This window comes from Mustela erminea, chromosome 13 (genome assembly GCF_009829155.1).
Source record: "Mustela erminea isolate mMusErm1 chromosome 13, mMusErm1.Pri, whole genome shotgun sequence".
Lineage (NCBI taxonomy): Eukaryota > Metazoa > Chordata > Mammalia > Carnivora > Mustelidae > Mustela > Mustela erminea.
This window is the reverse complement of record NC_045626.1, coordinates 72,769,983-72,839,881: the sequence shown is the minus strand read 5'-3', so window position 1 is coordinate 72,839,881 and position 69,899 is coordinate 72,769,983. Positions and strand designations below refer to the sequence as shown.

Below are 69,899 nucleotides of genomic sequence, written 5' to 3'. Positions count from 1 at the left end.
TGCTTATTATTTCTTGTAGGGCTGCTTGATGCCCAGGAGAGGGGTCAGCTTATGGGTCCTTGGCCCTCTGGTCTCCTCCTGCCCTCAGCGCCTCAGGTTTCCTATAGAGAGATAGCATTTCTCCCCCAGAATCATGACTCCCTGAGCGTAACCTGATGCTGACCAAATTCCCTCTCTGAACCTCAGTTTCTCTATCTGTAAAATGGGAAGGGGAATAATACCTCTTCCTGGGTTTGAAGTGAGGACTGGAAATGATAGATGTGCTTCAGCTAGCACAGTGGTGGGGCAAGCAGCAGGTGCCCAGTGCATGGCCACTGCTGTGTTTCCTTATTATTATTTTACCCTGGCACTGGGAACCTCCTCCCCCCGCCCCACACTCACGGTCCCGACGTGACAATGAGGCTGCGCACTCGGTCAAAGCCACGGTCTCCCAGGTTCAAGCACTCCCCAGAGAATTCCACACGACGGCCCTGGAAGTTCTCCTGCTCGAAGACCACCAGCTGCAGGAGAGAGAATATCCCCATCCCGAGGGGAAAGGAGTGTAGAGTGAGGGGGGGGGTACACTTCCCATCTGGAGAGGCTCCAGGCCAAGACTTTGTTAAGTACCTACATAAATAAAAGCAGATCATACAAGAGTGGGCCATGAGCGAAATTCTGGGAAACAGTCCTGTCCTCCCTTCCTTCCACTTCTGAGCTTAGGGTCTGCACCATCATTAAGGACTGATGGTCCGTCCTTCGTTCGTTCGTTCGTTCCTTCCTTCCTTCCTCTGCTGTTCCTTCTTCCTGGAGTGCCCTCTCCACCATACATCCCCACCCTGGAGTTCATGTTCCCTGTCCTGCTCCAGGCTCAGATGTCACCTCCTCCAGGAAGTCTTCCCTGATGCTCTTGCCCCATGTGGGTTTGGTTGAGTGCTCTTGCATGGTGCTTAGCCTGCTATTATTAGCACAAGTAATAGTCACTGCTGCTTTGCTTCCGGGTCTCTCTCTATGCACCCCCTTTCCCCCTTTATTCAACCTCCAAAGACCAAGGGCTCCTCCAGGGCAGGGTGTGGGGTTGATCTAATTCTGCACTTCCAGCCTTGGCCTCAGTATCTGCCATAGAGCTGAGGCTCAGAAAACACTCACCAGTCTACCTGCCTCAACCTGGGGGCCTCTGCATTGAACCTGGGCTAATCCCTGCTTCACTGAGCCTCCACTGTATTGGGTTTTCACATCTGCTTGTTGTCCCAAGTTGGGAAAACCTTGCCACTCACGTCAACTGAGGCAAGTGCCTTTCTTCTCCAGACCTCAGTTTCCCCAGCTCTACCAGGAGGAATTCCACATACTCTTGACCTAGCACTTTGCTCCTACACTTGTCCTTCCAAGAGGACTTCTGGTGGGTGGGCCTCAGGAGATGTAGATAATCACTCATTTGTGATTATAAGGAAACACAGATAAGGACATCCTGGCCACAGCATGCTCCACAGCAGAGCTAGAACCCACCCGATGGTCCCATTCTGAAGTATCAGACAGTTGCCAACACGACTGACAGAATTAGCAATCTCATAGTAGGTGAAAAGGAAAGATTAAAACCCAGAATGATTGTATATGGCGTATTTCAAGAAGTTTAAAAACTTGTAAAACGCCAATAAAGGAATTTCTTTCAAAGGAATACTGTGTAAAAATGCACGCAGGTGGATGGCGGGGAGAGGTGACAGTGGCAGTTGCCTTGAGTAGGGGAGAGGAGTGGTGGGCTCATGGGGGAGACTTCAGGGTTAGAGGGTGTTTACCGGGTTCTGGCTTTAATGGGGGTGGGAGTGAGTTTGCAGGCAACTGTTATATATTAGTCAAGGTTAAATACAAATGAGTGATTAATGAAGTAATGAAATGACAAAAGCCAGTCAGGTGTGGACCCCGTGGGAACTTGTCCCTAACCCAGCGTTGTGATATGACCCCAGCTCTGAAACCAGACCAACCTCAACCCCAAGGACTGGGGAAGTTCTTTCAGTCCTCTCTGCTTTGAAGAATTTTCAGGAAGGTCTGAGGCCACCTGCTGCTCCTAGAGTACCTCTGGGGAGGGCTGGTGGTTTCTCACTTTTGAGAAACTCTGAGCACAGGCTGGTGCAGGCTGGCTGGGTGGCCAAGTGGAGAGGGAGGGGGGAAAGGGGAGGGGAAGAGCAGGGAAGGGGAGAGGGGAGCAGAGGGGAGGACGTGCAGGGGTGGAGCCCATCCCCTATACCTCAGGGTGTGTACCTTGTAGCTGCCAAGAGGGAGGTCCCCAGCTTTGGTCGTTGGCACGGAGGCTGGGGCCAGGGCGGGGCCAGGGCCAGGGGCAGGTCCCGTGGCCGGGGTGCCCTTCCCCTTCCCATCAGGCCCTGGGTTCACGGCAGCCGTAGCGGAGGCCTTCACAGCCTGAGACATGGTCCCCACCTGCAAACCTCTATAAAGAAAACTTTGGCCTAGGTCACTCAGGGATGGCGCCCTCAAGCTGTCCCCCACTCTCACATCCCACCACTAGGTGTTTGCAGCCTCCTTTGAACTCATTTTCTCTCTTCTCTTTCTAAAATTGTGATCTAGGGACCACGCATCCTTGAAATGCCTTCCTGCCGGTCCTTCCACCAGCCGCACCTTCCCTTCCATCCCTGTTCCCCGCTATGTTCTTCCTTTGCGTCCCGTAGCTGTGCACACCGCTTACCGTCGTTTCTCTGTTGGTGTGATACCAATCAGCCCCACCAGGTTAACAACAACATGATCGCTCTGGGAGTTTTTAGGGTACACCAGGCTTGTTAACGCCTATGAGTGAAGGCTGATGTCACTCAGTGAATGCCATGGCGTCCCCTCTGAGCTCAGAGAGGGGAAGTGACCCACCCAAGTGCACACCGCTGCTCAGAGTGAAGATTTGGGTTTCAACCCAAGCAGATGGACCCAGCAACCTGGTTATTAATCACTCTGATGTTTCCTTATTCGGACGAATCCACCCCTCGGTCCCCAGCACTTGGCCCAGCAGCATCTCCTGTAGGAGATTCTCCAATGACACCTGTTCAGGGGATGAATGCATGCTGGATCCTGACTCTGTTCCCTCTGGCGTAGTCCAGGAATGGGTGTGTGGATGCAGACACAGGCCTGGGACTGGGGCATGAAGGGGGAGCCAAAAGGAAGGATTCAGTGTGTGTTGGGGGTTTTCTGAAATGGGGACCACGACTGCATGGGCGCTGGCTGGAGAGGGCTCTGGTCAATGCGTCTAGTTCCTCATTGTTTTGGGGGCGTGGATGCTACTAAGTGAAGAACATCTTGTCCTGGGCCCCCCTTTCATTTTGGAGATAATTTCCGGGGATTTGAGGATTCCCGGGCAGCATAGATGGAAACCCTCTGGTCCAGCTGACTCCTGAACACTTTCTGTAAGAAGAATCTCGTCCTCCCCCACCTCCCCTGAGGACTGTAGTTTCTTCGCTGTGCTCTGCCCACCCTGGGCAAGTCAGACATCTGCACCACATCTGTGACTTGCAAGCTCTTGCTTACCCCCCCAACAACCCCTATGTCCTTCTGTGAATCAACATTCCCTTGAGTTGGCAGCTGGCTTCCTTCCTTCCTGGGGATGTTGATGTTCTCTCTCTCTCTCTCTCTCCTCACTCCCTCTCTTCCTCTCTCTGCCTTTCTCTGCTTACTTTTATCTCCTCTCTCTCTCTCTCTCTGCCTTTCTCTCTCTTCTGTTATGGTTCTCTCCTGCTCCCCCTCTCTCTGCCTCCCCTCTCCTCTTTTGTCCCCTCCCCTGGGGCTCTCAGCAGCTGCTGGGTCCCCTTCTTACCTGGGGACCTGCTACTTCCTGCTGAAGGACAGGCAGGTGGTCAGGCGGGCGGGCTGGTGCATTGGGTGACTGGGGACCGACCCCCCATTTTATAGTCTGGCAGACACCAGGGCCCATGGTCTATGGCACAAAGCAGGAGCTGGCTCAGCACATTCAGGGCAGGGAGAGGCCCCTGGGGCCCTGACCTTGCCTGGGTTACTGTGGAGGGCAGCACTTTCCATTGTGAGCCCAGCTCGCACAGCAGAAACACTGGCCAGCTGCCACTCCACCTTGCCCTGGGCCTGGCTCCTAGCCAGAGGCCTGTCTCTAATACCCCAGCTGTGCTGGGCCCGCGGGGTCCCAATACTGGGGAGCTCCAGGGGGTGGGATATTTGGGAGACACACTACATAGTCTTGGTCAAGCCCCAGGGTGACCCACCTTATTCGGTACTTTTAGTACCCATTTCACAGATGGGCCAAGTGAGCTTTCTGACAGAGAGATCAGAGCCAGGAACTGCCCCCACAGGCTGGCCTGGGGAGCCTGTCTGCTTCATTCTCATGCTATCTGACCTTGGCTCTGGCCTGACTTTCTGCCCCAGGTATAGAAGTCAGGATAGAGGCGTGGGGTGGCGGGGGCTGTGTTCAGGTGAGTTGAATGTTCAAAGCCTGAGTCCTGTTCCTCTACCCACATTAGGCCCAGATCCTTCCCCTGCTCTTCCCTGACCTGCCTGTAGAAACTCCCCTCCATGCCCTGACCCCAGGGACAGAGCTGGTGGTTGGGAACATGCCTGGCCATCTCAGAACTTCCTTGGGGAAGCTCCGAACCCCACCATTTCTTGTGCTCTGCTGGACCCTAGCACCGAGCATGGGGCCTGGCACAGAAGGCACCCTCAACCAATTTGGGCGGACTAAGCGGTTCTGCCAGTGGAACCTGGGGTCCAGGGGGAGCAAGGGGAACCAGGATGGGGGGAGAGAAATAGGGTGACTGGCTGGGAGAAGTGGAGAGCCACAGAGAAATAGAGAGGATGATGGAACTCGAGCAGGAGGAGAGACGTGCAGTGTAGGGGAGGAGACAGAGGAGACGGAGAGACAGAAGTCAAAGGGAGCAATAAAAACTCAACAATGGAACAGACACCAGGAGTCTTCTCATCCAATTCTTGCCTTTCACAAATGGAGAAACTGAGGCCCTGCTGGAACAGGTGACTTCTCCAAGGTCCCACAGTAGAGCTGGGGGAACTGTTGGGCCAGATCTGCCTGCAGTCTGGTGTCCCTGCCCCCAAGTGGTGGTGGCAGCATAGGTTCCTGCCTCTTCTGTGGGGGTCCCAAGACCTAGCCCCCTACAGAGCCCAGCTCTGCCTTGAGATCACCAGGGCCTGGGCCCAGCTCTGCCGTGTGCTCCTGCACCCCCACCAGCACCCCCTCACTTCCCAGCCTCCCCCTTAGCCTTTCATCCTAGGCCAAGGCCCGGGAGGGGGGCAGGAACCACAGGATGGGGCAGCCACTGGAACAGGGGCCAACATGCCTGTGGCTGGGGGGCGGGCACCCACAGGTCTGGGCTTTAAGGCCAGGCTGTCTGGAGCAGTTCTATGTCCCCCGTGGCCATGGGCTGCCTGCCAAAGTGTGGGGGCAGAGGTAGTGGCTGACCACCCCCAGGCTGGGTGACTACACCCTGAGCATTTTACTGACTTGGGTCCTGTCATCCTCACTACGAGGGGGCATCTCTGGGATGAATCTCATTTGCAGATGAGGAAACCAAGGCAAGTCCTTTCCTCTGCTCTCAGCTTTGTTAGCTCCTCCATGAAACAGAATCGGGAGTCACATTCTAAGTTCTGAAACTTAGCTCTTGAAAATGATGCACTCCTGCTTTTATGGGAAGAATTGTTTACTGGTATTTTTTTCAGCTACAAGTGTAGCTGAAATTGACACATAACACTGTATAAGATAAACAATGCATTGATTTGATACATGCATGAATTATAAAATGATTACCACCATTGTATTAGCTACATCCTCCCTCCTAGCACAGTCACTGTATCTCCTTTGTGGTTGAGAACACTGAAGATCTCCTAACAACATTCAAGTACATGATGCCGTATTATTAGGGATAATCACCATGTTGTACACTATTATATCCCCAAACTTCCTAATTTTCTAACTGGGAGCTTGTCCCCTCTGAGCAACATCTCCCCATTTCCCCCACGCCCAACCCCTGAAACATCATTTTACGCCCAGTTTCTGAGTTTGTCTTTTGTAGATTTCATATAGAAGTGATATGAGACAGTATTTGTCTTTCTCTGTCTGACATAGTTCACTTAGCATAATGCCCCTGAGGTCCATCTCTTTTAATGCAAATGGAAGAATTTTCTTCTTTCTCATGGCTAAGTAATATACATATGTTTGTATGTATACATGTCTGTATCACATCTTCTTTATCCCTTCGTCCATAGATGCACATTTAGGTCCTTCCCATATCTTGGCTATTGTGAATAACACTGCAATTAACATGAAGTCACAGATATCTTAATAGTAATCATTTTTATTATTAGCAACCATGATGACAATGAGAGGGCACATAATGCTTTCTGTGTTTCAGGAGCGGTTCCGAACAGAAAGTGCTTTTCGTGTGTAATTCACATTTACCCTCACAATACCCCAATCTCTGAGGCTAAGCCCAATTTATTTATTTTCTTTATAGCCATTTTGTACACGAGGAGACTGAAGTTCAGAGAGATTAAGTCACACGTTTGAAGTTCCCAGTCAGCAAAGTGGGATGCAGACCCAGGCTGCCTGGCCCCTAGCCTTTTACCTTCAGGGTAGCCTTTCATCAGAGTCATGATTTGACAAGGCTGCGGGTCACCAGCCCAGGAGGGAGCTAATATTGCCATCTTATAGGCCAGGAGCTGAGATTAGACATCCTCCAGGTCGCCCAGATATTAGGAGGCAGGGCTGGACTCTACCCACAAGAGTGGTCTTGTTTCTAGCCACCCTCTTTCCTCTTGGGTCAACCCCAAGGGTAGGAGTGTAGGGAGGGTGTATTCAAAGTGAGTTTTACAAACCTGGGATACCTGACAGGTGTACTACTGTTTACACAACACGTTCACACCCACCCACTCCTTATTCTGCCTACAGAACCATCTGGAGTCCTTTTTGAATTTTATGGGTCCTGGAGACCCTGGCTAAGCCTACCTTTCTTGCCAGGCCCCCTCCTGCAGGGTCCCTGAACTCCAGCCCACTGGGCTACCAGCTCTTTCTCATACATACACCCCATGTCCCACCTCCACACTTTTGCTTAGAAAAAACACTCCTTACATCTCGCTTTGTACACATCCTCCTTACCCTTTGGAGACAGTCTAGGTTAAATGCCACTTCCAGGGGCACCTGGTGGTTCGGTCAGTTAGGCATCTGACTCTTAATTTCAGCTCGGGTCATGATCACAGGGCCGTGGGATGGAGCCCCGCGTCAGGCTCTGTGCTCGGTGCAGAGTCTGCTTGTCCCTGTCCTATTGCTCCTTCCCCCACCCCCACTCATGTTCACTTGCCCTCTCTCTCTCTCTGTCAAATAAATAGATAAAATCTTTAAAAAAATAAATGCCACCTCCAACACGAAGCCAACCCTGATTGCCCCTAGTGGAAGAGGATGGCGTGTGGCATTTGTGAATGCATTCTCTGTGCTAGGCATGTTACATAACCTAACAACAACCCCATGATGTGGTTTATTCTTGTCCTATTTTGTAGGCAGAAATCGAGGAGCAATGACCTGCCCCATGTCATGCAGCAAAGTTTTTGGATTCCTTATCCAGGCCCCATTCTCCTGCTCCGATCAGGAGTCCCATGGAGCTAATTAAGGTAGAACTTCCCCTTCTCTTCTTCATAGCTGATCCCTGAGGGAGGCCACCTGACCCTTTCCCTTCCAGCTGAAGCCAACGCTGCTGACACCTCTCCTTTGGGACTTCAGCCAGGACTCGCTTTTGTTTCGACTGCTCGCATGCTGAGTCGGAGCTTTGTCTCCCAGGGGCCCTCTTCCCTCCCTGCCTATAAGAGCCTGACCTCGGCTGGTCCCACCATGTTCTGGCATATTCTCTGGGTCCGTCTTGGTAAGTCCCAGGCTTGGAGAAGGGGTGGGATTCGCGCTCCGAGTGAGCACCATGGGAGGTGGGGAGACCAGGTCTCCAGTCCTAGGGATAACACTGCCATCCTAAATGTCATCCTCACCCTAACCAAGGTCAGGTCCCCACCATCAGGACCAATACCTGTCACCCTCATTTAAAAACAAAATTATTCCTATAGTCCCTTGCCTCGATTGTCACCATTAGAGTCACTTCCTTGCATCAGGTGCTGTCTTGGGGAGGTTCTCTTAAACTTAGCACCCTGACACTGGCTAGGATGATCCATCCCACTGGCAGCCACAGATGTTTTCCCACAGTGAGAGGATAAATTAATACACAGTGGGGATCAGAGGCAAGGGGACCCCAAGTGGGTAAGTTTTGATATGGTGTATAGGAAGCAAGAAGGTAGATGACATTCATCACAGATGGAAAGTCACAGATTGAGAAGGAGAGGAATGGGGCAAACCTAGTGCAGTCCTACCTGGATCCATCTGGATCCCGATCTTGCCCAAACTAGACTTTATCATCCAGAAGGACAGCAGACGGTCAGGGTGGCTGGTTATCATGTTCTTCTCTCATGTAGGAAGCTGGCGACATGACCCTCCAGTGCACCAAGTCAGCAGGACACTGGAAGGTAGGAAGAGGCACGAGTGGGTGGTGTCTGAGGAATGAAGGGGGTGCAAAGGTCAAACCCAGGTCCAGGGGACCCTCTCGATCTTCTCTGTTGAATCCCCACCTTACTCTGGGGAACATGTTATGAGGCTCCATTTTTGCAGAGGATGCCGTTGAGGCTCAAAGAGGGGAAGGGACTTGCCCAAAGTTACACACAGGGTCTCGAGTTGAACTAGGGTCTTCTGGTCCCCAGACTGAACCAGCAACACTCTGGCAGAGAGGGCAAATTGGTGACTGCACACTTTGGGCAGGGTTTCTTTGGTCCCCTCTGTGTCAAAAAAAATTTTTTTTGGAATTCATCATTAGCCTTCAAAAAACTGGAGGGTCCACAGAAAAGTCCAGATAGAGTGATTGTCTTGAGAAATTGGAAAATCTGGCTGGCATTCCCAGGGGGCAAAAACAGATGGCGCTGAACAGAGATCACCCATTTATGGAATCTGGGCCTTCCAGTCTGCGGCCCTTCTCCATCCTTACCTACCCGGCCCCTGGAGGTATCTGAGTTTGCTGTCCTTTCTTGCCCTGCCCCACCATTAGTCCTGCAGTGAGTTCCTAACCCCTCATCACCCACAGGACTCTGATGCCAGTCTCCTGCTTTTCTCTCTGTCACAGATTGTGGTGTGGGATGAGGAGGGCTTCCAGGGCCGGAGGCATGAGTTTACGGCGGAGTGCCCCAGTGTGCTGGAGCTTGGCTTTGAGACTGTGCGATCTTTGAAAGTGCTGAGTGGCGCGTGAGTGTGGGGGGGATCTGAGTTGGGGTGGAGGCGGACAAGATGAGGTCTAGAAAGGGGTGTACTTGGCCCTACCTTCCCAGGCTCTAACTGTACTAGTGTGCCTTCCTTGGGTCCAAAGTGTTGGGCAGTTTGCAGGACAGTAGTGTAAGGTTAAGCAGGTTGTGCACTGCGCAAATGTAGGTATCATCATTCACAGAGATCCTGTGCATTGGATGAGGGAGTCTTGTAGGATCACACTTTTAGAATCAAGTGTTGGGTCTGAAATGTTCCCCTTAAGCATAAAAAGAAAGAAAAAAATCACTTGCCAAAAATAGAAGGTAACTATTAAAATATATATAGTAAAAAATAATGCTATTATTCTTTAGTTGAGCATTGTTGCTGGAGGCTCTGAGCATAGGATACATTGTGTTAAAAGCAAAAGAGAGAGATTAATGAAATGTGGAAGTATTAATGACACACTAATATCACACTGAGGCTTCTATCCATATCAGCACCTTTTTTTGTAGAACTTTCTGTAAAGGTTAAACTGTTCCATGTCTGCATTATCTGATTTTGAACACTGGCCACATATGACCATTGATGACTTGAAATGTAGCCGGTGCATCTAAAGAACTGAATTTTTAATTTAATTTAATTTAGTTTAATTAAATTTTATAGAAGTTTTAAATTTAATTAGCTATATGTGGCCAGTGGCTACCATACTAGTTAGAAGTTTCTAGAAGTTTGGGAAGTAGATTGGAAGGAGAACAATGTTCTCTCTATGTGATTTGGAGTCACTTTATATTATGCTTGTGAGTGCCACTAAGGTCCTCTTGGGTGGTATTTATGCACCTCACATCTGGGAGAAAAAACACTTCACTTCCGCTTTTGCAGGTGGGAAATTAGGGATTAGATGGGAGCAGTGACTTGTTTAGGGATATGTCCAGCAAACTGACAGATTCTGCCTGGAAGGAGAAAATAAGCTCAGGTTTATTACTTACATAAGACAGTTTGTTATTTAAGTAGCCAGCAAATGCAAGGTCATCATAGTGGCAGCCTCCTGTGTCCCTTGTCCCACAGGATGACACCAAAAGGGGCCAGATGACAGCAAGAGTGGTGGGCACCCTGCTGTTGAGGACCTGCTCCATGCTTCAGCTGTGGCTCGAAGCTCTACCCTCCAGGGTAGGGGTACCGGGGTACAGGCTCCTCCCTCCTCTCAGTGTGACAACTAAAAATGTCTCTAGACATTGGTTAAATACCTCCCAAATGGTAACTCCCAAATGATAACCATTGATCTGGAACTCAGGATGAGGGGGTCTCTTACCTCTTGCACTCTCTACCCTCTATCCACAGGTGGGTAGGCTTTGAGCATGCTGGCTTCCAAGGGCAGCAGTACGTGCTGGAGCGGGGCGAGTACCCATGCTGGGATGCCTGGAGTGGCAACACCGCTTACCCCACAGATAGGCTCACCTCCTTCCGACCAGTGGCCTGTGCCGTGAGTCTTGCCACCACCTCGTCCCAGTGGGGTTTGGGAACTGACTAAACCAGAGTTCAAATTCTCATGTTACTTCTTCAATCTCTGTGACTTGGCATCCCTCCCTCCCCTCTCTGAGCATTGGTCTCTTCTTGAAATGGGGCCACGTCATGGGGAAGAGGAATGGGTGGATTCTGGACCAGATCACCACACACATTGTGACCTTCACGACTTTGGTTATGATATGAGCCCCTGCATGTTTCACATCCCTCTCTTCATGACTCGGAGATACCAGGAGAAGCTGAGTGCCAGGGTTGGCAGGACAAGATGGGGAGGAAGGTTCTATTTTTCTTCCTGATTCCTTATCAGAGTTCCTGATTTTATACTCTAGCTACTGTTTATGGAGTATGCATGGAGGTGGACATTACTAGCTCTGTCTTACAGATGAAAGAGCTGAGGCTAAAAAGATGTATTTATTTTTCTTCAAAAGCAACTTTCATCAATTTAAAAATCATACAAGGCACATAGATTTTACACCCAAAGTTCAGAAAAAAACCTAATATGACAGAGTAAGAAAAGTCACTTATACCTACATGACTAAACAGAAACGCAGTTTTTTTTTTTTTTAAAGATTTTATTTACTTATTTGACAGAGAACACATGTAGGCAGAGAGGCAGGCAGAGAGAGAGAGGAAGGGAAGCAGGCTCCCTGCTGAGCAGAGAGCGAAATGCGATGCGGGGATGCGATGCGGGGCTCGATCCCAGGACCCTGGGATCAGGACCTGAGCTGAAGGCAGAGGCTTTAACCCACTGAGCCACCCAGGTGCCCCCAGAAGCGCAGTCTTAAAAATGCTGGAGACTTCCTTCAGTCTTGTTTTTATTCACAGATTCTGCCTACACCAACTGGTATTCACATCTGTGTCTATATCTATCCACCTATATGCCTATTCCTATGTATTTGGGCACATTTGCAATTTTGTTACAAAAATGGAATTGAAAGAAAAGCAGGCTTAGAAATCAGCTTTTCTCACAGGGCAAATTGATCACAATCATCCTCCCGGGTGATTAAATCTCACTGACAGCATCATTGTTCATAGCTCCCCAGTATTTCAAATTGTGAGCAAGTTCATTTGCTCCTGTATTCCACAATGGCCCGGGCATTGTGCTGATACAGGGACCCACGGTGGACCGTGACTGTGACCATGCTATGCTATCCCTGATTTCATGCAGTTTACAGCTTCTTTTTTTTTTTTTTTTAAGATTTTATTTATTTATTTGACAGAGAGAAATCACAAGTTGTCGGAGAGGCAGGCAGAGAGAGAGAGAGAGGAAAGCAGGCTCCCCGCTGAGCAGAGAGCCCGATGCGGGACTCGATCCCAGGACCCTGAGATCATGACCTGAGCCGAAGGCAGCGGCTCAACCCACTGAGCCACCCAGGCGCCCCCAGTTTACAGCTTCTGATTTCACTCTGTCCTCCAAACGATCTTGACAAGTGGAGGCGGTTAGTTTCATTTTATGGGTATGGAAACAGCTGAGAAACACTATGTGACATGTCCCAGCTGGTATGTGTGGAGTCAGAATTTGAACCCAGATCACAATAATCCTCTTCTTAGCTCAATTAACCACCTGATCCCCCAGTTGGGGACTTTCAGGCTTCCTCTTTTCCCCTTCCTCTCTTCCTCCCTTATCTTTTCAGTTGTTATCTTCAAGGCTGGGCTGAACATATCCGAGGCTTATTTGTTCCATAGTTATTTTCTTCGTGTACATTTCTGGAAGGGCAAATGGTGCACACCTTTTGTAAGGTTTTGTTGCCTTATTACCCTTCCAAAATGTAAGGAAGGCTCATTTGGGGGGACAAGGGCAGGGGTGTCTGGAGAGGCACGTGGGTTCTCAGCTGGGTGCCTGGAGGTCTGACCGTTTCCTCTGCTTACAGAACCACCGTGACTCGAGGCTGACCATCTTCGAGCAAGAGAACTTTCTGGGCAGGAAAGGCGAGCTGAGTGATGACTACCCCTCCCTCCAGGCCATGGGCTGGGATGGCAATGAAGTGGGGTCTTTCCACGTGCACTCAGGGGCGTAAGTGAATCCAAGGCTCTGCCTGACAGGGAAGGAGAGGCTGTGAAAACTGTGTGCTGGGGATTTGGGGGCTCTGATACCCACATTCCAGAGGAGGACACTGAGGCACAGAGAGGTCTCAGGCAGAATTTGGGGGACCACAAATAGCAGACTCCCATATCAAACTGACACTATGCCCAGAGAATATTTATTGATCCTTGTTACCTGCTTCAGGAACAGCTGGATCCAGGTGCTACAGGTAGGGTTCTTTCTTTCTCCCCCTCTTGCTCTGTCTGCCTCATCGTCATTATATTTGCAGGCACTCTCTTCCCAAGCAAAGGCAACGGCGCAGCTTCATCTTTACTCCAGCCAACCCCAGGGCAAGAGAATGCCTGTCTCACTGATTCCTGCAAAGGTTCTAGGAAAGGTTCTCATTGGCTCAACTTGGGTCATGTGCTCAACCCTGAACCAATTGTCATGTGCAGGAAGGGGGTGGTCTGATTGGCTAGGACTGGTCATGTGCTCGTTGCAGAGTGAGCATATTCCCACATTACCTGAGAGGTGGAGGGTTGGAGAAATAGGTGTGGCTCAGGCGGTCTGCTCCTAGACCACCTGGAGGGAGGTAATTAAATCCAGCTTCAAGCCCAGACGGGACTGACTCTTCCCACCCTGTCCCCCAGTGGCTGGCGGTTGAGTGTGAGATGTGAGGGCTTTCCTTAGGGAGGCCACTGCAACCGGCCTCTAGGTGCCCTTTAGCCCCTGGCAGGAGTGAAGGTGAGAGGTGGCTTTTTGTTTATGGGTGGTGGTGGTTTTTTGGCTTGTTTTTAAATATTTTATTTACTTATTTGAGAGGGAGAGACCGAGAGAATGACAGAGATAGTGAGAAAGCAAGAGTGGAGAGGAGAGGGAGACGCAGACTCCCTGCAGAGCAGGGAGCCCAACACGGGTCTCCATCCTGGGACACTGGGATCGTGACCTGAAGGCAGACGCTTTACCCACTGAGCCACTCATGTGCTCCCCTTTGTTTTTTAACCATCAGAGAATCTTGTTCCACAGTAGGACCTCTTGTGATTTATTTTATTATTATTATTATTATTATTATTTTTTAACCTCTTGTGATTCTTGAGTCCAGTTCCCTCTTACAGGAGGGGAAATGGAAGCTCAGAAAGTGAGACACCAATTCTTGTCCAGTCTTGAACAATGTATGGGTCAATGAAGGGAAAGAGCAACAGCCTTTTCCTTGGAAGGGCTTCTGGCTAAGGGAGGAGGGGAACGAATGATTCCTCACTTCTTCCCTCCCTCCCTCCTTTCCTTCTTTTAGTATGTATTAGGCTCCGTGGCCAGGGGCATTGCACTGTGCACCAGAGAGCCCAACGAACCAGACACTTACGCATCCCTACACCCAGGAGCTCCCCCAGCTGTCACAGGAGGCTGACATTTTATAAACAATCTGATAATTGTCTAATTATATGAGAGCTACAGAGGACCAGTAGGAGTGTGGCCCGATTTGGAGAACCAGTCCTCAGAACAAGAGGATAAATACAGCTTGGTCAGGGGCTGGGCAAAACATGGCTGGAACGGTGTTCTTGGCAGAGGGAACATCATGATCACAGGCCAGGTCGTGGGGGGGTGTAGGGGCAGAGCAGGGCACATTCTGGGCAGCGAAGGAAGGCTGGGATGGCTGGAATGTGTCTGCAGCACCGGCCCCTTCGTCCCTGTGTGCTCACCTTGTGGGTGCTTCTCGAGGGTAATGGTCTGCTCTTCCCTTCCCCAGCTGGGTTTGCTCCCAGTTTCCCGGCTACCGAGGCTTTCAGTATGTGCTGGAGTGCGATCACCACTCAGGCGACTACAAGCACTTCCGAGAGTGGGGCTCTCACGCGCAGACTTTCCAGGTGCAGAGTGTCCGCAGGATCCAGCAGTGAGCAGGGGGACCGGCGTGGTGCCTAGGAGCCAAGGGGGAGCCTGTCTGGAAGGAGGAGCTGCAGAGGGTCTTCCGTGCCCACTCCTCTGCCTCCTCCCGGTGGCCCCCGTGAGCCAGTTCATACACAGTCAGCACGAAAGTAATAAAAGAGGTCTAGTGCTAGCTTGTGCATTTTGATTTCATCAAGTCTCTCAAGGAACTGATTTTTCCGCTTTGTCGATTTGCTCCATCGTTTCTCTGTGTCCTACTTTGCTCTGTCTTACTTGTGACCATTTCCTTGCTTCTGTTTACTTTGGTTTATTTTATTCTTAGTTTTTCTCGCTTGTAGGGGTACACCCTTTGGTCATTGATTGTGGTACTGCTTTTCTCTCCCAGTAGAGTCCTCTAGAGCTCTTAATTTCCCTATGAGCACAACTTCAGTCGCTTCCCCCAAATTTGAATCATTCAGTCCGATAGTTCCTGGTTTCCCTTGCGAGTTCTTCGTAGGCCCATGGATTCTTTCATGATGTTATTTTGGGGGATTTTCACGATATTGTATTGTTACGGATTTGTTCTGAAGTCCGATTTCAACACTCGTGCTTACTTCGGCAGCACATGGATGAAAATTGGAACAATATAAGATTTCAACACTCTAAAATAAGCCCAGACTTAAATTTTACAGCCCACCACATGGTCTGTGTTTGTTGCGCACTTGAAAACTGCTTAAATTTGGCAGTTGTCCCATGGAGGGTCTGTCCATATCAATTAGGTCGAGTTGAGGTTGGTTAGTGTTTTTGGCAAGTGTGCGTTAGATTTTTCTACATTTTTGTTGATTTTTTTTAACTCAGATTTTTATCTGTCACTGAGAGAGGGTTGTTAGTATCTCCTACTATAATCTGGATTTATCTGTTTTTTTTCCCCTTTAGTTTTATGCATTTTTGCTTCCTGATTTTTTTTCTTTGTTCCAGAATTTTGATACTGTTATTAGGTGCACTTACATATGCATACATATACCTATATTTTTAAAAGATTTTATTTATTATTTATGTGTGAGAGAAATTATGTGAGAGCCTGAGCGAGTGAGCATGGGGGAGGGGGCAGAGGGAGAAGCAGACTCCCCGATGAGCAAGGAGCCAGATGTGGGGGCTTGATCTCTTGACCCTGGTATCTTGACCTGAGCCCATGGCAGAGGCTTAACTGACTGAGCCTCCCAAGTGCCCTAGTCTTTTTTTTTTTTTTTAAGCATATGCAAAGGGAACCAGTTCTCTCCCCTGGCAAAATTTCTCATGTTCCTTTTGTTTTTACCCATAGTTCGCTCTCACACACTACCCTGGAGTCTCTCAATTGACGTAGTCTACCATCTAAAGGAGCCCCAGGGGAAGTCTTTAAAACTGAGACGTAAACTCCCATTCCAGTGGCAGGCAGCTTGAGCTGGAGATGGGTTTTACCTCGGGCTCTCTCCCCACCCCTGGTTCTTTATTATGTAGATTGCCTTAACTTCATCAGCCTTCTGGCTCTTTTTCCACGAAGTCTTCCTCTGCCATCAGTAAATGGGACAGAGACCGGACAGGGTGGGGTGGAGCAGGGCTGCTGGAAAAGATAACAATATCAGGCTCAGGAAGGGGAAGGATGTGTTTGGGAGCATTTGCTCTGGAGTTATTCTTAACCCTTCTTGGGTTACCGTCCCATCCATTCAGACTATCGTTTGCCGGGAACCCTCTGTGCACCAGGCCCTGGGAAGTGGTACACAAGAGACTCAAAGTCCCTTTTCTCACCAGGCTGGATGGGGAAGTAGGCTGAGTCTCCAGTGGGTCACAGTATCCCGTGATACCAGGGGAGGCATGCTGGCTGTCAGGCTGGGAGAGGGGTGGGGGAGAGGCAGCCTCTCCTTGGTGCTTACCTCTACAACCACGTTTTCTCTGAACTTGACCCCTGAATATCCAGGGATGTCCAGACACATGGATGTCTAAATGCACATCTAAACCAAACCCATGAACACGGAAACTTCAACTCTCCAGCTCTTCAGGCCGAAAACGAGGAAGAATTCGTAACATTTCTCTTTATCTCTCACTTGGTAGTAATCCAGCAGCAAAGCCCCCGGCTTTGATGGAATCCAATCACTTACTATTATCCATCCCCTTTGCTCCTACCTTTGCCCACAAGCATCCTGTTCTTTGCCCCTGTAGCCAGAGTGGTTGGTCCTGTTGAAAACAGAAGGCGGATCTTGTCTCACACACACACCCACACCCGCCCCCGCTTGAAACCCTAGGATGCTTTCCCCATCCCACTCCCAGGGCGACAAAAAAAAAAAAAAACCTAAAACAAAGAACAAAAAAAACCCAAAACCAATTCAAACCACAGCAACACTTTTGTAGTTTTCTCCAATGACCATGACTTGCCTCTCCTGTGGCCTCTCCGACCTCAGGTTCCCCTGGTGAGTCTTCTCTGAACGTTCCAAGGGCATTTGCCTGCTCTTTGCCCAAACAAAACACCACGGACTGGGGCACTTAAGAAACAGATAGGGATGTCTTACAGTCCTGGAGGCTCAAGTCCAAGGTCAAGGGGCCATCAGAATTGGTTTCTGGTGAGGCCTCCCTAATTGGCTTGAGGATGGCAGCCTCCACTCTGTCCTCATGTGACCGTCCCTCTGTGCACGTGTGCACCCCTGGTGGCCCTTCCTTTTCCGGTAAGGACTCAGTCCAGCTGGGTTAGTGCCACACCACGACAGCCTAACTTAATCACCTCTGTCAAGAGCTTTTCCGCCAGTTGGGTTACTTCTGAGGTACTGGGAGTTGGGACTTCAACACATGAATTTTGGGGGGAGGTATGTCTGTCCACAATACCAGGTTTATTCCCCCCATGCTGAGGTTTTTTGGTTCTTACTGTTCCCTGTTCCCTTAGATAGTTTCCACCAACAGCCCCTCACCTGGAGTCAAAGGTTCAGACTTGGAAGGAAACTTCTAGATCAAATCTAGTGTTTCACAACCTTTTCTTAATTATTGTCCTCCCCACTCTAGAAGTCTTTTTACACACTCTTTTCCTCATGGTCACCACCCTGCCATGAAATTTTAATACAATTTTATATATTACGATTTAATACAAAATTATATTACAAACAATATTACAATTTAATACAAAATTATATTACAATTTTAATATAATGTGTATCTGTGTATGGCCTCTCTGTGTATCTGTGCTTTAGACATAAAAACAATTAAGGTTTATTTTTTTCCTCCCTGAGAGCCAATTTTCACCTCCTGGGGGCGCTGTTGCCCCCAGTAAGAGTGTATAATGGAGTCTCAGCCTTTCTCCAGGTTTGCTGGGAAAAGGAAAACCCACGATGGATAAGGACTTGCCTAAGGACATACAGTATATAAGGCAAAGCCTGGATTATGAACACAGGCTTGCTGATATTCTCCGACTAAACTCCATTCATTCATTCATTCATTCACTCAAAAACATGTACCAAATGTCTACAATATACTGCTCAGTTATAGGTTCTGAGGATCTAACAGGGAATGAAACAGACAAAAATCCCTTCCTTCGAGGAATTTTAATTCAGTTGGGGGACACAAATTTTACCCCCATAACTCCATGGTTCTTCAGTTAAGATTTATCAAAGACCATTTTGCAGGTATTGTTACATTGTTCCTTGAAAAAAAAACTATGTCCAAAAATCTTGGGCATTGTTGGTGTCTAGTCTGCAGGCCTTCTTGAAACCAGCCATAGTTTATTGTGTTTCCTGTGACTCCCTGGATGGGTGGATGCAGTGTTCAGAGTTTCCCAAACTAATTTGACCACACAACTATTACTATTATTCTTTATTCTTTTTTTTTTCTTGGTGAACTCATCTTGCATGATGAGTGAGCTGAGGAGCACAGGTGAGACATGCTAAAGTTAGCCATGATAGCCAATCAGAGCCTAGTATGAATTAGTTCACGTATGTCTGGGTCCTGCTGTTCACCAGGGCTTTAAGAAATGGACTGTGGAAGAAGTGAGTGCTGCTGTGGGTGTACGGTATAGGGGTGCTGTCTGGGAAGTGGTCTCAGTCTTAGGGAATGGGCATTAGGAAGATAAAGGAGTGGAAATTCTACAGAGAGGATGGTGAAGTTGGTCTCTGTGGATTCTGACATTTTGCTAAGGCCTTGGATGGGGGCTGGGCCTGCAACCATCTTCCATCCAGATGTGTCCTCACCCGGAATGCTGAGAACCTGGAAGGCACTGGATGTGGTGGTTGGTGAGGGGTGTTGTAACCCGACAGCTGCCGGCAGCTGTCTGACCCTGACCTCTCTGGGCAGGCACTGTACTCTGGGGAAGCAGTCATCACAGCCCCGGGTTTGCAATCTGGGCTTACCAGGTTGTGATCTCAGTTTCCTCCTTTGCTAACTGGGGACACACAAGACCTACCTCTTCCCTTTTGAGAAGTGAAATGGCATATCACACTTGCCTATCCCCAGAACACATGCCACGTAAGCTATCAGTAACGGTGGAAATCATTGGCATTATTCTAGCTCTCTGTCCTTTGGCTTTGATATCCCCAGTCTCAACCTCCAGTCCCTTCATCTTGGGCATGCCTTCCTCATGATTAATGATAATATTGATGGCACATCTGATGTTGGTTCCTTTCTCATATCATGTAATTTAAATGACAGTTAACTCCTTGACGTCATTATTATTCCTTTAAAACTCATCAGAATCTTGAGAGTCCTAGGCTCAGAGAGGTCAAGCAACTTGCCCAAAACCATCCAGCCTGTAAGAGGGTTGAGCTCACTGTGGACTGTGTAAGGTTTGGGGGAAGCTGAAAGAGTTAATGGGCACAGTAAGTTATCTAAACAGTAAGTTGCTAAGCTCCTGTCCTCTCTTAATCGAGTTGAGAAAGTCACCCCTCACACTTTAGTATGAATAACTGGGAGAGCTTCTAACCTCTCATATAAAAGTCTTGCATTGCTGGGGGACAGAGCAGGCAATAGTTGCTGAATGAATGAATGAACGAATGGGGGAGGCTCATTAGAATTTGATGGCAGCCCTGTTCAGAACCAAAGTCAAAGCCAAGAGTGAGGCTGGTAACCATAAAAAATAGTACCCCAGATGTGTGATGGCAGCTGGAGTGACAGGCAATAATGAAACAGTTTGTCAAGGATACTCGTAGGAGGGGAGGAAAGAGAACATGAAATTATTTTTCCTATCTTGCCAGGAGACCAATTCTCCTAGGTTTTAAAGGCAAGGGAACTTGAATTATTGATGCGATTTGGCCAGAAGCGCTGGTAGGCAGGAGCACCCATCATCCAGAACACTGCACCCAGCCAGCAGGACTGACCCCAGTGTCCGGAACTGCGGACCCCAAACCCACATCCTCTAGGCCCAGAGAGGGGAGGGGACTGGTCCAGGACCACACAGCAAACATGATCCATGTTACTGCTCCTGGCAGTGGGCATGGCACAGAGGGTGACAATGCATTTGGAGTTGTAAACACTTGGGGCTGAGTCCTGGATCCCAAGTGGATCAGCCAAGGTGAACTTTGGTGTGTGTGGGGCTGCTCTTTAAAGATTTCATTTATTCATTTGAGATAGAGGGAGGGTGAGAGAGAGAGGGAGAGACAGGGAGCACAAGCAGGGGGAGCATCAAGCAGAGGGAGAAGCAGGCTTCCACCGAGCGGAGAGCCCAACCCGAGGCTCGATCCCAGGACTCTGAGGCCATGACCCTTGCTGAAGGCAGCTGCTCACCTGACTGAGCCACCCAGGCACCCCAGGAGGCTCTTTTCATCCTCCACTCATGCCCTTTCTGTCCCCACAGCCCCGTCTGTCCAGTTCCTTTTCTTATCCACATGATCCTTTCTCTACCATCACACTGAGTCACTCCCCCAGGAGTGAAGATGCTGTGACCACACATTGGTAGAAACTGTCGACCAGAGAGGAAAGGGACAACCTAGAACGGAAGAGGGTGACAAGGTGAAGACCTCACTCATGTTGGGTGTGTTTGCCAGAGGAGGGCACAGAGGAGGGAAGAAGGGAGAGGAGTAGGGGGAGAGGGTCGTGCTTTTCCCTGCACACCTATTCATCTCCAACAAGGACCAGCGCAGTGCCATGACAGGGGCTTTTGTGGAAGGAGGAAGAAAAGCATCTCCTGAGCTTGCTGGACACGGAGCCAGGCCCGCACAAATCCATTAGGGCAGAGCTCCAGCGGCTGGGGCAGGCCCACACCACCTCCACACCCCACACCCCCAAACCTCCCACCCCCTGCACCACCCACCCACCCCTCCCTGCCCACTCCCCACCCCACCCCCCACCTAGCCCCCCCCGGGTGGAGTCCCACACCTGCCAACTTGCCTGCTGGGTGGGGGCTGTGCACCAGCCTGTCCCTACTTCCTGAGGCCTCTGTTTACAGAGACCTTAATTACAGGATTAATGGAGGGGAAATATCACGAGGTGGGGGGCCCTTCCTTTCCTTGGGAGGCCCTTCCTTTCCCTGTTGCGAGCTCCTGAATCTTTGACAACAGAGCTAGAGGAGGCAGGCCCACGGGTTGTGACAGCTTCCTCCCAGAGATGGCAATCTGCCCTTTGTACGCTCTGGGGACCTTCAGCAGCTTCTGGGAGGAGTGCTGAGTTTAAAGAATCCTTCTTTAGGGGCGCCTGGGTGGCTCAGTGGGTTAAGCCTCTGCCTTCAGCTCAGGTCGTGATCCCGGGATCCTGGGATCGAGCCCCACATCGGGCTCTCTGCTCCACAGGGAGCCTGCTTCCTCCTCTCTCTCTCTGCCAGCCTCTGCCTACTTGCGATCTCTGTCAAATAAGTAAATAAAATCTTAAAAAAAGAAAAAAAAAGAATCCTTATTTCGGAACTGAATGGGTTTGGCCCACAGGGATCCCACAGGCCAGAACACAGCCCTGGCCTGGCCAGTAATGGTCACCATGCACCATGAATGGGCCAGGGACAGGCACGTGACCCAATGAGAGCCAATGAGAACCAGCTCTGAAACGTTGGTGGAAACTGTCTGGAAAGAGAAGCTCCCTTGGTGCTGGTCTTGTTAAGTTCTGGGATGGAGACTTAGAACTTGCCACCAAAGCCAGACTAAGGACAAAAGCAGTGTAGGGCGAAAGCAGGTCTGAGAAATGGTGGGGACGAGTCTTAACTGTCCTATTACACAGATGTCCCCTCTGCCTTTTATCACAGGGACTAAATACCACTCTCCCCCTGCCTCTTCTTTTTCTTTTTGGCTTAAGTCATTCTAGGATGGGTTTCTGTCATTTACACTTGGAAAGGTCCTGAGCTCTTTTACTTCTCCAAACCCGTCTGAGGAAACAAAGAGGACCTCACCACATCCCCTGCTTGTCTCCAGCTGGGAGCTTTGGTGGGTTTTCTCTCTGGGACGGTGGTTCCTTTTTTTCCTCCCCTGTTTTGGTTCAGAAGTTCAGGGCCCCTCAACCCTCTGGCCTCTGGTAGGCTTTAGTGGCCACCATCTTTCTTGATCCCGGGCTCAGGCTCCTCTCCCTTTAGCATGATTCACCCCCTTGCGCAGATGAGAAGACAGAGGCGGGAAACGCAAGTTGATGACCCCAAACTGGTGTGGAGAATCGCAGAGCTGGGATTCCAACCCGGGACTCCATGTCAAGGGCCCTTCCTCTGTCCCCCTGCGGAGAAGAAGTAGCAGCCTGGTTCTGCCTTGCAAGACACTGATTTCTTCGTTGAGATTCAACCAAAAGCTCAGGCCCACCGGCTGGGGTCTCAGGCCCCTCCCACCCGCCAGGTTACTGGGGAACACATCCAGTCTCCCATCCAGAGAACTCTCTTCCTGAGACCTGCGCCGCACTGCCACCTGGTGGTAGAATGTGAGAAGCACCCCTCCCCCACCGCCCCTGTCTGTCTGAAGACCCTTGCTCTGCGTAGGCGCAGTGGAATAGAGACCCGGACGCAAGGGGCACTTTCTGGGAAATTAAGGATCTGATATTAGATTAGCCGTCCTGATATTCCTTTTCTGTTCGCAGTATCAGCCATGGTCATGTCTCTATTCTTCTAGTTTGTTTTCACCTTGTAGACCTGGGACATTCACAAAATTAATTGCATTCTCTTTCTACCTAGGCTACCGGGGAGCTCGGAACCGAGGGACAGTCTGCTGGATTATTAGCAACTAGATAGAACCGTGTGACAGGCATTTGGAAGAGAAACTTAATCCCAGATTCCATATTCCTTTCTCTGGGACTCATTTTTCTATCTTATTTTATGTTTAGGTTCCTGGCTATGCCGAGCTGTACAAACTACCTTAACGTCCTCTTTTTTGCGTGGGGGGGGGGGGGCGGGGGCGGGGAGAGGGCACAAAACAAAGTTATACATTCAGAAAGAGCTTGCTTACTTTTTGTAAACCTGTTTTCTTCCCTGTAAAGTAGACACAGGTGTCCCTACCTTGGTGGTTTTTTGTGGATTTGAGGAGACACTCAGCCAATATAAGTGCCTACCTTATTCCCACCTCTCCATCCCCCAGGGCTCTTTGCTTCTTGCCTACGGCAGGCCAGGATGCATAAGGGATCCCAAGGACAGATCACTTTGTCCCCAGTCTCTTTCTATGCTCTGCAGGCCACCTGGGCTCCCTGGTTAGAGCCTGGTGCCCAAAGGTCCAGCTCCTGTCTGCTTCTGGAGGACTTTTGGCCTCCAGAATCTCTCAGCTCCTGTCTGCAGGCACCTCAGCATTCCCAGCTGATCTGCAGAAAGCCTAGATGCATCTCATAAATAAAGAATGTGCTGTTCTGCAGACTGGCTGGCATGGCCATGCGGGGGTGGGAAAGTCTGGAATAGACGGGAGCCACCCGAGGTAGGGAGGATCATATGGGGACTGCTGGCCAGGGTGGAGGACCATGAGAACCTGGGAGGCTGTAATGGGACCAGGGTTGGGAGGGAGGCTTTACGAGGCCAGGATCTGGATCTAGATTGTTGGGATTGCCTTTTGTTTCAGAGACCCTCTAGCTGTATTCAGCCTCAGTTTTCCTTGTCTGTAAAATGGCAATGATATCCATAGGTAGCACCATCGGGCCAGTAGGACTATTGTTTTTATTTTATTGTTAATTTTTTAAAAAGATTCTATTTATTTATATGAGAGAGGGAATGGGGCGAGGAGCAGAGGTAGAAGGAGAGAGAGAATCCTCAAGCAGACTCCCCACTGAGTGAGGAGCCTGATGTGAGGCTCCATCCCAGGACCCCCAGATCACAGCTGGAGCCAAAACCAAGAGTTGGACTTAGCCACCCAGGTGCCCCCTAACCTTTGTTTTTATAGCATTAAGGCCACATTGGCCTTAATGGGCAACACAGGAAAGGCACAGAAAGTGTTATTATTTGCTCTGCCCTTCCTTAGTGTCTTCCCCAAGACTCTTGTGTGGCTTCTGCTATGGGAAGCAGGGTGGGGTCAGGAGTGCACTGGTGTCTGGGGAGAGGACCAAAAGCTACAGAAACGGTGAGGAAACAGGTAGAAGTGCTTAAGGTGACAGGTGCAGGTGTTTGGAGCAAGAAGTAAAGACACCATCATTGTTCGCAAAAGGTGGATGAGTCTCTGAAAGGGGGGGGTGCATTTCTGCAAGCATTTCAGGATGCAAGCTCGCTTGAGAAGGAGAGGGTGACCTCTGGAAGGCAGAAGGAGCTGGGGAGCTTGGGGACAGAGCGATTACACCATTAGCTTGTCCCCACTGGAATAGAGCCCTTGGGTAAGTCACTGTTCTTGCCTGGGTCTCTTCCTGTCTGTGAAATGGTTAGTCAGAACTGCAGGGTTTGAAGGTTTAGGGTTTAGTTATTTGAGTACACATACACTGAGGTCCCCCCTGGGTCAGACCCTATGCCAGGCCCCTGGTGATGCCATGGTGAGCACACAGAGCCATTTTCTCCCATGAGGAATCTCCCAGATTGGTTGTGGAACATGTATGTGTACAACAGACAAAGGAATCTATGTAATCCCAAATTGAAATTAGTGTCGAAGGAGAGTGGTAGGTGTCAGTCAGAGAGTGTGTGTAACTAATGGGCCTGACTTTCACCGGGAGGTCAGAGAAGGTTTCCTGGAGACGATGAGGCCAGGCCGGGCTGGGCTCGGCTGGGACGTGTGAGGCTGGAGCAGGAGCTTGGTGCGGGATGAACTCGGAATGTCAGCAGGGGCCAGCCCAGGCAGGACGTTGCCTGTAAAGGCAGAGATCTTGCTTTGCCTCCTGAGTCCTGTGGGGTGCCAACAGCTGTGGATGGGGGAATGATGAGGCCAGGTTTGCAGTTCAAGGTCGGAGATGTCTGCTGTGGAGGCTGCACATCCCAGGAGGGGATGATGGAGGCAGAGATGGCTGTGGCATTAGGTAGAGGAGAATGACTTGGTGGAATGTTCAAGAGGATACACCAATGAGGCTGGGGGTGCCTCCGATCTGGGGGTGAGGGCTCCAGCTTCCCTCACGTGTCGGGGTCCTTGTAAAGTCTTCCGCGGGGCTGGTCTGGCTCTGCCCATGAAGGGAAAAAGCTGAGGTGGGATGGCGGGGAGGGCAGGGAGGATGGGGGAGGTGGCTGGATGAGGTCTGTGCCTTTCTCTGGCAGGAGCCGTGAGCGGCTGGCGGGTTACAGCACCTGCTGGGGCGGCTGGGAGGGCTGGGGAGCAGGTGCGGGGCGTCTGGAGAGGGTCTGTTTACAGACGGATGACGGGAGGGATGACAGCAGCACACACTCTGCCCCCCTTCTCTGTTGTCTGGACACAAAAGCCAAGACAAAGAAGCAAGGGGTGGGGTGATATGCAGGACCAGGACTCAGCGCACACAGGCGTGCCCACAGGGCACACACATGCTGGAGACAAAGGAGAGGCCCCCCAGGCAGAGGCCCAAGCAGAGGCAGAGGCAGGCACACACAGAACAAGGGATGTTTAAGGGAGACCTTGGGCAGGGCCTCCTTGTTTCCGAGCATTGCTCTTGGCACTGTGTATGAAGACGTTGGGGGAGAGCAGTGGGCCCCCAAACCTTGCCAGTCCCATCAGACTCTTCCTGAAAGGAAACAGCTGGTGGACTCCACAAAGTCTAGGATACACTCAGGTCCTGGGGATGATAAAGCAAGCACGAATGTACAGTGGGCTCGAAGCTAGCCTGTGTTGGATCCATTCAACAGCGTGTTCACACACAGGAAAAAAGCCAAAGACATCTGTGGACAGGACTTGTTAGTTATCTTCTTGGCAGACAGTGCTGGGGTCTGTGGAGTCCTGAAGACCCCCTTCTAATGACCTCCCAGGAGTCAGAAGCTCTTTGGAGAGTCTCTAGTGGCCCTCCCAACAGAGAGAGAAAGAGAGAGCCAGAAATTCCTGAGCCCGTGAGGGGGCTGTGTTTTCTACACTCAGGTCACTGAGTTCACGGTTTTCTCCTGAAAACCCTCCAAAAGAGGTGATGTTTATACAGAATTTACTGAGGTCCAGAAAGGTAGAGTTCCTTGCCCAAAGTCACATGGTGAATGAGAGGTGGAAGTGAGATTCCAACTCAGGCCTGGCCATGGATCGGTGTCCATATCTTGGGTGACAGGAAGGCAGAGAAGGCAAACAAGTCAAAGAGTCAGTTGGCAGGGGGTCTGGCAGTTCCTGGTGGGCTCTTCCCTGCTTCTGCAGACTGCTAGGGAAAGATGCCTGGTGGTGTTGTTTGGACACCTGGATCCAGCTGTGCCTGAACCCAGTATAGCTGTGGACTCGATTCTGCTACCTGAAACTGAAAAGATCCTGAAAACACAATAGCAATTGATAGAGTTATTCCTGTGATGTTCTTATTCTTGTGATTTTCAGTTCTCAGTACCTGGTACAGTGTCTGGCACTTGCTCTGCTTTTTCTTGATCTCAAAGACTACCTGGGTCACTCATATTTACTTCCATTAGCTCCTTGATCTGACTGCTACTTGCAAAGTGGCTTGTCTCTACCCTGGACTAGGCCAGGTTGGCCCATAGCGGGTGGAAGCTTCTCAGACTGGGGAGGTCTGTTGGGCCCAACGTGGGCTCTGCTGGGTGGGATTGTGCAGTGGGTGGGTGATGGGGGAATGAATGATCCCCTATGGTGGATGTCCCCTTGACACCTCCCATGCCCAGGCATACTGGTGGCTTTATACTGCAGGCCCCTGTGACTCTCTGGTGATTTCTCTGGCCAAGGGCACATGGTTGGTCAGCTTCAAGGGCAGCTGGGAGGTGGCAAGGGGTTGATGCACAAGGAGAATCCTTTATCCATTACAGGTAAGAGTTGGTGGTTAGCTACCCCGGCATCCTTGACCTCAAGGGGGATGGCTCAGGTGTGTCCCGCTCAGTCTCTCAGCGGACCTCAGCAGGACGGAGTCCTAGTTGCCCACAACAGCTAGTTTATTGTTATGGCCTGACTTGTGCCCTCTACCCCAACCAAATTCATATATTGAAGCCCTAATCCCCAAGGTGACCGTATTTGTAGATGGGGTTTTATGGGGATTGCTAAGATTATATGTGGTCATAAAAGTGTGGTCTTAATCCAGTAGGACTGAAGTCCTTATAAGATGAGCAAGAGACAGGGTTCATGTGCACAGAGGAAAGACCATGTGAGAATGCAACAGGAAGAGAGCCATGGAGAGAGGCCAAAGAAAGAGGCCTCAGGAGAAAGAAAGCAACATTGACTGAACCTTGACCTTGGACTTCCAGCCTCCAGAACAGTGAGAGGATGTTTGTAAGCATCCTAATCTATGGTATTTCATTAGAGCAGCCACAACAGACTAAGACATTCCTTAATGTCCCTATTTCGCTTTCCTCTATTCACTGTCCCTTAATAATGCTTCCTTGGACCATCTCCCAAATAAGCTACTTGCACTTGAATCCCTATCTAAGGGTCTGGGATAGTCCAGATAGTCCAGACCCAGGCTGATACACCTGTCCACACCTTATCCAGTGGGGACACATTAAGGCAGCCCCTGGGGGGCAACACAGAGGTAAGACCCTGTAAACACTGAACTGTAGTCTTCCATGGTAATGATCCTGAGCCAGCAATGTCCCTTGGGGACTGAGCCAGACATTAACCACTGCTGGCCATGCCAGGGAGGGTGAAAGGACCCCAGAGCGACCCCAGCAAGGTGATGGGATTCAGCTAGATGTGGGGAAGGCACAACCTTCCCAAGGGCAAGTTGGGGTGAATGTGAATGCAGGTGGATTTTTAGATTCCACTTGCGGGTTTTTGAATCAGACAGCGCTGGGTGCGCATCTCAGCTTTGCCACTTTCTAGCTGGTTGAGCTTGGGTAAGTCACTTCCCTTCTCTGAGCCTCTCTTCCCTTATCAGATGAATCAACATCTCCCCCAGAGGGTGTTAGGCGGGAATGTGGATGAAGCACTTGGAAGTGTCAAGAAAGTGGGTAAGGGGTCCACCTTATTCCTCTGAAGGTGATTCCAGGGAGCAGGAGAATGTGGTGGCTGTGGGGAATTGTTGAAAGGCACATTCTTTCTGGGACATACCAAACGGAGCTCTCCACTGCTATACCACGTCTCCTACTGAATTCAGGGAGCACCCCCCACTCCTGGTGAGGATGGCTGCTTTGATGAGTCAAAATGGAATTTTCTGTCGGGATGGGATGGGAGCTGCTTCCTCAGGGGACAGCTGTTGGAGAGGAGCTCCCTGGATGCCATGATGCAGGCACACAGTCTTGGTCAATAACATGGCTTGAGGGCAGACTGAATCTTTTCCCCCAGCCCTTCCTCTGGAGGTGTGGCAGTTGTGGTCAGGCAGTGAGGTGACGCCAGTGCTGTTACTGGTGGTCGTGGGGTCTGTATGACTAGGTAACATGGTAAAGAAGCCCACCTGTCACTAACTCTAGAACCCCCTGACCACAGGCATTGGGACAGTATAAGAAAGAATGAGGTCCAGAGAGGTCTGGTTCCCCCCAAATTGGAAAGAGAGACTCCAACAAAGCCCTGTATACTCATGTTCACAGCAGCATGATTCACAGCCACCAAAAGATGGAAACCATGCAAATCCAGATGAACTGGTAAGCAAACTGCTATATTCCTATGATGGAATAGTATTCAGCCATGAAGAGGAATGGAATACTGGCATGCACCACAGTGTGGATAAACCACAAAAACATCATGCTGAATGGGATAAGCTGGAACCCAAAGGCAGATATTGTACAACTCCACTTATAGAAAATAACCAGAATAGGTAAATCCATAAAGACAGAAAGCAGATTCGCGGCTGCCAGTAGCTGTGGGAGGGGAAGACAGGGAGTAACGGCTTAATGGTGGGGGGTATTTTAGGGTGATGAATATGTTTTCGAACTAGCCAGATGTAGTGGGTGCCCACTGTGAATGTTGTAAACTTCTGTGAGGGAAACAATCAGTACAACTAAAAAGCAACTTACTGAATGGGAGAAGATACTTACAAATGATGTATCCAGTAAAGGGTTAGTCTCCAAACTACATAAAGAACTGATACAGTTCGACACCCCAAAAAGAAATAATCCGATTAAAATGGGCAGAAGGCATGAACAGACATTTCTCCAAAGAAGACATCCAGATGGCCAACAGACACACGAAAATGTGCCCACCATCTCTCATGATCAGGGAAGTGCAAATCAAAACTATAATGAGATACCATTCCACACGAGTCAGAATGGCTAAAACCAGAAACACTGGATAAAACAGATGTCGGTGAGGGTGTGGAAGAAAAGGAACCCTGGTGCACTGTTGGTGGGAATGCAAACTGGCACAGCCACTGCGGAGAACAATATGGACATTGCTCAAAAAATTAAAACTAGAACTACCTTACGATCCAGAAATCGCACTACTGGGTATTTACCCCCCAAATACAAAACTCCAATTCAAAAGGATACATGCACTGCTCTGTTACTACCAGCATTATTTACAATAGCCCAAATATGGAAAAAGCCCATGTCCATCAGCTAATGAATGGATAAAAAAGAAGTGGTATATCTATCTACAATGGAATATTACTCAGCCACCAAAAAGAATGAGGGCTTGCCATTTGCAACAACAGGGATAAAGCTAGAGTGTATAACGCTAAGTGAAATAAGTCAGAAAAAGACAAATACCATATGCTCTCTCTCATACATGATATTTAAGAAACAAGACAAGCAAGGGGGAATGAGAGAGAATCCAAGAAACAGACTCTTGGCTATGGGAGACAAACTGCTGGTTATGGGGGGGAGGTGCAGGGATGGGGGAAACGGGATGGGAATTAAAGCATGCACTTATGTTGAAAAAAGATAAATTGAAAAAATATTTACAAGAAAATGAAGTTGTTAATTTGATATTAAGTGAAGTTCTACTAAAAAATCCAACAGGCATGGTGGGGTTCATGAGTGCTCAGCAGGATGCAGCTTACCGATGACAGAGTCGCAGCTGTGGAACCCTGCATCTGGGGTTCCACAGAAACCCCTGGTTTCTCCAGGGGTTGCTTTAGGGATAAAGAGAAGCCTGTGCTGCCCACCCCCCGCCCCACCTTCTGGACATGTGACCTGTGTCAGAATTCCCCTGGAACTCTTGAGCTGAGTGGCAGGCAGTGTTAGGAGCCAAAAACTATCCGTTTGCACATCCTGGTGGGAAGATGGGAGCTGCCTGGTCCAGTTTAAAGGAGCAAAGTTTATTCTCACGTGGATCTTCTGAGATGGTGGCACCTCCTCCCGTTGCCGTGGCAGCCAGCGCTCCATCCTAAGAGGCTCAGGCCATTTTCAAGAGAGGCAGAAGAGAGAACGTTAACACTTCTCTTTGGGGTTCCATCTGGTGTTCCTATCTGCCTGTGGGCTCTCGGGGCCCGAGTTAGCTCTGTAAATGTCACCTGGAAGACGAGTTCCTGGCAAGATGGGGTGAGGATGACATTTACCATCCTGAGGTGTGCTCTGCAGTGTCCAGGGCCTCCGCACAGGATAAGGGGAGAGTCAGAGCTACACTGATGGGGAGACAAGAAGGGTGCTCCATCTAGCTATCAAACTAGACATGAATCCCAAAGGAGGCGGCACTAAATGCCTCGAGGCTGCGGGATGAAGAAGGCACAGTGGGTTTCTAACCCTCCCCAGGAAAATGGAGGGAATTTGCTCACCACAAAAGCGCTCAACAGGTGGACAAAAAGAGGGCATGGAACCAACTGAACCCCTAGGAGAGCTAGCTTGGGCTCTCCATGATCAACAAATGTGCTGTTACAGGAGTGGGGCAGAGGTCAGCCACCTGGGTTCAGACTGGTTTTGGTTTCTGCTGGATATGGGGTCTGGCCCTCCTTGTGTTCCTCAGTTTATGGCTCATCCTGAGTTCACCTGAGTCAGACATGATCCCTTCATAGTGAGACCCCCGCTAGCCTCTCACGATCACTTCTTTGGCCTGCCCCCCTCACCCCCGCCATTTTTGTCAATGCTGTCCTTGAAAGGATATCCCTAGAGCAAAAGATACTTGGAAATAGGACTGTGGGCTCTTTATAGTTCATCTTTAAGAAGCCCCTCGGTGGGTTGAGCCGCTGCCTTCGGCTCGGGTCATGATCTCAGGGTCCTGGGATCGAGTCCCGCGTCGGGCTCTCTGCTCGGCAGGGAGCCTGCTTCCCTCTCTCTCTCTCTGCCTGCCTCTCTGCCTACTTGTGATCTCTCTCTGTCAAATAAATAAATAAAATCTTTAAAAAAAAAAAAAAGAAGCCCCAGGGAAAAGGAGAAGTGTTTGAAAACCTGGGAGCAGACAAGGACCTTGATTATTTTTTTTAATCCAAAAGGATATTGGAAACGATAGGCTGATACTCAGGAGAATTTGAAGACAGATTATAGAACAGGTGGCTTGGGAATGCTTTAGAAAACGTCTTCCTTTTTGTTTGTGGTGTGAGTGACCCAGGGGAAGGTGGTAGAGTGGGTAATGGGAATATTTTGGCTATGTCCTCTGGGCCATGCTGTGACCACATCCCATCTTGCCCTTTCAGTTTCATGTGAGTCCTCCTTCCTGGGGAGGATTGCTAGCTTTGCTAGGGCCGGGCAGTATCTCGGACCTCCCCTGGGATCTTTAGAGCTCCTGCAATGTCCTTGGGCTGGGCACATTGGCGGAGTGCTGTGGGTTTGTTGAATGGGATTTGGATTTCTTGAAGACCAAATCGGGGGCCTGGGGGAGGGTGGCGTCCCAGGGGGAGATGGACAATATGGAAGACAGCCAGTAAACCTAGAACCGAAAATGGTCAGTTCAAATCCTGCCTGGGTCCCCTACTGTGAGCAGCTCTCACAGCTTCTCGGAGTCTCAGTGTCTTTATCTGAGCAATGAAGATGACAAATGCTATGCACAGAACTGTAAGCATTAAACGGATGTCCTAGCATTATAATAGTAAAGTTTGTGTTTTGAGCCTTTGTTGAGCGCCACGCCCTGTGCTAAGCTCCCCTCCCCCATGCATTTCCACATTTAATCCACATAACCCGATGAGGTGGATTCCATCATTACCTCTACTTTATGGGCTAGGAAACCAAGTTTCAGGAACGCTGTGTCCAAGGTCATCTGCCAGAGGATGTGCAGGAAGCTGAAATGGAAACCCATGACAGGCTGGCTATAGAGGCCACTGGGACCGTCTAGCACAGTGGTGCCCAAGCTTGAATGTGCATCAGAATCCCCTGGAGGGCTTCTTAAAACACAGAGCTCTGGGCCCCAACGCAGAGTTTTCCACCCAGTAGCGCTGGGATGAGCCCTGAGAATTCGCATTTCTCCTAAGTTCCCAAGTGATATTGACGCCCCTGATCTAGGACGGCTTTCTCGCATCCCTGCTCTATGGAACAGTAGGTACTAAGCAGAGGGCCCTTCAAAAAATTAAAGACCAAACTTATAAAAAGTGGTTGGGCCAAGTGGTGTTGTGGCACTTCAAGCGGGTATGAAGCTTCAGGCAGGGGTTCAAATCTTCACTCCACCATAAGCTTGTGCCCATCTAGCAGGAATCATTGAGTAGCATACTCGGAGGCCACGCGGGTGAAGCACCTGGTGCTCCAGGACCAGTGTCCTCCCATTACGCGGGGCTCTTGGCTTGGGCTCCCGGGACGGCGGTCGCGCGCACCTCTCCATCAGCGCGCCCTGGGCCGAGTCCGGCCCGGCAAGCGTTGCTATGGCAGCGCCGCGGGCGGGGATGCTGGAGGCCCCGCTCGCCCCTTTGTGCCGCGGGGGCGGAGGCGGGCTCCCCCCGCTCGCGGGCCAGGACCCCGGCGGAGGGCGGGAGGAGCGTGAGAGGGGAGGCCGCGGGGTTGCAGGGGCTGGGGGCGGCGCGAGAGGGGCCGAGGCTCGGGCCGGGGGTGGGGCTCCTCCGCCCGCCAGCCGCTCCCGCATTAAAATTTCATGGGCGCTGCAGCAGCTTACAAAGACGACGCCGGCTGCGCTCGGGGGACCGGAGGGAGGGAGGCTGCGGACGAGTGCGGGGAGGAGTTTGCGATGGGAGGCGCTTGCAGGGGCTCCCCCAGTTCTGAGCCGTGAGCCCGGGCACAAAGAGCCCTCTGCACTCGCGCTGCAGGACCGCGGACCCGAGGTAAGCCGCCGCCCCGTGCTCACAGCATTTCCTCCCTAAGCGTCCTGGTCCCCGCGCCGCGAACAGCCTCGTTCCCCGATGTCGGGGTCCAGGGTGGGTCCCAGGCAGTGTTCAGGGGATGGAAAAGGCTGACCGGAGTGCCCCCCATTTGCTGGATGGAGAGCTTCTGCCGCCAGTGCTTGTCCGGTGCGGCCAAGACCCGGGCCTGGGTGGGGCTTGGGGGCGGGAGGGGAGACTGCGCTGGGAGTCCAGTGCTAGTGGGGGTCTTCAGTCATGATCCAAGGGCGAACAAAGACCCTCCCCACTCCACCCTGCTAACCAGACAGGAGGGGACCCCGGACCTTCTCGGCCCACCGGGTTGGCAGCTCAGTGGCCAAGCCTGGGACAGAGCCCGCATGGCCTCGGAACTGGGGGTGGGAGCGGGGTGCTTGAGCCCCTCTTCCCTCACTCGGAGCCCACCGCCCAGTGCCTGCTCAGGCCCCATCAGTGGAACTCAGATTCTAGTTGTGCGGCGTGCTGGGTGGGTCCAAGGGGATGGGGAAGACAGAAAAACCACCTTTCTTGAGAAGAATAATGGCAATGATAATGATAAGAATAATACATCAGTTTATAGAGTGCTTACTTTATGCCAGCAACATGTCTAGTGCTTTGCACGCATTACCACAACAGTCCCAGGAGGAGGTAAGAACCCCATTTTAAAGATGAGGACATTGAGATCCAGAGAGGATTAGGTACACGTCCAAGGTCACACAGCCCATGATTTTGTATCCAGATAGGTAGGAGTCTAAAGCCCAGTTTATACCCCCGAACAACGTCTGGGGAGCCCTCAGAACCCACCAGCTCCCTTGCCACCTCCTTCTCCCTCCTCTAGGAGGAGGACACTCGAGAGAGAGAGGCTGGAAATTGAAGAGGGAGATGCCAGATCTCCTGTCCCCCTCAGCGGAGGGTCCTGGGCTAGAGAAACTGCTTCTTGGACTCTGCAGGGGGAGGCCTGGGGGGCTTGGATTTCCTACCCTCATCCCAGGCCCAAGACCAGCCGCTGCCGCGCGCGCGGGGATTGCTGGCGCGCACACCCCACTGCAGTGCCGCCGCGGGGAAAACGCCCCCACCTGCTGCTGGGGGAAGGGGGTAGGGCGGGAGGCAGTAGTGCGGGGAGACGGGTGGGGAGAGAAAGGCGACAAAACGTGCGGCAAGAAACCAAACGTAGGCTTTTCCTCGATGCCAAGCCCAGACTGAGCGCCAACCCCGAGCAGAACGCTGGTTCTGGGCACAGTGCTTCACTTTCCAAAGCGCATTCCCCTCTGGGAGCACCTGGGAGCTCTGCGATGCCTGAGTTTGGTGGGGGTTGGTCGGGAGGGGGGAGGCGGGGATGAGTAATTCCACTTGACAGACAGGGAAACCTGAGGACAGCGGTTCTCAGACTTTAGGGGCGTTGTTTCAAATATGCAGATGTCCGTGCCACGTGGCCGGGGGATGAGTCAGCAGGACTTGGGTGGGGCTGGGCATCTGGATGTTTACTCAGACCCCTCCTCCCCCTCATCAAGCAGGTGGTGAGACCCTTTGTGGAGTGAACAGTACCCAACCTCTCCCCCCAACCGCGGCGCCTTACCGTGTCGCAGTCCGAGCAGAATGGTTTCCTCTGGATACTTTGCCAGTGCCTCGCTTTGGGGGGCATTGAACTCATCCCGCACTGACTCATTAATTTCACGTTGAGAGAATTTTCGGGGTAACATCTCCTATGCCCCTCCCACACCAGGCACTTGATTATTTGATGACCCTTGCCATTGAGAAAGGTTCTGAAATCTACCCTGCATCCTTCTGGCTGCATTTTTTGAGGTCCTTCTCCCCACTCCTGGAGAAGAGAGCTGGTCCTCAGAGCCCCCAAAAGGAACCATAATGCTTTACTGGAGCTTTAGGAGGCCCATTCTGTATGCCTGGGTTAAAAATGAGAATTTTGTCATTTTGGGTGATTTTAGAAACAAATTTCATACGTTTAATAAAATGGATGATGACTGTAAAAGGTTGGAAAAGACCAGTGTATTCTACGCATTCGCTTTTGTTGGATCTGCCAGTTGTTTTCTTTCTTTCTTTTCTTTTTTTTTAAATCTTCATTTTTAAGGTTCCTTCTCTGGATCTGATAACATGCTTCCACCGTGTCACCTGCTTTTTAGGTCCGCTTCAGTAAGGAAGTAACTTCCCTCCTGTGAGCCTCAGTCCCCTCATCTGTAGAGCGGGAATCATAATCCCTGCCTTAATCGTAGTGCCTGCCTTAAAAGGCTGTCTCGAAGCTATAAAGCAGTATATATAGAGTGCCTGTAGCCAGTAGGTGCCTAACAGAGATATTATTGCTTAGAATGCCAACTGTGTACTGCCTGAGTTCACTTGCATGGCTCCTGAGTCTTGTATTGATCCCCAGTTATTTGCTTTTATTTGTATTGGGGCTGTCGGTTCCCCTCCTGGGCGACCCTTGGGCTGTTTGAGCCGGGTGGGGGGGGGGCAGGGGGTGTTTCTGGGTCCCTGGGTCCATTGTGCAAGCTCAATGGGCCGGTGAATAACTTATAGGCTAGTCCTTTGTTTGGAGGGGATCCTTCTTCTAGTGTCCTGAGGCCTGGCTCATCTGTCAGAGGGAACTCGGTAGAATACCCAGGGATACACAGGGGCAGAGGCAAAAGCCAGCTGAGAGTGACATATGCGTCTGCGTCCCTCTCCAGGCTGATCAGATTAGATGAGGCAGGTGTCATTCCCCAACCCCCGCCCCTGCCTTGTGGTCCAGGTGGGCCCCTATGAAAGCTGGATGAGTCATGGAAGGGAGGGACAGACTGAACCACTGTGTCCTCAAGGGGACAGAGCAGATAATGAATGGAAACCAATATCTCTACAATTTCATGACCTTTTACCAGGCTTCTTGCTGGGTGCTGCCTCACAGAGACCTTTCTGGGTATTCCAGCTGAGAAACGAGGCTCAGAGAGGTGGTGTGATTAGCTCAGGATCACACAGCCCATTGAAAGGAGAGTCAGGACTTGACACTGGGGGTCAGGGTCCTGACTCTGAAACACGTGTTTGTAACTACTATGGTCCCTTCTCTTTTCCTAAATGCCAGCTTAATCAGTTGCCTTGAGACCATGTAAACAGCTAATCAAGGGACCCGGTGTGGTTTAGCAATTGTGGACCATTTCCCCCACAGTAGTATTAATGCTGCCAATCACGGTGCTTGAGGCGTGCACATACCTTCCCCGGGTGTCTTCTCCCATCTCACCACCACCCCGTATTTGAGCACAAGTCTTCTACCCCTTTGGGGTTCCACAAGCCTGTTTAGAATCCAGTTGCCTCACACTCTGGCTGGGTGATGTCGGAGCGAGATACTTCGGATGTAAGCCAGGGACAAGAAAACCCAGTTTATTCTTTTGTGAGGTAGGCTAACGTGCCCCCAGTTAGCCTCTGTCCTCAATATGTATTGCTTTCCCTTCATTGTCTTCCTTTAGCTCCCTTTCCTTCTTCCCGCAGCTCAGGGGCTCCCTTGTGTGAGGTCGACTTGAACTTCCAAGCTCCTCTTTTGTGTATGCTGCATTTGAGTTTGTTCAGAAACGGGGCTTTCCACTGCTCTGCAGATGGGCCTGTTTCCTGCGCACTGTTCCTGTGCCACTCCTTATTCCCAGGAGGTGCCCGTTACTTCTCGGCACTCACTCATCCGAGGCAATTTAGGCCAACATCTCCTGTATGCCAGCTCTCCGAGCAGCAATTTTATTCCAGAGTCAGGGAAAAAAAAAAAGAAAGCAAAAACCCAAGAACCCAGAGGGACCCTAAAATGCAACCAAATGCATATTTCCCTGGCAGCTGTTCCTCCCTTACCGGGAACAGCACAGAGTTTGGAGGGAACAGGAATATTCCACGATGGTGTAAAGAACCGCGCGTGCAGTGGTAGTACTAACAGTGTAAGGAAATAATAGCATGTGAGCTCATAGGTAGTATTTATCATCCCACGGGACCCTCACGTCAGCTCTGCAACTTGGGCGCCATTATTGTCCCATTTCACGGGTAAGAAGTCAGGCCCAGAGCCAGAGTGCACTTGCTCAGTGTGGCACAGCAGGACGGAGACTGTGCCGTCAAGCCCGTGCCCTGTCCAGTGCGATAAGATGCTTAGGCTGGCCATGGATCCTCCCAGATATCTCCCAGTTTCCTGTTTTCTTTTTCTTTTTTTTATACATTTTATTTATTTATTTATTTTACTTAATTAGAGAGAGAAAGAGAGAGCGAGGGCGAGGAGGGGCAGAGGGAGAGGAAGAAGGAGAGAAGCAGACTTCCCGCTGAGCACGGAGCGTGACTCAGGGCTCGATCCCAGGACCCTGAGATCATGACTTGAGCCTAAAGCAAGAGTTTACTGCTTTCCCCACTGAGCGTCCCAGGCGCCGCTCTGATGCTCTCCAGTGTACCTGTGGGTACATATTAGTCCCCTGCTCTTCTTTATTTCACTTCAGTGACTGCTGGACCCATCACCCTGCCCACCCATGGGGTTGCAGACACGTCGACGTGACCACTACGACCATAACAGCATCGAAGGACAGCCAGGATGACCCTTCTGTGCACCCCTGGGGTAACAGACTCCAGCTTCATGCTATGAAATCCATTTGGGTAGAAACCCTCTGAATCTTAGAGGTAGGAGGGACCTCTAGAATCTTCTGGAGTCCAACCCCTCAAGCAAGGCTTCCTTGCTGGGGCCCCTGACCTTGGCCTGCAGTGGAGGAGTGGGAGAGTAGTGGGAGCTGAGACGCCAAGGCCCTGGGGCCCCATGGAGGTCTCTGACCTTTGATTTGTCATTACATCAAAGGAGTTTTGAAAAATAGCATTAACAATTTAGATATAATAACACGCACCCATTCCAAGTATACATTTCAATCACTGTGCTTGCCAGATGTGGACACCTGCATAACCATTGTCACAATCCACATCTAGAACACCTTCAGCACCCCAGATGTTCCCTTGTGTCCCTTCGCTGTCAATCCCTTACCTGCCCCGGACCCAGCCCCAGGGAACCACTGATTGGCTTTCTAAGCCTAGAAACTCGACTTGTGTTTTCTAAAGTTCCATTAACATGGAATCTTTTGCATTTGGCTTCTTTTGCTGAGGATAATGTTTTGAGGTTCCTCCTTGTTATGGCATGGATCAGTAGTTCAATCCTTTCTTGAGTCTTATTTTATGGAAGCTTGGTGTAAATCTATAACTTCGTCTCCTGTGCACAGTTCGATGATTTTTTTGCAAATGTACTAAGTTGTGCACCCACTGCCATAAATCCATTTTAGGATATTTCTACTGCCCTGGTAAGGTCCCCCTTGACCCACTCATGGCTAATCTCCACCACCTGCTCTTGATTGCAGACGACCCCTAATCTTCTTTCTGTCTCTGTAGGTTTGCCTTTTCTGGACATGTCATATACGTACATGGAGTCAAACAGCACGCGGCCTCTTGTGCCTGGCTTCTTTTCTCTCCGTATTCTCTCTTCGAGGTTCGTCCAAGTCGTAGCATTTAACAATCATTTATTCCTCTTTACTGAGGCGTAGCTTTCGTTATACAAACATACGAATGTTCTTCCATCTACGAGGACAGGATTTTGACTTGATCTATCTTACTGAGGTAAAGGCACCTGCATTCCAGGAGGCATATCCTGTTTCTGGGACATCGGCGTTACACGGAGATTTCCTCGACAGGTGAAAACAATTTTGGGAGCTCTTACCGTGTGCCAAGTCAGTGGCTACACCTTGGAGCATAATGAACATTGAGTCGCACATCAGGTACGTGGGGCTGGGGAGCCAGTCTTACCTGTTTGTCTGCACCTAACACACGTCTCCCTTTCTACCCTCCTAGACAGCTACCTGCTTGACTCAGGGGTTGATGTTTCCCTTGAAACCTTCATTGCCTTATGGATATCGGGGTCTGCGGAACCAGGGGAAGGGCCATTGTGAACAGCCTAGGGTCTGTTAACGGAGTGCAGCGAGGTCCTGGGACAGAGGAGAGAGAAGGGATTTCTGAATTCTTCCCGAACATTCCTGGCCACACCCGGGAAGCAGCCTTGCAGATAAGTATTCCAGTTTACCCACCCACAGCCTACCCGCCTGCCCTCTCTCAGTCTGTGCAGGAAAGTACAGAACCTCAGAATCCCCGTGTAGGAGGGGAAATGGGTGATCAGGTTTTCTAGCCCTCTAGGTCACAAACAGAGACCTTGTCCCCATTTTATGGGGCCCCAGAGAGGGTGACCGCCACACCCCTCTTTTGGCACAGAGCCTAGAATTTTGTCAACTCCACCATCAGGAACTTCTGTAGACTGGAGTTTAATGACCTCATATTGAGATCTCGTAGATCTGGGATCAGAAGAAGTGAGTCAGATGGGGGTTGGGGACTCCTGGTGGCTCTTCTCAGTGCTGGCCCTTTGTCATCATCATATTTGTAAAACTTGGCCCAGGGCTCCTTTACCCAGCAGTGGAGTGGGGACATGGGCATGGTGACTCTAGGGCCACATTCTTTCCTCCAGATCTGGACCCTTGCCCTGAGTCCCAGGTGCCTGAAGCAAGCTCCGGCCACACGTTAAGAGGCGCCCCCGACTCTCCTGGCCCAGCTCTGCCAGCCGCTGAAGAGAGCTTAGATGTCACCAGAAGCAAAACTGAGATATGATTCTGGGTCAGGACTAGGAGGCATTTGATGGGGGCAAAAACGTATCTGAGGCTGATCTGTAGGGCCCCCCTCTTTCCTCTCCACTGCTTCACACTGTGGGTTAGTACTGTGTACTCTGGATGAATGTAGGGCTGGAAGAATCCCAGGGCGCAAAGAGAGAGAGAGAGAAAGAGAAAGAGGGACGGACTTCCCGGGGCTACACAGAATGGCAAAGCCGGATCAGGAGTCTGGATTCCTGACTCCATTCACTGCTTCTGCTCAGCTGAATTTGTCTTACTTTGTCCTGAGGCCCCTTCTGCAGTTTTTGGGGAACAGGGAGGTGGGTGAGGGAGCCCCTCCTTATCCCGAGGACATTCTGGGGTGGGAGGAAGGGAGGTAAAGGGGAGTGTGTCTGGGCCCAGCCTCTCTGACCCAGGGTGCTCTTCTTGCTGGCAGAGACTTCTGGCCAGGCCCGGGTCGGGGGACGGGGCCTGGGTGCAGTTTTCTCCTGCGGTGTGGTTGGCTCTTTTGTCTTCCAGGAAGGGATCTACACAGGAAAGGAGCTGGGAGCTGGGCCTGGGCTGCCCACGTGCTGGCTGGGTGCTTCCAGGTAAACCTGGGTAAGCATGGGAGAAGGAAGTTGCATTGAGCTTAGTTTTATGGGGGATGATCATTCTATTTCCAGAAAGGCCTGAGGTGAGAGGGGGGGAAGGGAGGAGCCAGGTGGCTGGAAGGCTTGCTCCACATGGTCTTGTGGGGGTGTGCGGGACAGAATCAAGACCACCGTGAGTGGGTTATGACAGACGTTTCAGTACATTCCTTCATTCAGCACAAACACGGACCAAGCACCTTCTCCCAGCGAGATTCCGGGGATCCAGAGGTTCACTCCAGAGACACGGTTCCACCCTCTCAGATCTTCACACCAGAATGTGCTTTATCACGGTCTCAGCGAAGGAGTGAGCTCCCCATCCTGGGAAGAGTGTGTGTGTGTGTGTGTGTGTGTGTGTGTGTGTGCGCGCATGTGCGTGTGTACTGGGGGTGGGTGGTGCAGAAATCCCCTTCATGGGAATGTTGTAAAGGGAATTCAAACCCCCTGGGGACTCTGAAGGCTCTTTTTGCCCACCTGGACCCTGCCCCTTTTCTGGCCATGATGCCCTTGGCCTTGCTTCTAGCTCCCCTGATTGGTTTTCTGTTCCCTGAGCTAGCCCTGCCAGGGTTAGAAACTCCATTCCTGAGTTTCTTCTAAAAGTCATTAGTGTCTAAAGCCCTGACCCCCACCCTTTCTACCCTTTCTAGGGAGACTGAGGGTCTCTGAAGGTGTCCCCCCTCAGATGAGGGGTTAGGTGGGGGGGTGTGGAGTGCTACGGGACGGAGGATGTGCCCTCAACCTAACTTGCTGCATTTCCCCCAGGTGGCTCTTCCTGGCTGCATCTCCAGGACTCCTGGTGTGGTCTCTCTGGAGCCCGCGTGACTCTGGACTCCGGCCACAGTGATACAGGGAGCAGCCTTTGGTGGTTTTCTGGAACTCTGGACAATTCTCGAGAGACCTCATCTTTTCCAGCTGCTCAGACGGCGCCTCAGACAAAAGGATCAAGGGCCCTTCTGGTTGGCGCTTGACTGAGGACAGGCCCTGGCTCTGGAGGGAGGGCTATGAGGGAGGCTGGCCACCCCCTGCCCCTCCGTGTCCACCTGGACCCTGCCTATCAGACCTTACCGTGTGTGCCTGGACACCACTTTTTGGCCCTGTGCTGACCTGATGGCTCTCTGCAGCCCTGCTCCTGGGCCAAGGCCCCGTGGACCCTTACCAAGGCTGGGTCTGGAAGGACCCTCCAGGCTGGGGCAGGACCACAGGGATGGGAGTCAGGGTGGAGCTGCCTAGTGGAAAGGAGGCCAGGCACAGCTTCATGGGCTCCATCGCCTGGAGTCTGTCTTGCGCCGTTTGCCTTGAGCGATTCTCATTTTTGTGGGTGCTTTTTGGATGAGGTTTTTCTCTGTTGCTCTCTGCCTGATGGTCACAGGAAGAGGGCAGTCAGGGTCTGGGCGGAGTCTGGGTCTTCCCCCAGTGTGGTTGAGTTTTGGGGGACAGATGGAGGGGCAGAAGCTGTGCTATCCTGAAAGGGGAGGGTTTGTAAGAGATGAGGAGGCCCGGGTAGGGGGAGCTTGCCAGAGGGAGACAGAAACTGGGCCCTTTTCGCACCATCCAAAGGGAACAGGCTGGATCCAGCCTTGTCCCCAGGCTCGAGGGGTCAGGTGACCCCAGCCAGATCTCTGATCTCTGTTCCTTATTGCACAGATCCTTGATTCTGTCCTTGGGGGACCAGGCAGGGCAGGCCCCAGGCACATGAAGCCCTCCCTGTCACACGGCTGCACGTTCACCTTCCTGCGTACGTCTCCATTCTCCGCTCTCCGCTCTGCAGCCTGTCTGGGGGGCGGGAGCAGGGGTCTAGTGCTAGCCCAGAAGCAGTCTGTGGGTCTCCATAGGCAGGTTGAAAAGCCGGGTGTTCTCTTCCTAAGTGGAGAGGGAGCCTGAATTAGCTCGAGCTACACTAAAAACAGACCACACCCTGGGAGGGAGGCTTAAACAGTGGAAATGTGTTTTCTCATAGTTCTGGTAGCTGGAAGCCCAAGATCCAGGTGGGAGTGATGGTTTCTCCCAAGGCCTTTTCCGTCAGCCTGTAGAGAGCCATCTTCTCGATGTGTCCTCACTGGGCCTTTTCTCTGTGTGCACTTAGTGGGGGAGGGAGGAAGAGGAACCGATCTGGTGTATCTTCCTGTTTTTCTAAGGAATGCCAGTCCTGTTGGAGGAGGGTCCCACTCTTAGGGCCTCTTTGAGCCTTAATTTCCTCTGTAAAGTTCCCATCGCCAAATACCGTGGCTTTGGGGGTGACGGCTGCAACCTATGGATTTGCGGGGGCGGGATCCAGTCACACAGATGCTCACTGCAAAGGTGGAAAGAAGGAGCCATTTTCCCCTCAGCAGCCCCACAGCCACGGGGAGAGGGAGGGAGAGCAGAGGTAGGGGACATAGGGACTGAGAGTAGGTGACACTGTGCTAGGATGGTCCCAGTGCTTTAGGGATACATGGAGCTGGCTGGACCAGGGCAGTGAGGAGGAGTCCCAGGGGAAGGCTGTCCTGGGAGGAGCCTGAGCTTTGGAGCCTCAGGGTGTGTCCCCCGCTACACAATCTTGAGCAAGTCACCTCACCTCTGTGAGTCCGATGCCCATTCTGTAACAGGAGCCATCTGCTCTGCTGGAGGGGAGGGCAGTGCAGGAGGAGTCCGTAAAGGCTCATGCCTGCCCAGTGCAGGGCTCCTAGCAGGTTGCTCCGTCAACACTCCCATCCCTTTGGGGGTTTAGATTCAGGGCTTATCTATTTTCGGTGCTCCAGAACTGCCAGCTCGGCATCTTCTAAGCCAGAGGCACTTCCACTGCCTGTGTTTCTTAATATCTACTTTGAATCAGCTTGGGGAGGTAGCTGCACTTTATGGCCTCCCGAGTAGCTCCAAATGCCTCCTGGGGTACCCTCTCATCAGGAGTGAGAGCCTACCATGGGCCCTTTTTTTTCTGTGCTGGTCGCTTGCAGGGGGATATAAGTGAAGCTCTAGGCACGATTGAAACCTACAGGATGGCACGGCCAAGCAATTGGAACTGGAGGACTGGAGAAGGGGGCAGAGAACAGTCCACTCAGTCATAGGTTCTGAGTGCTTGGGGGTGGGGGACAGGAGTAAGGTCCCAGAATCACCTGGACAGTCTTCCCAGCAAGGTTTTGAAGGATGAGAAAATGTGGCTTAGCTGACAGCTTCCAGGTCCCTGGAAGAGATTCGCAAGTAAGTCCTAGGAGATACCATTGCTTTTACCAAAAAAAAAAAAAAAAAAAAAAAAAAAAGGTTCAAATTCAACCAGTTTCTAAAAATGCAGGACTTATCAGAGCCTTTAAAGTGCCGATGGGAATTGTGAGTACTCAAGGACAGGCAGGATTCAGTGTTCTCCTGTTTTATGGCAATAGAGCCTTTTTCTTATGGGGCATCATTTAGAACTGAGGGGGCCATCTGGTGGGGCTTCTGTGGAAAAACCACAGCCGGGATAGGAGATGACACAGCTTGACACACTCAGGGGCTTTATAGCAGTGGCTGGAAAGGCAGTAGATGAGGAGGTGCCAGGGGAGTTGGAACTCAGTTCCAGGAGTCAAGTGAGCTCTGTGCAGTTTTGGTATGGGCTGAAGAGGAAGAGGGCCGGCCAGTGGTCAGAGTAGCTGGAAGCCTGGCACTTGGTGGTGGAGGTGTCCACTGGACATGGTACCTCTGGGCTTGATGCATCAACTCTTTTGTGAAAGATGCTGGTGTGTGTGCCCGCGTGCCTGAGTGTGACAGGATCCAGCCTTCTGGGAAGGGGCTGACCAGAACCAGGCAGGGGTTTCCGGCCAGGACCAGCAGGGTCTCTTTTCGGGGGGAGGGCCCTTGACGCCCACAGCTGAGAAATTGGGAAGCAAAAACGCTCTGGGGTGGGGGCCACAGGAGAGGCTTCGTTCTGGGGGGCTGAGGAGCATGGAGGTGGACCCCCTGCCCTGGTCAGGCCCCTCTCCCTGGCTGGTGGGAACGAGAGGCCTCCGGAGGGGCCGGGGCCGTGATGCATGGTGTGATTAACCTACTAACCCAGGGCTCGGCCAGGCCGCTGCAGCGTGTGACGAGGTGCCTGGCCTTCTGCCAACTGACTAACCCACTAACCAGGCCCCAGCATGCCCTACTAACCCCCTGCAGCCAGACCCTACTAACCTTGCAGCTCATGGGCCTTCCAAGGGGCTGGGACGTGGGGGCAGACGACGCTCCAGAAGGCCCTGCCCGTGGCCTGGGATCTCTGTGCAGACCCACATTCCAGTACAGGGCGTGCGAGCAGGACTCGCCAACTCTGCCACTTCCTGCTGGGTGATTTGGAGCAAGTCACCTAACCTCTCTGAACCTGGTTTCCTCAGCAGCAGAGGGGGGGCTATGATCTTCACCTCACAGGCTGTGGTGAGGATTCTTGTGAATATAAAGTTCTTGACATGTGGCAGATACTTTAAAAAAAAAAAAATGAGTGAGGGTTGGGGGTGGGAAGCCCAGAAAACCTGATTAATCACGTCCCCTGCCTTGGCCATGGTCCCTCTGGGTGTTCTGCACACAGAACCTTCTGCCTGGGGCCAGACACTCGCTTTGAACCCTGTCTCTTCCCCACATTCTTCCTTGTTCCAAGCTTTCTTTTCTGTAGGCAGCTCTTTTGTTCGATTACTAACTTGTCTAACCAGGGGGGGGTCCCTCAACCGTCCCCTGCCCATCCCTTAACCAACTAATGGACCTGTGTGTGTTCTTCCTTTTCTCCTAGTGACTCCTGTGTGTGTCTGCTGAGGTGCTCCCGTCCGCTGGTGCTGTGCTCTGACTTACTAACCCAGCCCCTACTAACCTCGTTTTCTCTTCTTACTAACCCCAGCCCTGCCGAGCTCTGGGCAGCCCCTCCTTTTGGCAAGCAGAGATCCTGGGGCCGATCCTGCACACCGATGCCCCAGTTTGCTGCCTCAATTGGCTGAGTTCAGAGTCCACTGGGCCAGGTCTAAGGCAAGGGACGGCCGTGTTTACCACACCAGTGGCCCACAGGAGGTGGCTGTCATGCGGACGTAGGAGGTCGGCCTCCGAGCGTGAACATCTCTTCTTTGTGCGGAAGTCTGGTGGCCACTGGGAAGGGGCGGAACCAGGGAAACCTCTGGGATTTCCCTGGGTGGGGAGGCCTGTGGGTCTGCAGCATGGAACACTGGGCTCTTCCCAGCCAAGGGGCAGAGAGAAGGGGCCTGCGGCCTGTGTGTCCTCCTTTGGAGGGAAACAAGGGTGGAACTGACTCCATCGGAAAGTGACAAGAAGAAGCATGGTCCTACACAGGAAGTCAATGGGATCGTGTGCCGCACCCGGAAGTCAGCGAAAGGGGGCGTGGCCCACACCAGAAGTCAGTAAGAGGGGTCCCTGCATAGGAAGTCAATGAAAGGGGTCTTTACCACACTGGGGATCACTGAGTGGAGCATTTAGTACAGGAAGTTGGCCAGAGGGGCATTTCTTAACCGGAAGTCAGAAGTCAGTAAGAGGGGTTTCTCACCTTATCACTAGGCATGACAAGGACAGGCCGAAAGATCAGTGAGAAGGGCCCTTCTTGCAACAGTAGTTGGCTAGAGGGGCCCTTCCCCTCCTTGAAGCCAGTAGAGAGGCGTTCCCCACACCGGAAGTAGATATGGGCCATTTTTCACACCGGAAGTCGTCGAGAAATGCTGTCCATGTCAAGAAGCTTGGGAAGGCAAGGAAGAAAACAGAACTACCCTGTGTTCAGGGGTTCGCACAGGAAGAAAGTAGGAAGCAAGACATGAACCCCAGGGCCTCCCAGTGTCCTGCAGTCCCTCAGGCCAGCCAGAAATTAATCCCCGGCTCCCAGTCCTGTTCCCACCCATGGCCCTGCCTCAGCTTGCCTTCCCCAGAGCCCGCCAGCCGCTACACCAGGGCCACACCTGGGGGTGATTTTATGCCTCACCTCCAGTAGGCACCTCGGTCTGTCTCTGTGGGCTAATCTCTGGCTCCTTTGCACTAACTCTTGCTCTCACCCAGCTAATCCCTGCCTCGCCCTGGCTGCCCCTCGGGGGGCTGCCCACTAACAGCCAACCCTACCCATCTGGGGGGCGCCAGGCTCCCGGCCTGGCTCTGACCGGCTCTTAATTAACTTCTCCTTCACCTTGACTAACTCCTGCCCTCCTGGTCTGTTCCTTTCAGCGATAACTAACGGCTTGTGGATTTCTTTCTGACTAACAACAGGTCTAACACTACTTGTTACTATTACTGTTAACAGCTTGGATGTCGGCATGGCTGGGATGGGGCTAACGCAGGTTTGGAACATGACTAATCCCGGCAGAGGTGTAGTTTCGTAGAGTTGGACTTGGCTTCTGCTCTGGTCAGAGCTATCTGTAGTCAGTAAAGATCGGGGGATTCCAAAGGAGGTGCTAGGGCTGGGGTGTGGCCCAGGCATGGCAAAATGGTACCCATTGAGGGTGGGATCAGAAAGCATGGTCAGCCGTGAAGGGTTATAGCCGCTGGAATCCCATCAACCTCTAACAGACTGCATTTGGGTTTTTTTAAATAATATAGCTGCCGTAGGCCAAATGGGTGGATGCAACTCTTGTGGGCTTCAACACGACTATCTGGTGTGGACAGAGGACGTGCCATTATGCATGGAATCATTGGTCACCAGGCCAAGACCTAGACTCCTTGATTTGGGGACTTGAGAGTTTTGGAAGTTCCAAGAATGAAGCTTAGGATCTGAATATTCAGAAGGGTTTAGATTCCATCGTCCATTCACACCTTAGTATAAATTAGCTCAGCTTCCTCTTTAGTCTTCTCTGCAGTGTAGCTGCACTGAGATGTGAGTTTGGCTGCAAGGGAGTTTGGTTTGCTTCAGGGTGGGGGGAGGATCCTTTGGCAGCAGAGGAGGAGAGCCATGGGGTCAGGGGATCTTGGGCAGGGGGTGAAAGGTAACATCAGGCTGAGATGGGGATGGGAAGAGGGGCCATTTTGCTGGCCCAGTCTGGTAGTTTGGTTCTGTGGGAAAGGGTAGTTCACGGCAGGGCTTGGAGGACTGGATCTGTTCAGGGCCAGGGTCAGAGGCTGGCCTGGAGACTTAGAGGCAGGTTGCTTGGGTCATTGAGCGCTTTGACAGCCATGGGCTTGGAACAAATCTAATGCACCTGGCAGTGGGGCCTTAAGGGAGGCCTGAACTACAAAGGGAACAAGAGAGGAGAATGCATTAGGAAGAGCTTGTGGAGGCAGCCTGGGTCATCACAGGGACAGACTGGATGGATGGGGTGGAAGTGGGGGAAGCACCTCTCTGATGCCCTCTAGTGGCCTCCCTGCCCATTTCTCTGGAAGCAGGAAGCTTGGGCCCTTGGCTTTCCTGGAAATTCTCTTTATTCACCTGCAAAGATCTTGATGTTGCTGAGGACCTAAGGTGAGCCCAGCACTGGGTGCTGGAATCCACCTACAGGCCCTTCCATCTGGTGCTTGTATAGCTCAGTGGGGGAGTTAGAGAACTTAACATGTAATGCAGTGAGATGGGTGCTGTGTAGGGCTGGGCAGGGCTGTGGAAGCACCCAGAAGGCGGACAAGGTTGCTGTGCACCTAGTTCATGTCAGGCATGGTGCTTGGTGTTGTGAACAAGTGCTGATTAAGTCCTCTGCTCTCCAGGACAGTTCATGCTGGTGCATCGGGTGGGCGCGGGGTAGAATGGAGTGTAGGCAGTCAGGGCAGGCTTTCTGAATGGGAGACATCTAAGCTGAGCCCTGGTTAGGTGCAGTGGGGCTGAGTTCCAGGTAGTGGGAATGGAAGACACAAAGTTCTGGGCATTGGAGAGGGTCGAAGAGGTTCAGGAAGGTTCATGGGGAATGTAGCAGGAGACAGATGGGACATGGACAGGCACCAGGCCCTGTTGCCTGGGAGTTTTGGATTTGTGTTAAGGGCAACGGGGAGCTATGGATGTGACCTGAGGAGGGGAGAGTTGGATCTTCAGGCTAACAATTTGGCTATTTCAGCCCAGGTGGAATTCTGAGGCGCTTACAATGTGTTCTGGTCAATTTTAGATAAGTGATAAGAACCTGAAGCTAAGGGACCCTTAGATCTGTCGTGAGATAAATAGAATCCTGAACCCCTTGGTCCAGCTGCAGTTAGTGCTGCAGTGACCAGAAAGCCAGGAAGGGGCTTGGCTGGGGTGACAGGGACAACTGAGAGGACGAGCAGCCCTGAAAGGGGGTCACCCCAGCCCTGGGGGTATGCGGCTCCCGGAGAAGTTCTGAGGAGATGTCCTCATGGACTGCAAGTCTCCAGGAGAACCTCACCTGTCCTGTGTGTCTGCCAGAGGGACACGCATGTGTAGAGTAAGCTTCCAAGAGGCAGAGCCTGGTCCCAGGGAAGGAGACATGTGTCATGAGGGGGAACAACTCTTCTGGAGGTGGAAGAAGAGGGACTAGGCCCCCTTTGAGACAGGTGGTGGTGACGGTGAGAGTCCAGGATTCTGTGTGTGAGTGTGTGTCCATGTGTGCATGCATGTGTGTTCTTGACTTAATACCTAAGGAAGCTGATCCCAAGTAGGCACAGTCTGTTTACCCCTCCCTGACCCAAGCCTTTGATGTTCACGCTGGGGTCAAGTCCACTGAACATCAAGCTCGTTAGGAGGAGGACTGTATGAGCTGGGGAGTTGGTGGCATACTGTGTTCAGGAGATGTCTGGGGTGGGGGACTGGTCCCATCCCAACAAAGCATCCTGAAGTTCCTTCTTGAGAGTCTGTCCAGGGACCCACTGTTTTACTTTAACCAGAGGAGACACTTTCTGTGTGGGGATAGATACTCTGCTACAAATTAAAGACCAGATTCTTATATGGATCCAGCAGTGGAGTGTGAACTTGGCTGTTTTTACTGATGAATGTAGCTTTCGTGTAAATACCATTTTGATATTAAAATCTGACTTCACACCTGAAGGATGGCTGTTGCTTAAGAGGTAGGAGGGATTGCCTACGTAGTTCAGGGGAGGGTGGGGAGCCAGGAACATTTTCGAGGAGACAAAGTGAGTTCTTAGCTTTTTCTTGAGATTCTGACCTTAGAAGTCAACATGATGGGGCCATTCCTCTTTATTTTCCATTGTGGGAAAATACACACAAGATAAAATTTATCATCATAACCATTTTGAGTGTTACAATTCAGTGACATTAAATACTTTCACAACGTTGTACAAACCATCACCACTAATGTTATTTTAAAGAATAGCCTTAATTTTTGCCTTGGACAATGCTTCAGAGAAAATCCGGGTTCTTGTTACCTGGGAGCTTATGGTTCATTGGGAAGGCAAATAATTCCTTGGAGACAGAGAAAAAGGTGAAAGAGTTCAGGGTATGGGTAAAGGACTGGCAAATTCATGGCACAAATGTCAATGACCTCCATTGCAGCTACTGTGGCAGACATTGCTAGTCAATCACCTATCTCTCTTTGGGAACCTGGACGCATCTTCAGGATCTGTCTCAAAACAGTCTTCTAGGCAGCTGGGACCATTCTCAGGGTAGCTTTAAAAATTTGGAGTCAGTCCTAGGATTGAGATTCCTGACGAACCTCCTTCTGAATCCCAGCTTTGTCCTTTCCCGTTGTGAGACCTTGGGCATGACTCGCCTTTTTTGAAGAATGGGGACAGCACTCTCACCTGAGAAGACGTCCCAAGGGAGTGTTCTCGCAGAGTTGAGATAGACCCTAATCCCTCACAATTGTTGCCCTGAACTCTCATTCTAAGTTAGCACCCAGGGGCGCCTGGGTGGCTCAGTGGGTTAAACCTCTGCCTTTGGCTCAGGTCATGATCTCAGGGTCCTGGGATCGAGCCCCTCATCAGGCTCTCTGCTCAGTGGGGAGCCTGCTCCCCACCCCCCTGCCTGCCTCCCTGCCTACTTGTGATTTCTGTTTGCCAAATAAATAAATAAATAAATAAATAAATAAATATCCCAAGTTAGCACCTGATGGTGGGACAGACCCCAAGAGAGCCATCACAGAAGAGGTCAGGGGATGTGAGGTGAAAGAGGGCAATAAGGGAAGGTTTCCTGGAAGAGGTGACACACAAGGGAAACCTTGAAAGATGGGAAAAATCAATCAGTTGGGATAAAATAGCCCTGGCAATGCAGAATATTCCAGAATGGCTCCTCCAAGATTCATCAGACTAGTTCTGGCAGAGATGGGGGTATGGGCGTTGGGCAAGGTAGAGTGGGCACTCCAAAAGAGGTTACGGCCTGAGCACAAGGTGGAGGTGGAGGCAGAAATAGGGGACAGTGGCCAGGACAGCACTCTGGAACTGAACCTGCACACACACATACACATACCACCTCCCAGCCCCACGTATAATTCTCAACTCCTCCTGCCCCTTCTATGATCCAGAAGGACACTGGCCCTGTGCCTGCAGTCCTGGCTTCCAGTTTTAATTCCATGGCTGTCCCGTCTGGGTGATCTTCAGGAGTTGCTCTCTTTCCCTGGGCTTCAGTGTCTTCTATAAAAGGAACGAGTCCACCGAGGGGACCTGAAAGGCTCTCTTCTCCTTGAAGGATTAACTGGAAGAAAACTTCCTCCTAGACTTCCTAGAGGCTTCCAGACACTTGCTGGTGTCTTTCCAATGCCTTTTTCCTTTCTCCTTTCCCCCACTCTTCACCTAGCATTCACTGAGTCCTTCCTATCCACTGGGCACTTTCCTAGACTCCGGGAAGCCAGGCCACCAGCTTTCTGTCCCTCTATCCCACCTTCCTCATTCTCCCAAGGATTTCTGCTCTGGCTGTTCTCTTTGCCTGGGATATATGTCCCTCTGCTTTTCATATTGTTAACTTCTCGTGGCTCTTGGGTCTCAGGTCTCAGCAGAATGTCACCTCCTTAGAGATGTCTCTCCCCTGACTTCTCCATCTATAGTAACTCTATCAGTTCTCAAACATTCTGGTTTTGGGACCCTTTTATACTCTTACCATATAGGAAATGGTTGTTCCCCAGCTGGGATGGGCACTGACTATTTGAAAAGCTCAACTAGCTCCCTGTTTCATTCATTCTGAAAAATGTTCTTGACACCTGACTCAGTGCTAAGCATGATGCTGGGTACTCAGGGTATAACCACGACGCAGGCAGGCATCATCCCTATGGTGATGTCCTGGACGTGAGCCCATAGATATGAAATCACAAACTGTGCCCAGGTTTACGGGGACAGGGAACACCTCACAGGAGGAACAGGAGAGAAGAACTGGTGTAACGAAAGTCTACCATGTTAGAAACAAAAAGGGATGTGTTTTAAAAAGAATTGTTTAGGGGCACCTGGCTGACTTAATCAGTTGAGTGTGCAACTCTTGATCTTGGGATTACAAGTTTGAGCCCCAAGTTGGATGTAGAGATTACTTAAACATAAAAATCTTAAAAAAAAAAAAAGTCTTGTTTATCCATTCACTGAGAAAAAATAACAGTAAGCTCATGGCTTGCTAATGTAAATAACGCATTCTTTTTTTAAACTAGGCTCCATGCCCAATGTGGAACCAGCGTGGCAGGGCTTGAATTTACCACCCTGAGATCAAGACCTGAGCTGAGATCAAGAGTCAGTTGCTTAACGGACTGAGCCACCCTTATGTGTTAGGTGCCCCTAAATGTGTTAGGTGCCCCTAACACATTTCTTATAAGAATAACTTTATTTTCAAAACAAAATAAATTCAGTGAGAAACATTATTTTTTAAAAATTAAAAAAAAGAATTTATTTATTTGATACAGAAAGAGAGAGTGAGAGAGGGAACACAAGCAGCGGGAGTGGGAGAGGAAGAAGCAGGCTCCCTGCTGAGCAGGGAGCCCGATGAGGGCTCAATCCCAGGACTCTGGGATCATGACTTGAGCTGAAGGCAGATGCTTAACGTCTGAGCCACCCAGGTGCCCCTAACACATTCCTTATAAAAATAACTATTTTCAAAACAAAATAAATTCAGTGAGAAACTATTTTACTTTTGGGGGGTTGGGGGTAAATCTCTGTTGGATTTTGTTATCTGCTTCTGCATGCACTCTGTTGTAATGTCACATGTCATGTAGCCTCTGGAAAACTCCATCATACACTCATGACAGAAGGAGACGAAAAAGAAATTAATGTCTCACTGGGTCCCCAGATCTCCTGACCATAGCTTGGGAATCACAAGACCTGTTTAATTCTTGCTTTTCTTTCTTAAAATGTATGCCCATCTGAAATGACCTTGCTTATTTGTCTGATTCCTTGTTTACTGTCTATCTCTGGTCTTGTTTTTCTGCCTGTTTCTGAAAGGCTGCTGGGTGTGTGGAGGGAGGGCGGATCTCGGATGGAGCCCTTTGCAGGTGCTCCAAACGGCCCACCCAGAGCTGCAGTTCTTCAGTATGACCAGCAGATGATGGTGTTGCACCAAGACCAAACCTGGTTCTTCTCAGTGCATTGGGGATGATTTGTTGCGGGGTGGGGGGAGCGGGTGTTTACTATTTGAATCCCAGAATTTCAGGTAGGGGAAGAGAAAAGACTGGAGAGAATACAGCTGAGGGCAGCAGTTTGGAAAAAACTCTGCTAATTTCTGTTCTGTTGAGGGCCTCTGTTCTTAACAGAAGCCAAGCCAGATTGACTCTCCCTCTTCAAACCTTTTTTCTTCTCTGAAAAACAGGCAAACTCTGACTCTGGCTTCATTTCCCCATGTTTCTTTTGACAAAGGTCACTTTATTGTGATCGCACTGGTAGCTCAGTGTCTTCTAACGCTCTCCTCCTGAGGTCTAGAATATTCCAAGGGCCAGTGGCGGGCTCTACCTATAAGAAGACTATGGTTCCACATTCTACCTCTAAAACCCTTGCTTAGCCCACCTGGGTTGACGAGATGGTGGGGACTATTTTCTGAGTGCTTCCTGTAGGCAGAGTCTGTGCTAAATGGTTCATCCTTGTTGATCACGGAATGCTCACGACATTTGAGAGGTTGGTTTCACTATCCCCGTTTTTGTAGGAGGACACTGGAGCTCAGAGAGGTGAAGAGAGAGACATGCTCAGAGACACAGAGCTGGAGGAGCGGGTAGCCTGTGGCAAGTGTAACCAAACTGCTGACTCCATCCTCTCAATGAGGTAGGCCCATCCATCCCTCTACACCGGTTTCTCTCTCTCATTACTCCTTCTTGTGAGGTGTTCAGTCCTCGGACAGCTGAGGACAGCTCGTGATTTCATATCTACGGGCTCACTTATGGCTTCTTCTGGTCTGTGAGCTCCGCAGGGGTGGGGAGGATGCCTGCCTGCTTTGTGGCTGTACCCCAGGCACCTAGCTTCGTGCTTGGCCCCGAGTCGGGGGTCAAAGCTCAACCCAGAGGCAGCTGAGCCCTGCAAGTGGGTGGCTGACTCAGAAGCAGCCAGATCCACCCTTCACTGGCTATGTGACTTAGGGCTTTCCCCCCGGCCTCCGTTTCTTCATCTGTAAAATGGAGATAACTCCCGTCTCCCTCTCAGAGAGGTTGTCATGATTCAGTAAGAGGGTGGATACAAAAATGTCAGCATGGGATGGGCTCCCTCCCTCCCCTGCGGGTTGTCCTGTCCCCGGCAGGAAGACAGAGCTGCCTGAGGATCAAGTGGGGCAACCGTTGGACCAAGTTACCGAGAAAGCTGGCAGGCAGCCCAGCAGGGTCTCGGACCTCCCTGTGTCCCCAGCTCCCAAGCCGGTGCATGTGGGCACCCCAGGAGCTCAGGCAGGGCAGCCAGCTCCCTGTGGGCATTTCTTACCAGGCCCATGGCAGCTCAACAGATTCTCCAAGCAAAGTGCCCCCAACAAGGCCAAAGTCACATGGCGGGAGGGGGTGCCAGAGCCCCCTCTGGGGAGCTGGTGTGGTTCAGCTGAAACACAATTGGCTTCCCAGTCCCAGCACCAGGGTCTTCTCCTGTGGGAAGGAAGCCTCCTCCCAGAGAAAAGCTGTGGAATGTGAGGAATGTGCTGGAACCTCTAGCAGGGCCCAGGATGGAGGAGGCCTTGGAAGCCTAGGGCGGTAGGGGCATTTTCCCAGCCATCTCAGGGCCACTGGGGAGCTCATACCAGACATCACCTTTTGGCACTGGGGTCAGGCCTCAGCCTCCTCAAAGCTTTCCCAGGTTCTCAGGCTGGGAGTGCTGGAGCCCCTCCTGGGGTCGGCGTGGCCTCTGACATCAGCCCATCAGCAGCACCAGCACCCTGGGGTCTGGGCTGAGCCCTGTGCAGGGCATGGTGTGGAGGGAAAAACCCCGCTGAGCTCGGCTCTGGGTCACCTGGAGGTGGGAAGGATCCAGTTTCAAATCCTGACTCAAATGCCGTGTCACCTTGGACAAGTCAGTTCCCCTGTCCAAGCCTCTGTGTCCCCGTTTGTAAAACAGCGGGACCTCCTTCTTGGGAGATTGGCAAGGGAACTCCGTGCACATGACATTCCTGGTGCAGAATAAGTGTACAGGAGGTATTAGTGATTACTGTCGCTGTCTTAGGGTGTGTATTACAGAAATGGCTGCCACCGGATCTCCCACGCTCACTGTTGGGAGCCAGCCGCTCTGCTAGCCAGAGCCTGGGGACAGTCCGGGGCCATCCACAGCCCCGGACACCCGGGGCCCATCAAGCTACCACTTGGAGGTGGATCCTTTAGCTCTGGCTGGGCTGTCCCAAATGAGGCTGCACAGAGCAGAGACAAACTGTCCCTGCCAAGTCCGGCCCAAATTGCAGGTTCAGGAGCAAAAAGGTCCTGGTTTCAAGCCACTAGGTCTTGGAGAGTTTCCTTAGGCAACCAATACAGTTCCTTTACGAAAGCTCTCTGCTTCTCTTCTTTGCTCAGCTGAACTCAGGGGGTCCCTCCACCCCCGTCCCCCGCCCCCCAAGCCTGGTCCCTGGCCAGCAGCTCCTGTCTCAGTGATGCTGCGTGATTGCCCACTGGAAAAATCTGGGAGGCATCCTTTCCTCTTCCCTCACCTTCTGCTGTGAGCTTGGCCCAACTTCTGTCATTTACCCCGTAAATATCTGTTGATTCTGCCCACTTGTCTCTCTTTGTCTGTCTGCCAAGACACCTTTACTTCTGTCTGGGATGGCGACGACAGTCTCCTTGCGGGCCTCCCAGTTCCTCCTGCAGAACGGGAATCTGCATATGTAAATGATGCACGGAGCAGGAAAAACACAGGCGTGAGATTGCCTATACGTCGTGTGCTGGGTCTCTGCCGGTCACCTTCATCGCTCTCTTCCTGGCCTGTCCTCTTTGCTTCCCAAAGCCCAGGGGAGGAAGAGAACCCCTGACCACCACATCCCATCTGGGCTGAACATCCCACTAGCAGGGCGGGGGATAGACATTAAACACAGAGATGAGCATGTTAGCTGTTTCCTGTGCATTGCTATGACAGAAGTCAAGGAAGGCAGTCGGCCAGCGGCCTGGGCGTAGACAAGGTCAGGGCGTGGGATTTGAGCTTCTGGGAAAGAGTCAGCTACATGGTATTAAGGGGAAGGGAGTATCAGGCAGGGGGACCAGCAAGGGCAAAATCCCTGAGGTGGGAAGGAGCTGGTATACTGGGGGGACAGAGACAAGGCAAGGACCCGAGAGGCTGGGGAGACGTTAGGATGGAGGGGCAAGATGGAGAGTCCAGCAGAAGGCTGTGGCAGGGGTGTCCAGGTGAGAATCCGCATGGGCATAGCTGGATGGAGACCCCTCTTTCCTCTGCTCTGGCTGCCTATGCCCGTGACTTTTAGTGGTCTCTGACCAGATTCCTTGAAAAGGCGCTCCCTCCCCATCTCTGAGGCAAGGATCTCTCCTAATAGACTCCCTTTCTTCTGGAAACCCAGCTTAGCTGCCCAGGCGAGGACTTCCCAGCACGGTCTAAAAAGCTGTGATTGAGCCATTTGTCACTGTCACACCCTTTGATCCTGGCCACGTCCCTGCCCTTACCACATCCTGTCTGTCCTCTTTGGAGGGACTGCTTCCCTGACAAAGTGGCTGAAAAAAACACAGCCCGTGTACACAGCACTTGTATTCTTGTCTGGAATGACGGGCTGTCTGACCTCTGGAAAGTCACTTCACCCCACTGAGCCTCAGTTTCCCCTCCATGCCAGTATCACAGTGTTGGCAGATTGGTTCAACAAGAGGGTGGTCGGTAGAGGGTCCGTGCTTTGTGAGATGCCGTTTAGAGTCGGGGAAGCAATTCATGTGATATATGCATTGGTTTTCCCAACTGGGTTGTTAGTCTCTTGAAGGGCAAAGACAATGCCCAGTGTCTCCTTGGGGGGCGGGGGGGGGCATGCTGTATATACCACTGATGCCCATTACAAGGGACCCTTTAGAGACAAAGTGTTCTTCAGGCTTACCTGGGAAACCCCTACTCCATGCCAGCACCACCTGCCCCAAGATGACATCCAGCAGACCTGGCTTTCCGTGGGTCTTACTGGTCCTGGGAGCAGCTCTCAGCCAAGCCAGTCAGGGCTCTGGCTTTTGTTTCCTTGTGTGGATCTTTCTATCCAGTCAGGCTAGTGTGTCTCCAAAGGAGGTCCCCAGACTTCATCTGAATTCCCGAGGACAGCGTGGTCTTTACAAATGCAGACCCCTCTGACTCAGAATCTCAGAGGGCAGACCCAAGAGTCTGACTTTTTCACAAGCTGCCAGCCAAGTGATTGTTCTGTTCACAGATGTTCTGAACCACTCACTGCATCACAGGTTGAGCTGCTGGGCAGGGGGAGCTGTATCTCATAGATCCCCCAGGACCCCAGGTTCCCCACAGCCAACTCCTGCCCAGGAACTGTGTTTTGAGTGAAGGAATGATGTGTTAGCAGGGATGTATGTGTTTGAGTGTGTGTGTGTGTGGGGGGGGGGTGACTATTCCTCCCCTGCCTTACCAAGAGTCCCCAAGATGGGCACGAAATCTCACCACATTTTCTGCCACGGGGAAACTTCACCACTAAGAATTCCCCCTACCCCGGCTGTATAATCTGTTCATTAATACACAGTATTGTAAAAGTGATCTATAATTAGATGCTAACCGAGTTTGCGGGAAAATTGGGTGGGCGAGGTCAGCAAGGTAAACCGGGAGCCAGCTGATTGTTATGATCAATCAATAACCTATTTATTCCCCAACATTTCTATTAACCTCTGCCAGCCAATCACAGTTTCAATTTGAAAGGCTGGGGTCCGCTTTGCTGACTGGACAAGTCTGATTGAAAGCGGGCCCCTGACACGACCCCAAGGGCGAAATCCAATTAAAATCATTTTCACTTGTAGATTAATATTTTTAGCATGTTCTACATCCTGGGATTCATCATTCCTGGCAATAACTAATGTCTTGTGACAAGAGCAGGTGGATTGGCACTGCCATAAATAATAATTGTGATTAATTAGCTCATCACATCCTAGAGTGGCTTTGGGGTGGCGGTCAGAGCAGCTTCTGGGAACTTCTCCCACCAAGTGGGGACCCCTTTGAATCAAGACACTGGAATGGCCTTTTCTAGGTGGGAATGGAATTTATCTGTCTCTGGCTCTGACTCCCTCTTAAACTGGGAACTTCTGCTCAGGTGTGTTATCCATCTGAGCAAGGCACTTAACTGTCTGGCATATCCGGCTTCCCTTCTTTGGAGACTGGGTCTTAATCTGCTCCTCCACATTTTTATAGCAGGACCTGCCACATTTCTGCAGCATGGCCTCACTTTTGGACGTTGTTGATTGAATTAGGGGTTGGGATTAACCTACGAAGCTCAGCCAAAGTAAACTTCATAGCTCCGCCCCTGGATGCTGTTGATTGGACCAAGGGTCGGGTCCCCCCTCCCAAACTGGCCAACGAAAGCCATTTTTTTGGTGGGGGGAGGATTTTGGAATTACTTTGAAGGAAAAAGGTCCTACTAGCCCAACCCAGCAGGGTATCTGTTGACTGCCATTTTCTGTCCTGTTTACTGGGAAGTAGTTGCAAATAAAAGCCATGCTGAGAGAGGGGAGAAGGGATGAGGGCAGAAGAAGGGATATGCCAGGTTTCCTACGACATCCCGGTTCCTATTGCCAACTCTTCCTGAGACCCGGCTGCATTCCATCTCGGGTTCTCTCAGATCCCGGTTTGCGTAATAACTATTCTTTCTCCCTACCTTCCTTGCTTGAGTTAACTTGAGTGAGTCTTACTTTCGACTGAAAGCGTCCCAACAAATTCAGAGCCCAAGGAGTGCCCAGTGGCATCCTGCAGGCTGATTCCAAAACCATCCTTTTCCTCCAGACTCCTCCGTGCAAAACTCCATGGTGGAAGAAGGGAGCATGGAGGAAGAAACAACTCACATTTATTGAAGATCGAAGTGCTACGAGCTTTTGAACCTCATCTGCTTAATCTTTCCCATCCTGGGAGCTAGATTTTATTCTGTTATGTTTGTTTGCAGGCGAGAAATCTGGAGTTCGGAAGTGTTGAATAACTTGTAATAATAGTGATTTAGCCAAAGGGAACCTCTGCAGAAAGTCAACCAACAGATTGGAGGTCAGCCCCTTGAAATCCGGCAGAGCCCGATATCAGGATGCTAATGGGGTGGTGTTCTGGTGAGTTCTGGGATGCAGGCTGCCAGCTTCTCTTCATAGGTCCACATGGTGGAAAAAGCTATCTAACTCTCTAGCTTCTTTTTATAAAGGTGCTAATTCCATTCACAAGGTCTCCTTCTTCATGATCTAATTATACCCCAAAGTCCCCATCTCCAAATATAGTCACAGTGAGATTAGATTTCAATATAGGAACTTTGGGCAGAGGGACAAACATTCAGACCATGACAGTCCCAAATTTCAGTGTCCAAGTCATTTCAGTTGAGTATCAAAAACCAGTCTGGAGGCTTTGTACCACTGTAGTTTCCTGAGCTTCCTTTCTGGGGATTCACATTCCATAGGTCATTGGTCTGTGGTGCATTTTGCTTTTGAGATGTTTCCCAGAACATTTGGACACTCAGCGGGATTTGGAGAGTCACACGCACATTGCCACATTAAAGGCAATGAGAAGTCCTGCAAACAAGACACTCACGAATTTTTTTTAAACGCAGCTTACCAAAGTAAACTGAGCACAGATACCTTTCTGTCTTTTTTTTTTTTTTTAAACAACACCTGTTTTTTATAAGGTCCAATACTTAGAGACAGTCTACCAACATTTTCCACTTAATAATTCAATGCTCATATTATATATCCAGTGATTCTTTCATGCCTGTCCTACCACTTTCCTGAATCCACTGGGAGAGCAGGGTTGGGGTCAGTCTTAATTGCAATGTCACCCAAACAGAGCCTGATTAATTGAATGTGTTTCGAAATTGTTTTTGAACAAGGGACTGACAGCAAAGTTGATACTGGGAGAGAAGAAATCTAAAACTTAGAGATGTTGATTTTCCCTTAGACTTTCCAGATTGGAATCTCCTGATTATCATCCCATACCTGGTAATGGCTGGGAAGCTCATAGAACCACCTGTGGTTTAGAGTTGTGGACACTGGATGCTGTCAGTCCACCTCCTTCACTGAACTGTTTTTCTGCAGCCCTGGGATTCTTAACAAACTTGGTTTCCAGGTACAAGCCCTTCTGAGAGGTTTGGTTAAGAGGAGGTTCTCATCTCTCCACTTCTGCTTTCAGCCACCAGGGGATTGAAGAGAGCAGTGATAAGGTTATTTAAATGGACTTCTCTGCAGAGGAGGGAGCCCTTGTGTTGGAAATTGGGTTAAATTCAGCATGCATAAACCATTCACAATGACTCTTTACACCCCAGGAGCACTAAGATCCCACTAATCTTCAGTCAAAACAATTAGAGCATGAAGGGTGGTATATTTATCCCAAAGGCGCTTGGGCATCTGGAAGTTAGGAAAAGATTGGACCACCCACATTCATTCAGAGCTTTGACTTTGAGTGGTGCAGTGACAGAACAGGAGCCCCTTGACCCAGAAGATTCTGCTGGGTGTGGTGGAAAGATGGCGTGGGTCAAGTTGGCTCAGTCTATCCATCTCTCCTTCCACGAAATGAACATCTAGCATGTGCAAAGCACTTGAAATTCACCACCTCATTACATCCTTGCAAGAGCTTTGTTACCATTGTCTGTTACAACAGCAGAGGAAACTGAGGCACAAGAGAGTTAAATACTGTACCTTTTAGGGCCCCACAAGAAAGGCGTGGCACATTCAAATTAGTCTAGTTTGAGAGAAGCTTAATCAAGGCACTGTTTACAGAGGAGAGTCAGTGGATCTGTTTTCTATTGCTGGGTAACAAATGGCCATGACCCAGGGGCTTTACATAGCTCCCCTCTATTAGCTCACAGTTCTATAGGTCTGTAGTCCAGGCACAGTGTAGTCCGGTTTTCCACTAAGGATCTCACAAGGTTGAAATCAACATCTTGCCAAGCTGTGATCTCATCTTGGGCTTAGGCTTCTCTTTCAAGTTCATTCAGGTTGTTGGCAGAACTCAGTTCCTTGTGGCCATGGGACTAAAGTCCCTGTTTTTCAAGCTGGTTATTCTCCAGGGGGTACATTTAGTAGCTAGTGAACACCCTCAGGTCCTTGACACATATCCTTCTCCATAGGCAGCTCACTGCATGGATGTTTGCTCTTTTGAGGCCAGTGGGAGACATTCCCTCACACTTCAATCTCTTTACTGTCTCGCAGATCACCTGATTAGGTTAGGCCCACCCAGGGTATTGTTCCTTATGATGAACTCAAAGTCAGCTGTGAGTAGCTGAATCAGAGAGCAGCATCTCATCCTGGTCACACGCTCAGCCCACACTCAAAGAGAGGGGATTTCATAGGGTATGTTTACCTGGAGACAAAGATCTTGGGGGTCTTCTTAGTATTCTGCCCCCAAGGACAGGAAGCCAGAAACCTCCAAGCATATTGCAGCTCCTGGAGACTAGAATCACCATTGACTTGATTACCATTCCTGGTCATGAGGAAAGGGGGTGGTAACTGGATCTGGGAGACAGTGAGGGCCATGTGGAGTGGACATCTAGCATAAGCTGGGACTTTTGATTGAGGGACACAGCTAGTTTATGGCAAATGTAGTAAGGAGGGAACTAGGGACCAGATACCCTATATCCTGCTATTGCTCACCATTGGCCAATCTCACCCAGAAGCTGAAGGGCAAGGGAATCAACTCTTCATGCAGTTGATAGATGTTGAAGAGGGCATTGGGAGGGACACACAGAAAATATTCACCACAAGTGACATCTTGTGATCACATATCTAGTGATAACAGAGTTGAGATTCAAAGTGTTGGCTGGGCTGCTGTCTCATCTGAGGCTCAGCTGTGGAAGGGTCTACTACCAAGCTCACATGTTGTTGGCAGAATTCAGTGTGGACTGTAGGACTAAGGGTCTCAGGTTTTTTGTTGTTGTCATTGTTGTTTTACACTGGCTGTCATTTGGAAGCTGCCCTGAGTACCTTAGCTGGTTGTTGAGCGAGGACTGCTTTCAGTTTTTTGTCACACAGGCCTCCCCAACATGACTTCTGACTTCATCAAAGCCAACAAGATGGGCCCCCTAGCAAGATGGGCATTCCAGTGTCACACAATGTAACTGTCACCCTCAATGTGTTCTGTTGGCTAGGAGTGAGTCACATGTCCTGTCCACAGGCAAGGGGAGATCATTACACAAGGGAGTGAGTATTGGGAGGTAGGGATAATTGGGAGGCTGCTTTTGTGTCTGTCTGCCGCTGCCTATGTGAAGCAGATGGAGCCATCAGAGTGGAGATCTGCGTTGCCAGGTAGAGGGACACAGCAAGTGCAAAGGCCCTGAGCTAGGAGCCTGCTAGGAGTGTTTTACAGAACAGCAAGGAGCCAAGAGCAGGATGTGAGAGCAGGGGTTGAAGAGGTGGTGGGGATGGGAAAAGTCCTGTGGACTTTGTGGGTCAGAACTTATCATTGGATTTTATTCTGGGAGTGATAAGGAGCCACTTGAGGGTTTTGGGTAGTGTTATGCCAAGGTCCAATTTATTTATTGGTTTATTTCCCCAGATTAAAAAAAATGATGGTAGAAATACACATTACATTAAATTTCCATTGCAACTGGTTTAAAGGGTGTTTAGCTCATATTTGCAGTGTTTGTGACCACCACCACTGTTTAGTTTCAGGAAATTTTCATCATTCTGAAAGGAAACCTGGTACCCATTGGGAGTTGGTCCCCTTTTCCTCCTTCCTCCAGCCCACAGGCAGCTCACTCATCAGGTTTCTGTCTTCATAAATTTGCCTATCTGGGTATTTCATATAAATGGAATCATGCAGCATGTGTCTGGCTTCTTTCTTCCATAGTAATGTTTTGTTGTTCATCCATCATGGAGCATACATCCATAGTCCATTCCTTTTCATGGCCAAGTAATATTCCAATATATAGACATACTGCATTTTCTATATCCATTCAGCCATGGATAGATATTTGGATTGTTTCCATCTTTTTGGCCATTGCAAATAATGCTGTTATGAACATTGGTTTACAAATAACTCTTTGAACACCTATTTTTATTGTTGTTGTTGTTCTTTTGAGTGTATATGTACACACAGAAGATGAATTGCTCGGTCCCATGGTAACTCTAGGTTGACCTTGAGGAGTATCAGAATGCTTTCCACAGTGTCTTCACCATTTCACATTCCCAGCAGCAACATGCAAGGACTCCAATCTCTCACATCTTTGCCAAGACTTTTTATTTTATATGTGTTTTTGATCCTGGCTGCCATATGGGTGTGAGGTGGTCACTCATTGGGGTTTTGAGTTGCATTTCCCTGATGGCTAATGATGCTGAACATCTTCTCAAGTGCTCTTGGACATTTGCATAACATTTTTGAGAGAAATATCTATTCAGGTTCTGTGCCTATTTAAAAAATTGGGTTATTTGTCTTTTTGTTGTTGAGTTGTAAGACTTCTTCATATCAATTTATTTTTATTGGGCTATTAGTGCCACTTCCAGGAGGGCTCTGCCTGCAACCCCAGGCATCAGGAGCATCCTCTGCTTAGCAGGAAAGGGGATGGGAATACCTCTTCTCTTGAGTATCCTCCTGGCTGCCTTGTCTCCATCAGCTTTGCTCCAGAGAGTAGAGCCAATAATCTTTTCTTCTACTGGCCCCAGCCCCCTTGAAAATGACTCTGTAGGCTCCCTGAGGGACATTTGCCTAAATGCCTTGCTGCAGGCTGGTCAGATGGCTTTGTGGGAGTCTTTCCAGATGGGAGAAGAAGCTTCTCTGGGGAGGAATGATGGTGTCCAGCTCTGGTCTCTCCTCCTACCCCAGGTTAGTAAGAGACTCAGAGACTCTGGGGTTGGCCTGGAATTCTGGCTGCATTTGATGTCTTTGCCTTCACACTTCTTGGTGAGGCTCAGGGAAAAATTAGGAAGTCAATCCAAGCAAGTGAGACTGAGAACACTGTCTGAGGAGTCAGAAAGCCACTCCTCCCCATGGCTTTTGGTGCTTGGTCTGCCATCATGAGACTGTGTGGCTTTGCTAAAGTCATTCGGAGTCCCTGGATTTCATCTCTGAAGCCTGCATCCCTGTTGGAAGGAGATGGTTTGAATCTTTCAGATCCAAGACTCTGTGATAGGTTTAAAAATGTTCCATTCAGGAGATCACCTCCTCCAGGAAGCACCTCGAATACTCAGATTACATTCAGTGAATGCCCAGCTACCTGAGTGTACTTTGCCAATGGTGCCTCTGGTTGGTCATGATTGCCTGTTCATATGTCTCTCATTGTCACTGGATTGGTGGACCTTTCAGGGTACAAACAGATTATGTCAATTCCTGTTCACAACTCTTTGAAGACTTCTCATTGCTTTAGGGTAAAGACCAAATCTTTACTCTGGCCTCAGCTTCCTGGAAGGATGGGCTGGCATTGTCACTCTTCAGCATCATCTCACATGTCATTAATCCTTGCTCTCTCTGTTCTAGACTTAAGACTTTTGGGTCCTTTCTGCTTCCTACCACAGGACATTTGCCCACACCGTTCTGGCTGCCTGGATGCCATTTTCTTTCCCTTCTCACCTTAATCACTGCTACTCATCTTTCAGATTTCAGCACAAGTGACTCTTCCTCAGGGAAGTCTACTAAGATTCCCCCAGATTAGTTCAAATTCCAGTAATCAGCTCTGCGTGTCTCTCCTTGGTAGCACTGACTCCTTCTTCACTTTCATTATTGGACAAGCAACTATCTCCCCTTGTAGAGTCTCCTCAGAGCAGGGACCATGCTTGTTTGTGCTCCACTGTAGCCCCAAGGCCTAGCCCAGTTCCTGGAGTAGGGTAGGTGTTAAGTAAATCAAAGTCAAATGGCAAATGAATCTGTGTTCTTGGAGTCAGGGCTTGGCATGTTGCAGGTGTAAAATAACTGGTTCCATTTTTCCCAAGTAAATGAATGGGTTCTCTGTGATGTGTTGGATCTCATTCTTGCTTTGGTGGTGTCAGCAGCATGGGCTTTCGGGTGGAGGGACTTGTGTTTACATGCGGCCTCCTCTTCAATTAAACTGTGGGTTTGGTGAGTCTTTTCCTTTTGAAGCCCATTTCTTCATCTGTCAAGTGTGTGTGTGGGGTCCTCATTAGGGGCTCCACAAGGAATCTGATGGTTTTGAAGCCCTCTGTTGACCAAAGCCCTTTGCAAATGCGTGTGAAGAAATACTGCATTCTCCCGCAGAGATCAGTGTTTCAGACTGTGGTGGGTGAACCCAATTCTGGGTCAGTGCCAGAGGCCAGGACCTCATATCTCCTTTCTTCCCCAACCCTCCTTGTCTGAGGCTCTTGATAAACAGTGACATTGAGCCAAATTTCCCAGTGCTCTGAGTGAGTGGGGAGCATGGTCACAAATTTGAACATCCCAGATGTAATTTCTGAGTCTGGGCACCTGTGTCTCACAGGCAGAAGGAAGGTGGATAGATTTAGCTGTGGGACGTGCAGCCTGGCTGCGTAGGTCCTGTCTTCTTGCTTTATGGGTGCAGCATCTGAGGCATACTCAGGCCATGTGTAGCCCCTTTCTCTCGCCACATAGCTCAAGTGGAGTTTCCCCACCCCCACCAATTTATTTTTTTAATTATTTCTTATCTCTTAATTATAGCATAATGCACTCTTGGTATAAAAAAATCTTCAAACAATATGGAATTGTATATAATAGAAACTGATGATTGTTCCTGCCTTACTTGAGCCCCATGTTCTATAATAACCACTGTAGAATGTGGTGTGAGCACCATGAGCCCCTTGTCCTTATGATGCACTTAAAACGTATGTTAGCAATAATTATTAATTACAAAGTGCTTACTATGAGATAGGCATGATGCTCCAGGTTAATGGAAGAATCAAATGACTTACTTTGGGCTGGTAGCAGAGTTGCACCCATTTTATGGCTGAGAAGACTGAGGCCCAATGACTTTTTATGTAGCTGGTCCAACATCACACAGCTAAGTGAGAATCAGGATTTGAATGTTCCATATGCGTGCTTGCATAATACAACATGTATGCATGTGCAACCTTAGGTACACAGATTTTTTTTTCCCCATCCAAATTGGATTACACCATATTTTAGGTTCTAGAACCTTTCTTCCCTTGATAATACACTGTGGGCCTCTCTTCAGGTCAGTGTAAATAAATGCACATGTAAGTTTTCAAATATTTTAATATCTGAAGTGTATGGATGGGCTGAAATTTATACAAAACAGACCAAAGAAGAAATGCTTACATTATTTCCAATTCTGTGCTCAGAAAATCTTGCTATGGTGACCACCCTTTCACGGATGCCTCTAAAACATTTAAAAAAATGTTTTATGCACATGCTAAGCTTTCAAATGGTTGCCCATGCTGGGCAATCCCTGTGTGTCTTCCAGGGCAAGCTAGTGTCAGTAGTTTCTACTGGAATTTTCCAGAGTGATAGTGTATATTTTCACACACACATAATACATATATACATACACACACATATATACCCATACACATATATACACACATACATAGATACACCCACACTCACATATAGACATACACATTCTTCTACAAACTTGCCTCTTTTTCGTGTAACAATATATATGGAAATTGTTACTCCTCAATCCATAGAGAGCTCCTCCATTCATATTTATTTATTTAATTTTGAAGACATAATACATTCACTGTTAAAATATATAAAATAAAATAGATTCAATATATTTATGTGTAATGTACCTGACTCTATTTGCAGGAATATGGTGACACTCCTAGGCTACCTCTCTCCCAGACAAGTAACAGTGATTCTTAATTTTCTACCTCCTTCCAGAACTTTAAAATTTGTATGTATGTGTATACACACACACACACACACGCACACACACGTATATATGCAAATATATCTGTATTCTTACTCTACCTCCCCCTTTTTTAAATTTAAGTTTTACTTAGTTATCAGACAGTGCAAATTGGTTTCTGGAGTAAAATTCAGTGATTCATCACTTACATACAACACCCAGTGTTAGCACAACAGTGCCCTCTTCAATCCCCACCCCCTGTGTAGTCCATTTCCCACCCAGCTCCCTCCATCAACCCTCAGTGCGTTCCCAGTCGTTAAGAGTCTCTTATGACCTCTCTCCCTCTCTCCCTTTTTTCCTTTTCCTCCTTCCCATATGTCCATCTGTTTCCTCTCTTAAATTCTGCATATGAATGAGATCATAGGTATTTGTCTTTCTCTGATTGACTTATTTCACCCAGAATAATACCCTGTAGTTCCATCCACATTGTTGCAAATGGGAAGATTTCATTCTTTTTGATGGCTGTGTGGTTTTCCATTGTATATATACACCACATGTTCTTTACCCATTTATGTGTCATTGGACATCTGGCCTCTTCCCTTAGTTTAATTATTTTTGATAATGCTGCTATAAATCCCAGGATGCGTGTGTCTCTTCAAATCTGTACTTTTGTATCCTTTGGGTAAATCCTTAGTAGTGGGATAGCTGGGTCAGAGGATAGTTCTATTTTTTTTTCCCTAAAGATTTTATTTGAGAAAGAGAGTGAGTGAGAGCGAGAGAGAGCACATGAGTGGGGGGAGGGGCATAGGGTGAAGCAGACTCCCTGCTGAGCAGGGAGCCCGATGCAGGGCTCAATCTTAAGACTCTGGGATCATGACCTGAGCTAAAGGCAGACGGTTAACTGATGGATCCACCCAGGTACCCCGAGGGCAGTTTTGTTTTTAACTTTTTGAGGAACCTCCAAACTGTTCTCCAGAGTGGCTGCACCAGTTTGCATGCCCATCAACCCGGTAAGAGAATTCCCCTTTCTACACATCCTCACCCACACCCACACTTTTCTGACTTATTAATTTTATTAATTTTAGCCATTAGGTGTGAGGTGACATCTCATCCTGGTTTTGATTTGTATTTTCCTGATGCTGAGTGATGTTGAGCATTTTTTCATGTGTCTGTTAGCCATCTGGATGTCTTCTTGGGAAAAGTGTCTCTTCATGCCTTTGGCATGAAGATTGGATTGTTTTTTGGATGTTGAGTTTGATAAGTTCTTTATAGATTTTGGATACTAACCCTTTATCAGATACGTTGTTTGTAAATATTTTCTCCCAGTGCAGGGCTGCCTTTTAGTTTTGTGGATTGTTTCTTTCACTGTGCAGAAGCTTATCTCAATGAGGTCCCGAAAGTTTCTACCTCCCTCTTTTAGTAAGAAAAATTCGCTATATATACATTTCTACATCTTTCTTTTTTTTTTCTTTCACTTTTAACACTACATTTTGGAGCTATGTCCGTAAGAGCACACAAATAACTTCCTCTTTTTTCTCTTTCAATTCCTTCTCTCTCTCAACTACTGCATATAGTGTAATGTTCCACAGTGTAACTAATGTGTATACATTGTTATTTCCACCAAATGGTAAATGTGCTCCATTCTTTCAGAAATTATTTTAATTCACTAAATAAGTATTGCGAGCATAGGTGCCAAACTCAGAAGGTGGAGAGGGGTAGCCAGTGAAAAGTCAATTTTTCCCACTTCTGAGTCTAAGGCACTCACTTCCTCCATCCAAAATCAACCACTGCTCTCAGTGCTACACGACCCTTCTTGAGACGGGCTGCATATTACATGTGTGCACACATATTATATGTGTCTACGTTAGTGAGACCACGGAAATGCAAATAAAATCCGTAGCATAGTTCATAGAATAGCATCAAGGTCAAGTTCTTAGTTTTGATCAGTGTACTGTGATTGTGTAAGATATCACCATTGGAGGGGGCTGTGCGAAGGATATACCAGAACCTTGTTATCTTTGCAACTTTTCTGTGTGTCTAAAATCACTTCAAAATAAAAAGTTAAGGCATGTCTGGGTGGCTCAGTTGGTTGGGTGTCTGACTCTTGATCTCAGCTGAAGTCTTGATCTCAAGGTTGTGAGCTCAGGTCCTGCGTTGGGCTCCACACCCAGGGTGGAGTCTACTTAAAAAAATGAAAAAATAAAGTTAACAAAATAATCGCACATATTATTTATGCCAAACCAAACAGCATTGTGTGCTGGATTCAGCCATAGCAAAACAGAATAAGCCCAAAGTATGTTAGAATACTGTATGAAATATCTTTGGGAAAATACACAAACATGTATCAGCATTATCACATCTTGGTCAGTTGTGAGGAGGGCTGCCAGGTGGTTGAAGTCAAAGGAGGGAAGTTTTCATAGTATATCTTTCAATAGTTTTTGGACTTTGAATGATGTAAATGTTTTCTTTCAAGAATTATTTTATAAGTAAGTAGAATTGGATAAAAATAAAGAATAATTAAATAAATATGAATAAAAATAATAAAAATGAATTAATATTGAAACTAAATAATCGAAGGAAGAAAAATCCTGATGGAAATTTTTTTTTTCTGATGGAAAATTTTTATTTTATTTTATTTTTTTAAAAGGTTTTATTTATTTATTTGACAGACAGAGATCACAAGTAGGCAGAGAAGCAGGCAGAGACACATGGATGGGAAGAAGGCTCCCTGCTGAGTAGAGTCTGATGCGGGGCTCAATCCCAGGACCCTGGGGTCATGGCCTGAGCCAAAAGCAGAGGCTTTAACTCACTGAGTCACCCAGGTGCCCTGAAAAATTTTATTTTTGACTTTTTTTTTTTTTTTTTGCAAATAGAAGGTAGTACTAGCAATAATACTTGTTGTTATTAGTGTCTGCTGGGTTACATATTATGTACCAGGCACTGTAGTAAGCGCAGAACAGGGATTATCTCATTGAATCCCCTTTGTAATGCATGATCTTGTTTTATAGAACAAGGACCATTTGCCCAAGCTGTCATGTAGAAAGTGCAAGAGGGGGAATCTGAGCTGCCTTATTCCCTAAGCTGCATTTTTAACCACTCTTTCTACTATTATGTCATAAACATATACACAGGAGGCTAAGGAAGCAAATGCTGTGGGGTCCCTGCTCCTACTCCCTTAGGTTTCAATGAGCACCAGCCTGACTTCACATTTCTGCATTTCTTTCCCTAGTGGGGTGCTCTCTGGCCACTGGACCCTTGCTGACCGTGCTCTGGTCAGCAGGAAGGGCTGGCGAATTATGCTCCAACTAATGACTAATAGGGACTGGTGTATAAATACCCCAGCTTCTTTCCCTAGAGTGCCAGTGACACCCAGTTGTCCTTTGACCTGCAGGACTGAGTC

General features: G+C 49.8%; 2 protein-coding genes and 2 long non-coding RNA genes across 15 annotated transcripts in view; 2 read left to right on the top strand and 2 right to left on the bottom strand.

Annotated features, from left to right (window-relative positions):
• CRYBB1 (crystallin beta B1) overlaps positions 1-3,839 on the bottom strand; it is a 13,117-nt gene extending 9,278 nt beyond the window's left edge. Inside the window, exons 1-3 of one of the 2 annotated variants that reach the window (XM_032311293.1) lie at positions 3,785-3,839; positions 2,233-2,419; positions 382-500 (exon numbers count right to left, since the gene is read on the bottom strand). In XM_032311293.1, the coding sequence (XP_032167184.1) occupies positions 382-500; positions 2,233-2,400 (287 nt within the window). In that variant the 5' untranslated portion in view covers positions 2,401-2,419; positions 3,785-3,839. Of the gene's footprint in view, positions 1-381; positions 501-2,232; positions 2,432-3,784 lie in introns of both variants that reach the window. The other variant, XM_032311294.1, reaches the window with a different exon arrangement.
• CRYBA4 (crystallin beta A4) overlaps positions 1-22,812 on the top strand; it is a 26,319-nt gene extending 3,507 nt beyond the window's left edge. Inside the window, exons 1-7 of one of the 4 annotated variants that reach the window (XM_032311296.1) lie at positions 7,576-7,608; positions 7,775-7,856; positions 8,452-8,502; positions 9,150-9,268; positions 10,604-10,745; positions 12,658-12,800; positions 14,554-14,849. In XM_032311296.1, coding sequence (XP_032167187.1) covers positions 8,464-8,502; positions 9,150-9,268; positions 10,604-10,745; positions 12,658-12,800; positions 14,554-14,701 — 591 coding nt within the window. In that variant the 5' untranslated portion in view covers positions 7,576-7,608; positions 7,775-7,856; positions 8,452-8,463 and the 3' untranslated portion in view covers positions 14,702-14,849. Of the gene's footprint in view, positions 1-7,575; positions 7,609-7,676; positions 7,857-8,451; positions 8,503-9,149; positions 9,269-10,603; positions 10,746-12,657; positions 12,801-14,553; positions 14,850-22,752 lie in introns of those variants that run through there. The other 3 variants (XM_032311298.1, XM_032311295.1, XM_032311297.1) reach the window with 3 other exon arrangements.
• A 3,295-nt stretch (positions 22,813-26,107) lies between these two features.
• LOC116571896 lies at positions 26,108-32,749 on the bottom strand. 2 transcript variants are annotated; one of them, XR_004278036.1, is made up of 3 exons: positions 32,445-32,749; positions 32,072-32,147; positions 26,108-26,273 (listed from the first exon to the last, which is right to left on the bottom strand). It is a non-coding gene; the product is annotated as an uncharacterized LOC116571896 (long non-coding RNA). The 2 variants fall into 2 exon arrangements; XR_004278037.1 differs by having other exon boundaries at positions 26,108-26,270.
• LOC116571895 lies at positions 32,750-49,215 on the top strand. 7 transcript variants are annotated; one of them, XR_004278033.1, is made up of 7 exons: positions 32,755-33,134; positions 37,610-37,787; positions 38,538-38,634; positions 38,763-38,920; positions 38,994-40,396; positions 40,606-40,732; positions 41,188-49,215. It is a non-coding gene; the product is annotated as an uncharacterized LOC116571895 (long non-coding RNA). The 7 variants fall into 7 exon arrangements; XR_004278034.1 differs by having other exon boundaries at positions 32,756-33,134; positions 38,769-38,920; XR_004278032.1 differs by having other exon boundaries at positions 32,750-33,134; positions 38,538-38,920; positions 38,998-40,396.
• Positions 49,216-69,899: the final 20,684 nt, after the last annotated feature.